Below are 72,089 nucleotides of genomic sequence, written 5' to 3'. Positions count from 1 at the left end.
AGCAGGCTCTAGCTTGATTGCCTGTGGAAAATCAGCTTTTCCAAGCTTTTTCAGACTGTCCCCACGATCCTCCTCTAAACACTGTTGTTAAATTCCAGGTACAGGAAAGATAGATGGTAGACCAGAGATTGAAGCTTTTTTTTTTTTTTTAAATTCTTTATTTTTGTTGTGCAAGCATTACATTACACTTGAATAGCCACGATAGCCGTATCAAGCTTCATACCAGTAACATTTAAAACGGTATCATGACATGAGAAGTACTGCACATTTTTTTAAAAGTAGAACATATATGAGGGTTAACAACAGCTTACATTCTCGCTTAAATAAGTATCATGAAAGTCAGAAAGTAAGAGTCAGAGGAGTGACAAAAGGGAGATCGTGTGACGTGCATCTGAGTCTTAACATGGAATAGTTCGTTATCTTATAAAAGTAAGCATGCTTAATGATAACTTTGACTGCATAAGAGAATAGTTGCTGTACGTTCTAGAACAGTGATGTTCAAGCTAAATAAGAAATCCGCACATCAACTTATGAATAACAGGCTTATGAATAACGGGCTTATGAGTAACAGGCTTATGAGTAACAGGCTTATGAGTAACAGGCTTATGAGTAACAGGCTTATGAGTAACAGGCCTGTGAATAACAGGCTTGTGAATAACAGGCTTGTGAGACAGGCTTACTGAAAATTCTAATAAAGGAAATCCTGCGCTAAACAATATGTGTAACATTAGCATCCGCCATCTTAGGTAGGCCCCAGAGTGGTACGGTCGGCAGTGCTGACCTAGGAGCTGTGGACAGCTGGGTAGTTGTTGTCTAATATCAGTCCGGGTGCTGTCTTGGACCGTTTGAATACTGTCCTAAGCCTATGCCCGTGGCAACCAGGCTATGTGAAAGTTATATTGCAGGGTCCTGGTCGGCTCCACAATAGTGGGTGGCTTTTCAGACTGTCATCTGGTGTGTCGTGGAGTACAGACCGTGAGAGTCCGCAGGTCGGGCAGACTTGTTGCAGGCTGGGTGTTGTGGGAGCGCCCGATCGGTCCTCCAGTACAGTTGTCGCACCGGCAGCTGGCACACTCGCTCCTGGCAGGGAAGGTTGTTGCCCACCGCTCCGTCTCTCCCATGCAGCCGCTGTTTCCGGCTGGTTCGGGTCATCTGTGCCTCTCCTTGCTGGCTTAAGTGGCCGCGATGGCTGGGATCAGGAGGTAGGAGCCATTTTAGCTGGAATCTTGGGAGGGAGATGATTTACCTCATGGCGCCCGCCATTTTGGAGGCAGCAATCGGGCCCCTCTGCCTCACGCTCGCGGTCACCGGGTGTGGGCCGGGATCACCCCCCCGGTCCAGAGGGGGGGGAACGGGACCGGGGCCGCACAGGTGTAGAGTTGCTGTCAGGCTCCGTTAGGCGGGATAGTGGAGCGGCGGCCGTCCACTCCACTCACCGCCAGGGAAGGATCCGCTCGTTGCTGCAGATATCTCCCCTCCAGGGGACTAAAACTCGGGGAGCAAGCCTCTCCCTGGTTCCGGTAACCTGTGTCCATCGAGGGCCGCAGTAGTGGGTGAGTTGGGTGCTTAAAGGTATATTCCATAAGCTTTAAAATGTCTGCAGGAGCAGGAGCTCAGCCATCCTGCGACCGCTCTGCTCGGCGGCCCGGCCCCGCCCCCCGAGATTGAAGCTTTTAAAAAGTATTTACTCAAATAAAATGGCATAAATAAAAGGTAGTACAATAAAAGCACAACGCGTTTCGACTGTCCGTCTTTTTCAAGTGCATATCACTCTCTTCGTCCGGAATCCTTTTTAAATCTGTATTTCCGGAAGTGAAATTCCCCGCCAAAATCAGCGTCCGGTATAACGTCATGACGCACGTTCCGTCATTGCGTCATGACGCATGAACGTCATTACATCACTTCTCATGCGTCCTTGCGGTAGTCAGAAGAAAACGGAAGAATTCCATTTTGAAAGAGGGAAAAAAAGTTCTTGTAGTATCAAAGGAAACTGAATGCCTTAAAGTCACACAATAAGTGCGGTTTTCTAAATATAACATAATGATCACAAACAATTGCCATATCGTTAGTTGGGATCATATTAACATATAATAAATTAAACAACTAAATATAAATTTTAATAGAAAATTGAATAAAAACATAATATATGTATGAAATAAATAAACAATATCTAGCTGCATATATGGGCACATAAAATAATATGATGAAGTAATAAAGAGTAAGACCTTTAAAAATATAAATATGAACAAGGGAAACAAGAAAAAGGAGACAAGGTTAGAATACAATATTTGTATTTCATACAAAAAACTCATATTAAAGCCGCCATTTCAAAATCTACATTGAGACCACTGGGAGACAAGGTGTCTAAATTAAAGATCCACCTCATCTCACAGCGGCTCAAGGTTGATTCCACATGGCCACCCCTCCAATGGGGTCTGATATGTTGAATACCATAAAAGCTAGGTCCTGTGGGGTCTCCTCCATGGTATTTTAAAAAAATGTAAAGAAACATTATGTTTGAAAAAAACCTTTTTTTATATTATAAATATGTTCTCGTACCCTAATTTTTAAAGGTCTTGATGTCTTTCCGACATGTTGAAGTCCACAGGGACATACGAGAACATATATAACATTTTTTGAATGGCACGTAACAAGTGAATCAATTTTGTAATTGTATGTCCCTACCCGTGACTTAAAATCTTCTATTTTCTTAGGTTTATTTTTATAGGTTTTACATCACATACTGTGGGGATATTTATGGGATAATAATAATAAACAGATGAGAAATTGCCCACTATTTCAATTCTCAGATCCCTAATCGTTATCGTGTTAAATGAAATTTATATCACATAATTAATATCACAAATTGTTATAAAAATAGATAATTTATTTATTTTTATATTCAAATGATAATAATATAAGTAACATGCATGATAATAATCAATGGAATTTCAGCATAACATAATATGCAATACAATATGGTAATTTAAAACAAACATTTCCTGATGACTAAGACGTAGTTTAGAATCTAAAGCATTAGGTGTCAAGATTGATTTACGATGGGCTTCACAGAGGGAATGTTTCACAGAGGGGAGAGAACTCTTCAGCGTGCAGCGTGAAGCAATAAAAAAAAAAAAACTTAGCTGGCAGTTTAGAAATAACCCTTGCAATGCTGGCTAGACCTCCTAAGTAGTTAAGATCTACTCTTGTGTGATTTTAATTAAAATAACATTTTACCAGTCATCAACCATTTCCTTGATTTTATCCAATTAGAGAAATCTACTATGTTATATTAGCTGATATTTTATTAATTTGTCTAAACATATATTTTATCTTATTTTAGAGCAAATCATACAGCTGGATAAATGGTCATGATATGCTAACGTGATATTAATCACACAAATACATTAATGGCTATATTAATCCCAGCTGCAGATAGGATGCTATAACCATATATATATTCTTTAATAATTAAGATTTCTAAATATGAAATCTAATGATTTATCCAGTCATATATCATGCTATTAATTTAATTAATTTAAATTAATTAATTAAATGCCTGTATATTTACCAGTTAAGTAGATATTTTCTCATCAGATGTTCTCAGGTAGCTAAGTGTCATGGGTCTCTTTCTCTGCATGGAGTGTAAGAGTTTCTTGGTTACTCTGATCGCCCGATTCTGCCTGGATCTCTCTGAATCCCCCAAGAGTGTTGTAATGTCTCTCTCTTCAATCTTTGAATTTTTTTCCCTGACTCTTCCCTTATCTTAACTTTTTAAAGGGGAAATTCCTCTAAGTGATAGCCAATCACAAATGTGGGGTGTGGTTCCCTTCTAGGTAACCATTTCAGTATTCGAACTCAAGAGGGCAGCCTTGTTCCACTAAACATACCTATCCAGGAAAGAGTTAACTTTTCCTGGTGGCTATTTTTGACGTCATTTACGTTATCTCTATGTTTGCCCTAACTCAAATCTTCTGTCAGATCAAGAGGATTTCTTCGGACTTATCCAGACTATGCGTCTCCATTTTCTGTAGTAATTCCTAAAATTTATAGTTTGTGAACTAAGTTTCACCTTAAACTATAATGGGACGTTGTACAATATCGAAAGTAAAATTTAATTATTTAATCCTCTCTGTCACCTACGTCTGGGAATAGAATTTATTATAGTTGCATTAGTACCTAGACAGTCTGTTCACCCCCATTCTCAATGTCTTATCTATTTGGTTTGTTTATATGCACATTCCATTCAACTCGGGCAAAGCGGTCAGTTTTAGAGAAAGGAAAGAAATTCTGTGTCTCTTTTGTTAGCTTGAAGATACAAAATGGAGTCTGGTCTGTTTAGCAATGACTTCAGAATATACACTTTGTATTTCTATCATAGCACAAAATGTCTGCCGATATAAATACCCTGACAATACAATCACCACAATAGTAGAAACCTTTATTGTTATCTTTATAGTTACTCAAAAAATTATGATGTTTAGGTTTTTCCAGATAACTCGTTGTTAAAATCTGTCTAGGGGGGGCAGAGCTTGCCAACTAACCTGCACGGACGCCATCTTCCTCAGCTCCCGGTCCGCCGCCCGCAATCCGGCGAATATCTCCCGACAGGGGGACCATCTGCCCCAACAAACCGCACACCCGGACCCACAGTGAAGGGACGAACAGGCCGATGCCCTTCTTTCAAGCCCCCAAGCATCCTAGGCAGCGGCGCAAAACCGCGGCCTACCACGCGGCACCAATCCTCAATCTAGAGGCCCTATTCGGCAGACAAGGGGATAGCCGTGACCACCAGGCATACCCTCCGCCGGATCCACTAAGCATGGGCCGCCGCACACCAAAGCCTACAACCACCCAAGGTAGGGATATTGGGGAAATGCTGACCAAACCGGGGCTGGCCCCAGTACAACAACCAGACCCCCCTCCTAATATGGCCCCCGCCCCAGAAACAGAGGGAAGGGGGACCCCTAACACACAGAACCCTCAGGAAGATCCAGCCATAGCCCCTACCTCACTAGAGGACTCAGCCCCCACCACTAAAGGGGACTTAAAGGTGCTTTTGGCGGACATCCAAAAACTTTTGGCCGCTGACGTTGCCCTGATTAAAAGGGACATGCAACAGATCACAGACAGAGTCACTAATACTGAATTGGACGTGACACAAGTCCACAGCACCATAACCACATTGCAAGACTCAGTCCAGCAGCTGCAAACAGAACAACATGTCCTAGCAGCACAATTAATGTCCCTGGAAGACAAACAGCGCCGCATGCACATTAAAATCCGCAGCATGGGGGGGCGGGGCTTGGAGGCCATGCTGAATGGTCGCAGGTTGCATGAGCTCCTGCTTCAAACCAACTAAACAGCAATTTGTGTCACTAAAAAGGCGACCCAAAGCTACACAAAGACCACCAAATGCAAGGGGACAACGGGGTGCACAAGTAGACACCCATCAAGCGACGTTTCCATCGGTGCGCACCCGACACCCCAGCGAGGCCTACCAGCATGGCAGGCACAAGAGAGACGGCCGCTCTCCTGCCGCCAACGACGGTGAGAACCTCGACCCAGAGACCTCGTTCCCCCCCCCTATGGTCCGGTGGGGGTTATCACGGACCACCCTCTTACAATCTCCCTAACAAGGGGTACCCAAGCGACACAATCTTTGAAGCGAGAAAACACTAATGAGGCCTACAAAATGGCGTCTGGCCCACACACCGCAGCCATGTACAGTGCCAAAGAAGAAACCGAGCTCCGTCTCAATGGCATATTCAGCGCTTTTTGGGGGAAGCTGGAGGCACTCCTATGGCCATCAACACAGGGAACGCCATCAGACAGCACAACACAGGGCCCAAAAGGGGAAGCCGGAGGGACGGACATAATTATCCTCCCGGACCCCACTCCCAAGATGAGCAGGCATCCAAACCGGGCCGCTCCAAAGGCGGAAACATGGAACCCCACAGAGAGCAGACAAGGCCCGAAAAAGACCATTAGGGGGCAACCAGCGAGCAAACACCTAAGGCTACACCGCCTACTTACCAAAACCCAGCACAAGCCCCAGAGAGGCACAGCCTTTCGAGACAGACCCAACATGGCGGACATAGCAGACCGACCGCACAGGAAAAGCCCGCGACCACACCAAGCACGGAGACCTGCAACCGGGACTAACCAATACCCACTCAGTCAGTCAAGTCCTCGCACAGGGACTATTCTCACCTGCACTCTTGGACTGTTGAAAGTATGGCGCAGGTACACAGCACTACACCCCAGCGAACACCTTACTTGCACCTGGCACGTTGCCTTGTCTGAGCTGCAGGCTCTCTGGCCACTGACTACACCATGGGACTATGACCTACCCCGAACAGGCAAGGGTTGACCAGGCTTCAGGTCCCCCCTTCTCAGCAAATAACCATCATCGGGGTTACTGTTATTTTATTTCTATGGTTCTTTTATTTCTATTTTTATTCTCAGTGTAAGCATAGGTACCAGAATAGGCATGCTATGCAATTCTTGAATCGAGGTTACCGTATCCTAAAATGCATGTTTTCTTGTTTAACACTACCTTTAAGAATTGTGCTGTTTCTCTAATGCTACACCTTTGTTTAACCATGTTGAAATTCCTGCGCCTGTTTTTGCTGTCTGCACAGCATGTAACCCGCTGCCCCGAGCATACCTCGTAAGTGTGCTCTCTCAGTAAATATTTCACGCTTTAGCCTATAATATAAAACATATTATCAGTTAACAGGTACCAACTGTTAACATAAATTGAATAGCCTGGCTGTCTCATTGCATGGTTGTTATAACTAACTAAACTCTTAAAGCGAATAAGCCTATGTGGTTACTTGTCAACCAGCTAAAAACCCCGGGTACCCCCACACACCCAGCCTGTTTAACATAAGACGCTATCTTGTAATACAATACTGTTACACATTTATGCTAGAATACTTGCTTGAAACTCATTAGTTATACTGAGCCTGTTTAAAAAAAATAAAAAATCGAAACAAAAAGATGTGCACCCACTCATGCCACTGTTTAACCTGTCTAATTATATGTACACTGTTGCAGCGTTGGACCCTATTATGTTCTCTTACAAAACTAAAAATGTGCTGTATACTCATATGCCACGTTATGTTTCAACTGTTTGTTACATTACTGCTTGGGACTGCTATTGTGGCTGAATAAGCCTATTGTTATACTACGCACAACAAAAATAAAGAATTAAAAAAAAAAAAAAAATCCGCGGCATACCTAACACCATCACCACTGAAGAATTGCAGCACTACATGCGGCGCCTCCTGTCAGCGATCCTGACGCACACAGTGGCAAAAAGAATTACACTTGAAGGTATATACCGTGTAACCAGCTCAGCCCGCATCTCACCTAACACCTCCAGAGACATTATCTTGAGATGCGCCACTACACATGATAAAATCCTAATAATGACTGCCGTGAAAGGCAAAACGCCACTAGAATTTGAGAACACCCAACTCTTGTTTTTCCAAGACTTAACTAGGGCCACTCTAATCAGACGCAAATCTTTTGGTCCAGTGACTGCCGCCCTGCGCAAAGCCAACATACCGTACAGATGGGGTAACACCGGCTCCTTACTTGTCCATCACGCAGCGACCACCCACAATCTCACCTCTCCGATGGGGGCACCGGCATTCTTGTCAGCACTGGGACTTCACCTGGAACAACCACACACTGCAGAAGATGCCCAAATCACCACATGGGAAACACCAGCCAGCACCTCAACCGACCAAGCGACGAAAAACCAACGACCTCGGAACACCTGAGCCTGATGAACCGGCCTTGTCGCAACCACGACACTCCTGCTCATAACAGCCAGGCTGGCAACCTGAACTCTTACACAACCATAGAAGGCCTATAGCCTTATGTTACTTATTTTATTATTTAACTACTTTGTTGTTGTTATTTCATGCATATAGTAACAATACTCAGCTGTGATCCCCTTACATGCCTTACGGGCATATCATCCCGCAGGCACCCCTTCCTCCACATGTGATGTGCATGCTCATATTGATACCGTTTATTTCCCTGTTCCAACATGTCTAATCCTGCTCGTAAACTCTACCACTAAACACATGAGGCACCCATGCACCCAACGATAACAAACAGACCTACACAACAGACAAATTGATGGCGCCCACCTTAGACACATCCCTCCGTCCCCCCGCCATCCCCACGGTAAGGGGAAACAGATAAGATGCCGCAGGTAGTACCCTGCAACATGGAGCCTCACCCACACCTGAGGAAACACAAACCAAAACCTAACGGGGGCCCATGGACAGGTACCCACTGACATCTGTCGCCACAAGCCTAACCCAAACCTGTAACAAACATATATTTGCTCTTAGTCTACCAACTAACGCTACACTTTGCACCAACGAGCATTCACAGACACCCAAACCTGGAGTATCCCAGGGAACCAACACATAACCCACCACACCTGTCAGAAATAGCACAACCCTGGGCGTGTTACCTAACCTGTCTAAATTTTAAAAACAAAAAGTGCTTAGTTTTCACCTGTGTATTAATCACACAAAAATGTACAATGTTCTCACATGCTATGACACCGTATCTAGATGTATACTCAATAATGCTTGTCACAGTTGTCGTAACATGACAAGCTTGTATGTTGCTAAGCTATGCACAACGAAAATAAAGAATTAAAAAAAAAAAGAAATCTGTCTAAGGTTCTTTGCTCCCCTAAATATAACTCTCGGTTTATTATCAATATAGGGTAAAATATCATTATCCTGTTGTAGAATGTGCCAATTTTTATTGAGCACTTTTTTTAGGGTTTTATGTTCCTTACTATAATAAAAGATCATAGGGATCGTATCATCACTCTTTTTATCCCTAGATTTATATGTTAGAAGGGATTCCCTATTCATCTCTTTCACAGTTTGTATTTCATTGGTTAGTTTCCCGGATGTATAACCCCTTTCCATAAACTGTTCTTTAAGAGTATTAGCTTGATGTTCGAAGGACTTAAGATTTGTACAATTTCGTCTTATCCGAATGAATTGACCCCTGGGGATATTTTCAAGCCATGGTAGGGAGTGGCAGCTGTCCCTATGGATATATATTGACATCCACAGGTTTAAAAAATGTACAGATTTTTTGGTCTTGTATGAAAATCTCTAGGTCTAAAAAATGTATACATTCCTTATTAATCTCCTGAGTAAGATGAATATTCCACTGATTGGAATTTAAAAATGTAATAAAATCTAATGCGGAATCTTTGTCACCTTTCCAAATTAAAAAACTGTCGTCGATATACCTTTTATAAAGGACCAGGTTCGCACTCCAGTCGTGTGGAGAATACACATATATGTCTTCCCAAAATGACAAACAGATTTGCATAACTGGGTGCGAACCTGGTCCCCATAGCTGTCCCCCTACATTGCAAGAAAAAATCATCCTCAAACCAGAAGAAGTTGTTATGGAGGATAAGGGATATCCCCTCCATAACAAAGTCCACCTGCTCAATAGGATACAAAGTGGAGGATTCTAGAAAAAAACGAGTGGCTTGACACCCTATCTCATGATCAATACAAGTGTATAAGCTGGTGACATCACAGGTGATAAATAGAAAGTCCTCTTTCCATATAAAGTTTTTTAGAATCTGTACCAGACTCATAGAGTCTTTTAAATAGGAGGGACTCTTTTTGACTAATGGTTGGAGATGTTTATCCACATACTTTGATAAATTAGATAAAAGAGATCCAACCCCTGAGACGATAGGTCTACCTTGGGGGTTAGATGCATCCTTATGTAATTTTGGTAGAGTATATATCACAGGAATTTTTGGTGACTTGATATTTAAGAAATTATATTCTTTCTGATTTATAATACCTTCCGAAAAACCTTTCTCCAGGTATTTCCTAAATTTCTCATTTATATCTACTTGTGGATTTCTATCCAATTTCTTATAAGTATTGCAATCTCCTAGTTGCCGTTCAATTTCTAAGATATATTTATCTCTATCCATTACAACTACACCTCCTCCCTTATCTGCCGGCTTAATTACTAATTGGATTAATTACTCCATTTGCTTCAGAGCGCATACCAACACTATGTGCCCGGCCCGACTGTCACCTAAAATGACCGACTGAGGTTAACATAGATAATGTGGCTTACTACCTACGCTCCCACCCAGCCAGACATTTGGTAGATTATTTGGTGATGGGTTTCTCACAGGGTTTTCACACAGGCCTCATCCCTACAGGCACGCTCCAATGCCCTAACCACATCATCCACTACACAAACACACAAACTGCATCCACTACACAACCATACACATCATCCACTACATAAACACACAAACTGCATCCACTACACAACCATACACATCATCCACTACATAAACACACAAACTGCATCCACTACACAACCATACACATCATCCACTACACAAATACACACACTGCATCCACTACACAACCACACACATCATCCACCACACAAATACACACACACTGCATCCACTGCACAACCACACACATCATCCACTACACAACCACACACATCATCCACTACATAAACACACACACTGCATCCACTACACAACCATACACATCATCCACTACACAAATACACACACTGCATCCACTACACAACCACACACATCATCCACTACACAAATACACACACTGCATCCACTACACAACCACACACATCATCCACCACACAAATACACACACACTGCATCCACTGCACAACCACACACATCATCCACTACACAACCACACACATCATCCACTACATAAACACACACACTGCATCCACTACACAACCATACACATCATCCACTACACAAATACACACACTGCATCCACTACACAACCACACACATCATCCACTACACAAATACACACACTGCATTCACTACACAACCACACACATCATCCACTACACAAATACACACTGCATCCACTACACAACCACACACATCATACACTACACAAATACATAAACTGCATCCACTACACAACCACACACATCATCCACTATACAAATATACACACATCATACACTACACAAATACACACACTGCATCCACTACACAACCATACACATCATCCACTACACAAATAAACACACTGCATCCACTACACAACCACACACAGCATCCACTACATAAACACACAAACTGCATCCACTACACAACCATACACATCATCCACCACATAAACACACACACTGCATCCACTACACAACCACACACATCATCCACTACACAACCACACTAACTGCATCCACTACACAACCATCCACCACATAAACACACAAACTGCATCCACTACACAACCACACACATCATCCACTACACAACCACACTAACTGCATCCACTACACAACCATCCACCACATAAACACACAAACTGCATCCACTACACAGCCACACACATCATCCACTACACAACCACACTAACCGCATCCACTACACAACCATACACATCATCCACTACACAAACACACATACTGCATCCACTACACACATCATCCACTACACACAGCATCCACTACACAAACACACACTGCATTCACTACACAAACACACACTGCATTCACTACACACATCATCCACTACACAACCACACACATCATCCACCACATAAACACACAAACTGCATCCACTACACAACCATACACATCATCCACCACATAAAAACACACTGCATCCACTACACAACCACACTAACCGCATCCACTACACAACCATACACATCATCCACTACACAAACACACATACTGCATCCACTACACACACACACACACACACACACAGCATCCACTACACAAACACACACTGCATTCACTACACATACACACTGCATTCACTACACATACACACACACAGCATCCACTACACACATCATCCACTACACATACACAGCATCCACTACACAAACACACACTGCATTCACTATACACACACTACTTCCACTACACAAACACACACTCGGCATTAACTATACACACACACAACATCCACTACACAAACACACACTCTGCATTAACTGTACACACACACTACATCCACTACACAAACACACACTCTGCATTCACTATTCACATACTACATCCAGTACACAAACACACACTCTGCATTCACTATACACACAATACATCCACTATACACACACACATACAATCTGAATCCACTATAAACAGCGTATCCACTTTACTCAGACATGGGGGCACTGAGACATTTAGGGAAACTGGGAGTCATGGGGACACTGACATATTTGGGGACACTAAGACACTAGGGACACAGAGACATGGGAACACAGACACTGGGAGACTAGGGGACACTGGCTGGGAGACAGACACTTGGGGACACTGGAAGACATAGGGACAGTTGTGGACATAGACAACTGTCTATGTCTATGGGATATATAGGGACACTAGGCACACTGAGACACTAGGAACACAGACACTGGAAGACATGGGGACACAAACATTTGGGGACACTAAGACACTAGGGACACAGAGACATGGGAACACAGACACTGGGAGACTAGGGGACACTGGCTGGGAGACAGACACTTGGAGACATGGGGATAGAGACATGGGGACACTGGGACACATGGGGACACTAGGCACACTGAGAGACATGGGACACATACACTGGGAAACTTGGGGACACTGAGACACTAGCAACACTGGATGGGGTCATGGGGACACTGGGAGAAATGGGGACATAGTGTCTCCGTGTCCCAATGTCTCTATGTCTCACAGCATTCCCATGTGTCTCAGCATCCCCATGTGTCTCTGTGTCCCCGTCCCCATATGTCCCCTAGTGTCTCAGTGTCCCCATGTGTCTCAGTGTCCACATGTGTCCCCATGTGTCTCAGTGTCCACATGTGTCCCCTAGTGTCTCAGAGTCCCCATGTTTCCCTGCTGCCTTTCCTCCCATCCCTCACTTACCTGAGCTGTAGAGCTGCTGTCTGGACTCTCTGTGCTGTGTAGCTGCTTCCCCACAGATCACTGAGTAGTAGAGAGAGGCAGGGATATGCTGTAATTTCCTATCCCTGCCTCTCTCCACACACAGTGACCCCTACTGGCCAGTCCTCCATTTACTCCAATATTTAGAAGAGATTGGCGATGAAATGGCTACCTAAAATGTGTCAAAATAACCTTAGGTAAATAGTCTGTGATGTCTACTTTATATAAATATATACTTTTTTGCAGTATATGCACAAAAGCTTGTTTTTTGTGATGGCTACTAAACTTACAAGATAAGCATACCAACTTCTAAAAATGTATTTAGTTTTGTTTTGTTTTTTTTTTAAATGGTATTTTAGTCCTTGTATTTTGTGACTGGTAACTTTCAAAATAAGTGGAAATCCTACACAAATTATGTACTCTATAAATCAAGATACATAAATGAATTTATTTTGAATTACTTATCCTAAGCTGGACATATTATGCACACACTATTATTGGCAAAAATTGTGAAAATACATTTTCTTTTGTTCCCCCCCCCACCCATCCATTTGGCATTTTTTGTTTTAATAATTAATGAGAATTTATATATGTAAATGTAACATCGAATTAAAGCCCTTTTTGCCCTCTGAAAAACAGTATATAATATCTGTCGATGCAATAAATGAGAGAGATGCAAATTGTGGTTACAAACAAACGGAAAAAAATGCAAAAATGGCTTCTTTCCTTTACGGTAAGACAAGCTTTTGACTAACCTGTAAACATTATCACCAAACTATTGTAGTACATGGTAATGGATGATTATTCAAGGGATTCGAAAAAAAAAAAAAAGGGAAAAATGACTGCAAATAATTAAACCATTTGATTTAATTACAGAATACATAACTTTTTTTTATTAAAGTACACATTTCCAAATGCCTTAATTTGCCAAGTATCTTCAGTGGACTTTTACTACATTATAGTAGGAAAATAAAAATGATTTCAGTTAATAAACAAGATGCTGAACATACATATACACAGACACAAACACACGCAGGGAGGACATTAATAATGTACTCAGTGAATGAAACTCAAATATATTCATTACAAGAAATAAATATGCTTGTAAATAATTATGAACAAAATGATGAGCAGTGTAACTATTTGTAATGCTTGAAAAACAATCTTAGCTTCTTGCTATGTGAAATAGGACTCTTCTGCAGGTTTTCACTTTGTTCTAAAAGTCATATTTTCCCTTGCCCTTCATCTTTATTTCACGGCCACCAGGAGATAACTACAGGTGTGTGAAGACAAAGACTTGTAATACAGAATCCAACCAATATAGGTGATGCTGGTTTAAGTAAAGGCTTGGAGTCTACTCTAAGTGAGCAGATGTCGCAATGCATGTTAATCTGAGAGAAAAAGAAAAACAGTGACTAATCAAGTTGAACTGCGGCATGATGATTGATTATAGAGGTTTTAAAGATAATTCTAGTGAATCTCTCCATATAAGACTGCACATATGATAAATGTATGGAGATACTGTTTATTTGGAAGGGTAAAAACTAAACAACAAATTAACTGAGCAACCCCATAATATCTGATCATATAATTTCTGTACTCAAACCGACGTGCATATGGTGAGTCACACATTAGGAGTGTTGATTCCGTTGGCAGCTTGTATTCAACGGGACCTCAGTCATCAGCAACTGTTCAAAAGAGTATAGAAAAAAGAAGTATGGATGAGATTTTCCAAATGAAAGTATGATCATTGAAAGAAGACAGGAAGACAACCGGTAGAGGAAAAGGTGAGAGTGGTTGAGAAATTGTGAAAACAAAAACAAATGAAAGAAACAGATGAGAAAAGACAAAAAAAATGTAGAAAGGAAGCAACCCAAGACTGACAAGAGGCAAACAATCAGGAATGCTGTAAGTAAATGAAAGGGAGAATATGTAGAAAATATTTAATAAGAAAGAAAACCAGTACAAAAACTAGAAAGCAGGTAATAAAAATAAAAAAAATACCACCACAAAAGTATTACTTGTTGCCATTACTCTCTACTTTGTAATCAACTTACTCTTACAAGACGCTCTCTATAGCCACCATCGTCCTCACTGCCTTCCTTTGGCGGGAATGCTGACAAGTAACGCTGACACACATTGACCACCTCTCCCAAGTCATAAAGAAGGCATGGGTCCAGGCAAAGAGCATTAATCCGGCTCACAAGGTATTCTTTATAGTGGGACCTGGGGGAAAAAGAGATTTGGTTCAGAGAGCCCAATGCAAAAGGTTAATGGATGTTGCAAAGTGAGCAAAGAAACAACTTGAAAAAGAAAAATATAAACTGTCCTTATAAAATCGAAGACGTGGGGGAAATAACATACTTAATGAATTGCAAACCCAGTACAGACTTCTTTGCAAGGGCAGTACAAAAAAGCAAAATAGTGGAGAATAGCAGGATAGACATAGGGCCCATATCTAAACTTGTTGCAGGTATTGACAAGCCAGTAGTGATTAAAATGACAGTCTGTTAGCAACTCCTGGTTGTCTACATCCTACAAAATGTCACTGTTAGCAAGTAATAATTAGTGGCTTGGACCTTTAATTTCTTCCATGGGGATTAAAAGGAGACTAGAAATATTAACCAAAGGTCAGGTTTCCATACTGGAAGGTACAAAGTACCACCAGGTCAGATGCTGTCCCCAATTCACGTAACGTTACACTTGCTACAGCTTGGTGTAAAGAGGAAAGTAAAAAAATAGCAGCTGCAAACTCATAATACATCCTATAGGGGAACAATTTGAATATATATCTATATTAAAATAGAATCACTGACAGCCCACTGGACCACCAAGTTTATATGATAATGGTAAATGGTAACTGGTGGTCGGGATCAGTGGAGGTGGACTGATATATGCAAACTGCTCCTATCTTTGCGGAAAAACACTCACTCGCACAGCCCGGCATAACCAGGGGCTGTAATCTTTCCACAGGCTTCATCTCTCAGACCTTCCAGATTCTCCTTCTGCTCCATCACACGACAACCACCTACGGAGAGGTAGAGAAAAATACTGCACAGGATTATGAACATTTAACATTTCCTCTTGCTGCATCAATCTAGCAGTATTACAGGTTAGGATATCAGCACATTCTGGATGTAATCATCATCACGTTTAGATTATATGTTGGTGTAATTATGGTTTGCAAACAGTTACATAAAAAATATACTGTCCCTATAAAAGTCTATATGCTGTTAATATGAAAAGCTATAGACCCAAACTGTGTTTATAAACTACTGCAATATTTGACAATAGAAAATAATAATTTTATTAATTATTTTCATACATGTAGGATGTAATGGAGGGTCAGACTTTCAAGATGCGCAAGTACAAAATTAGTTTCTTATTCACTTTGAGTGATACAATCTTACTTTGTAAAGTTGCACTTTTTATTTACATTTTCAACTTGAACTAGACCTTGTATTCATTAAAACAAAAAGGTTTTAATGCAAAATAAAAAAAGGAAATGTATGCAACCATGTCATAACTTATACATTTCCTCTGCTGGCAAATAAAACAGAAATATTAAAATTAGTTTCTCTCCATCTTCTTTCCATCTCACCTCCAGGGCCAGCCTGTGTTCCAGCTGGGGGATCCGTGTTAAATTGCACTTGGGACATCTGACAGAACAGAAGGCACAAGTTAGTTAGGAAGATACATCACTAAGAAGTACCTGCTGTAAATGAACCAAGATTCGTGCTTTATAGCAGTAAATAATATTATTTTTTATTTTATTTTTTAAAGCCACAGGCACTAAGCACTGTGGCATATATGTATGGTGGCAATGAAGGATTTGAATGTGAGGAATTTTACATCTTGTGGTAGATGGTCAGTTAGACAGGTATCTGGGCAGAATTGATGACACAGCTGTTTCTAGGGGCTGGAGCTGGCATGGCGTTAGTATTTGTTTGTGTGTGAAAAATGCAAAAAACGCCAATTTTGGCCAGTGTTTGTGACTAAGTGGCTACTAAAAAAGACTGGACATACCCCATTTGCAATACCTTGGGTTGTCTACTATTGCAAATAGTATGCCATCATAGGGGTAATTTTCATTCTTGGGCTACCATAGGGTCATAAAGGCAACATAAGCAATCTGGCGAATTTTAATGTGAAAAAAATGAAACAAGCCTTATATTTGACGCTGTAATTTTTTAAAACACCATAAAACCTGTACATGAGGGGTACTGTTGTACTCGGGAGACTTCGCTGAAAACAAATATTAGTGTTTCAAAACTGGAAAATGTATTGCAGCAATAATATCGTCCGTGTAAGTGCTGTTTGTGCGTGAAAAATGCAAAAAACGTCACTTTTACTGGCGATATCATCGTTGTAATACATTTTACTGTTTTGAAACACTAATATTTGTGTTCAGCGAAGTCTCCCGAGTAAAACAGTACCCCCCATGTACAGGTTTTATGGTGTCTTGGAAAGTTATAGGGTTAAATATAGTGCTAGCAAATTAAATTCCCTTTACTTTCGGCATGAGTTGTCAGGCAGGTCCCGCTAATTGTAATTAATTAGGATACCTAATTATGTAAAATTATTACATAAATATATGTGTAGAATTAATATATGTATATATATACATATGTGTATATATACGTATATATATATATACACACATATATATATATATATATATATATATATATATAATTTTTTAAAAATATTTTTATTAATATATAGGTATATATATATATATATATATATAGTGATATATACGTATATATTTATGTATATAGATATATATATTATTTCGCTCTACGTGTATTTTGATATAAATATATATATATATATATATTAATATCACAATACAGTTAGAATGAAATAAAACACATCTATATATTTTTTTATATTTTATTTCTAATTATTTTTTTATTTTATTTTTTTACGTATTTACATATTTTTTTAATATTATATATAAATATATATATAACAATAATTATATATATATTTAATCAGTATCAGTCTACATGTAATTTGATAAACCAGAGAAAAAAAGTGGAAAACACCTTCAAAGGAGCATGTAATCAATACAACCTGGAGAATATATCCAGAATATGAATATTCAATATGGGAATATAGTACAATCTGAAATAATAAAAATATATATCATAGCGTAATATAGTTTAAATAAAATAGTAGGAGTGTAGAGCTAAATATTAAACTCACAAATGAAAATGCAAATCAGGCCTCTCACCCCCCTGGGGTATGTAAGTATATGTCTTGATAGTAGATCAATAACGAAGTATGTCTTAAAGAAATGGATAAAAAGAGCCATACATGGTGAAGTATGTATAAAATAGTACAAAAAATATTTATTGGGAGCACTTACAGACGTAAAATGGTAGTGGGCATATCTCCACTCTCAGTGGAACTGGATGGCAGTGTAGAAATAGGCAGCACAAATCCAATTCAAAGTAGTAGAGAGCAGGAACAATAAATCAGCATACACATAAAAAAATAAAATATGGGGCGGGGCCTGAGCTCGGAGCGGAGCAGTCGCACGTTATCGCAGCTCCTGCTCTGGGTGGCGGTTTCTTACTTATTCTCGACTAAAACAAGCACCTATTGACCTGAAACCAGCCACCGGACACCAGGGGACACAGCAAGCTACACATTCATGCCAAACACGATGATTTTCGGGTCAGCCTCACACATGCGACTTTTGCGGCCTGCAAGCATGGCTAGAGTGGGAGAGACGGCCGCTCTCCCGCCGCGGCAACCAACAGGGACGCTCGAGCAGAGTACCTATCCCCCCCCCCACAGACCGGCGGGGGTTATCCCGGTCTACAAGGCGACAAGCAAAACTCACCTAAAGACAGCAGATCACACGAGGCTCAAGATGGCCACCAAAAATCTTGCTATGAGTGGTGAGGGGTCGGCTGCCCGAGAATGGGAAACCAAATTCCTATCGGCATTTGATGAGATCTGCCAGCTGTTCTGGAGGAGAGTGGAGGCAAGGAGTCGACGTCTGACTACACCCGCTCCCAAGGCGCAACCTCCGGACAGAACACTGGCTCGGCGACCCACACCCTGGCATAGATCTAGGAGGTTAAGTGCACCAACCTACAGACCCAACAAGAGGAGGTCCTACTGCCGCCCAAGACCCCGAAAATCACGCCTCACAGCGACACGACGGCGGATCCCTACAGGGGAGAAAAAGAGTGGGATCACTCCAAGCAGAGCACCAAAACCAGCACTGGTCAGTACCGTCAGAGGCCTCCCTGGGCTGAAGTCCACTCGGGGCTCAGCCCCGCCACACAAGCAGAAGCCTGCAGACCGACAGAAGCGACGGACCACCAACACCTCTTACAGTTCTCCACTGAAGTGGGGCCAGGACTCAGAGTGCTTCCGAGTTCATGTCCTGGTGATAACGGCCCCAGAAAGACCCGGAGTTAGAGAGGCGCCTTTCCTCAGTGACTCTCCTGTACGCACCCGGCCCTTACCGACTGTGGGAGTAGGGTGACTATCGCTGACTCACTGTATGATCGACTGCTGTTTTCCCACTACGTCCATGCAATTCTAGTAGATCATTTCTTGTTTTGTTATGCTTTGACCGTTCTGATTTAAGGTTAGAGTGCTAGCTTGCTAATGTACATCGTTTCAGTGGTCGCAACGAGATACTATAGCCTGATCTTGACACTAGACGATATTCAACACTCACCATGTTTATAATTTCTTTAACTACTTACTTACACCAGCCTTGTTCAGCATTGAGACATGAATATCGTTATCAGGGCTTCCACTGTAGCTTCAGCCCAGTTTCTATTTAATTAAGCATGCATTACTTAGCAACATATGATCACCTATAGTCATACAATCCCAGGCTAGATTGTTTTAGGTAACATGTATAGCCAGCCTGGAACTTTTATTTTTCGTTTATTCTAGGGCTTAGCTTGCATGTCCTTAATATTGCATATTAACTAAAATGTATAACCATCTACCATCATGTCACGTATGCCTCTTATGTCAAACCCATTCGCCTTCCCCGGCTAACATGATGAGAAACCTTGGTCATGATTATTGTGCTAAATCTAATAGTGTACCCCAAAACTGCAATGCCATGCTCTACTAGATCACTAAGTGCGAAGTCATGTAGCCAGTTACTTTATGACAACTGTTTAGAATCCAACTGCCTATGTTATATGACTGCTGTGGTAATGTAACCAGATCAGACCAAACAGGTCCCTTCCCCGGGTGGCACACCACTGAGGTCATGCCAGCCTCTCTTATTAACACCCTCTCCACTGCTGTGGAGGTACCCCGGAGGTGATGGTCGACATAGTGCAACCATTAATGAATACTCTGCTAGCCACCCGAGCGCCTACACCAACCATAGCGCCCCCTACGCCGAGGAACTAACTACTGTTTAGCTCGTTATCTTATTTTTAATTACTATATTTGATTATGTTAATGTCAATCCAAATCAGATGTCTAACCGTTCTCTAGTTAAGTGACATTACTTGTCTCAGCCTGTTTATCGTTTTTTAAAAATGTGCAGTACTATCATATGCCTCAAAAGTCTTATTCTTTTTGAAATGCCTGTATTTATTGTCGGGGCATACCAAGCCTGTCTGTTAAACTTTTGCACAATAAAAATAAAGAATTTAAAAAAAAAAAAAATATATATAAATAAAATAGCAAGCAATAAAGTCCGATATCCAACGCGTTTCGTCCAGGTAAATAAAGGACTTCTTCAGGGATATGTAAAGAATCATCTGTGGAGGAGCTTCTTATACCCATCGCAATCTTCTTTCATGCCATTCACCGGCAGCGTGCGTTCCAGGCTGGAACGCAAGAGAGAACTTCCTGTTTCGTCCGTCTTTCAGAATGCGCATGCGTGAAAGGACAAAGTTCTATGCACTCGAGAGTCGAGCGCGTTAGTGCGCATGCGTAAGGTCTGTATAAAGAGAAAGAGTGTACACAACGGGCGAACATGTCGCCATATGGATAAATACCAAGATCCACATATTATAAAAAAGAACTATTAGAGCAAAAGACAACTATAATAAGAATAAAGAAGTATATATGAAGCCAATAGCAAATAAATATGGCTCTAAATCGTAACCAGAATAGATGAATACATATTTAAAGGCAAAGACATTATTTCAAAGCTGTATTGAAACTAAGGTATTATATAAAGCATACCTAGAGAGATGAAAAATAAAATATAGAAACAAAATATGGAAATAAAATACAACAAAAAATGTATAATAATACTATCAAAAATGATAGCAACGAAACCAAATATAAACATAATGATATACTCAAATACATAGTATATATTAATGAGAGAAAAAGGAAAAATTACCATATCTAAAGAATAATGAAAAATTCTAATAAAATATTCTTATGGGATGTTAAATAAGGCCCTGCAGATCTATTTCGGCATTAAGACCACAGTGTAATGTTCTTAAGGTGTATATCCAAAAAGCTTCTTGGCGAATTAGTTCCCTAGGATGTAGGGGAGGAGATAAACTCCAAGAACTAATTCGCCAAGAAGCTTTTTGGATATACACCTTAAGAACATTACACTGTGGTCTTAATGCCGAAATAGATCTGCAGGGCCTTATTTAACATCCCATAAGAATATTTTATTAGAATTTTTCATTATTCTTTAGATATGGTAATTTTTCTTTTTTCTCTCATTAATATATACTATGTATTTGAGTATATCATTATGTTTATATTTGGTTTTGTTGCTATCATTTTTGATAGTATTATTATACATTTTTTGTTGTATTTTATTTCCATATTTTGTTTCTATATTTTATTTTTCATCTCTCTAGGTATGCTTTATATAATACCTTAGTTTCAATACAGCTTTGAAATAATGTCTTTGCCTTTAAATATGTATTCATCTATTCTGGTTACGATTTAGAGCCATATTTATTTGCTATTGGCTTCATATATACTTCTTTATTCTTATTATAGTTGTCTTTTGCTCTAATAGGTCTTTTTTTATAATATGTGGATCTTGGTATTTATCCATATGGTGACATGTTCGCCCGTTGTGTACACTCTTTCTCTTTATACAGACCTTACGCATGCGCACTAACGCGCTCGACTCTCGAGTGCATAGAACTTTGTCCTTTCACGCATGCGCATTCTGAAAGACGGACGAAACAGGAAGTTCTCTCTTGCGTTCCAGCCTGGAACGCACGCTGCCGGTGAACGGCATGAAAGAAGATTGCGATGGGTATAAGAAGCTCCTCCACAGATGATTCTTTACATATCCCTGAAGAAGTCCTTTATTTACCTGGACGAAACGCGTTGGATATCGGACTTTATTTTTTTTTTTTTTAATTCTTTATTTATTACAAGGTGTCAATATCACAAGCAACAATAACAATATTTAACATAAACCCATGTGAGTACATCCAGGCATGTATATAGATATATAATTTGCATAAAAGTACAGCAACAAGATATACACGGCAAGGTACATAGGAGTTGACGCTTGCATAACCGCCACGAATGACCACACTGGTTCAAGGTGCTCCACCTATTTTTTGATAAATATAAAATAGAGAAAAAAGAAAGAAGGAGATAGATTCGACTGGTCTCATCGTATGATTTGTGTTAGCCGGAACAACATGGTCACGGCTCATGTTGAGCCACGTTTTACGCAGGTATAACTCCCCATTCTGCCCCTTAGCCGAAGGTAGTCTCGGTGGAGATTTCGTCTAACCATGTTAATTCCCAAGCATTGGGAGCTCCCTGAAAACAGGGTGAATAATGTAGCGACAGATATTGAGGGATAGAGGAACCAGTCAAAGTCCAAGAGGGAATAAGAATGATAGAGATAGGAAGTAACCTGAGAGACAATAAAGTAGGGGAACAATCTAAGGATGAGTCTAGGTGGGGGGGGGGGGGGGGGGGGGAAGTGGTATTGGGAGGAAATGGGGGAGGGGGGAGAGGGGACGTTAGGACCCTTCAAGTCAGTTAAATATCATACCCAAGATCCTTGTGATGCATCCTATTTTGACGATAAGAAGGTGCGTGACTTCCATGGAACCATGTACAGCTTGCATATCTCCCGGCGGGAACCTGAAAGTCCCGCCGCTGGAGATAAACATGGATTGGGGTAACAGGTGCGGACATTCTAGGAGAGGTGGGGGAATGGGGGAATGAGCCCTCCCCCCCACCCTTAATCGCCCACTCCACTATCTATCCATGGAGCCCAGACCTTTTCAAACTTTGAGAGCGTGCCTCTTACCTTAGCCGTCAATTTGTCCATAAGAAACGTATCCTTAACCTTTTGCAGGACCATATTAATTGGGGGAGTAACACTTTGTAGCCACATTTGCGCCAGGGCTCTTCTAGCAGCCAGATTTACTTTATGGATCAATAACTGTTCCGTTCTGGACCAGCCTTCCAGAGGTCTGGCCAGAAGGAAAACCCATGGGTCTAGTTTGATCTCTCTACCAAAGACATCTTTCAGTAACCCCGCTATTTGTTTCCAGAATTGCTGAACTGTCGGGCATTCCCACCACATATGTATATAACTTCCCTTATGGCCGCAACCTCTCCAGCATAAGTCCGTGGACATTTTATGCATTCTGCAGAGTTTGACTGGGGTGGTGTACCACCTGAACATGGTCTTATAAGCTTGTTCCTGCATGGAGACACACATAGACGAGGTCGCAGCGGCTTCCCAGATGTCTTGCCAGTCTACTCCCTCAAGTTCCTCTCCTAAGTCAGCTTCCCATTGGGAAGTATAGGTGAGTGCTCCCCACTCCAAGGTGGACGTACTAAGGTGTGCGTACATGGCAGTGATAAGGCCTTTCGGGAACTGCTCCCGAAGGCACATGTTTTCGAAGAACGTGGGCTTTGTCAACGCCGCGGTCCGAACTGCCGGTGTCTGGGCATAATCTCGGAGTTGTAGGTACCTGAAGAAGTCAGATGGGCGCAATGTGGCCCTAGCCTTCATTTCCTCAAATTGAAGAATCGAACCGTCTTTGTACAAATGACAAAGACGTTGAATTCCAGCGTTCTCTATACCCCTGAAATCTCTGGCTTCCAATCCCGGGCTAAAGGCTGTATTCCTCAGATATGGGGCCAATGGAGAGAGGTGGGTGGTCAAGGATATCGGACTTTATTGCTTGCTATTTTATTTATATTTTATTTTTTTATGTGTATGCCGATTTATTGTTCCTGCTCTCTACTACTTTGAATTGGATTTGTGCTGCCTATTTCTACACTGCCATCCAGTTCCACTGAGAGTGGAGATATGCCCACTACCATTTTACGTCTGTAAGTGCTCCCAATAAATATTTTTTGTACTATTTTATACATACTTCACCATGTATGGCTCTTTTTATCCATTTCTTTAAGACATACTTCGTTATTGATCTACTATCAAGACATATACTTACATACCCCAGGGGGGTGAGAGGCCTGATTTGCATTTTCGTTTGTGAGTTTAATATTTAGCTCTACACTCCTACTATTTTATTTAAACTATATTACGCTATGATATATATTTTTATTATTTCAGATTGTACTATATTCCCATATTGAATATTCATATTCTGGATATATTCTCCAGGTTGTATTGATTACATGCTCCTTTGAAGGTGTTTTCCACTTTTTTCCTCTGGTTTATCACTTTGGGTGTTAGTGAGGTTCACCTGGAACCCCTTCAATTTAGCAGATTGATTAATTAAGTCTAGTTGGTATACTACTTTTTTTTACATGTAATTTGATATTAATATATATATATATTAATATTAAAATACACTTAGTGTATGTGTACGTGTGTATATGTGTATATATATACATAATATATATATATATGATCTAAGTATATTGTTTTATTTTTTTTACACTGATTTAATTAATTTTAATTTGATTTTCAGCCAGCAGGGGGACTGTCATTACAGTTGGTCCCCCTGCTGGCATTGCTGCAGCCAGCTATCCCTGCCATGTGATTGTGAGGTCCTCGCAAGGACCTCACTCTCACATGGCCCGGGGGGGCTGAAGAGGACGAAGGTGCTGCGGGGGGCTCCCTGGGAGTCCCCCCAACTGCGATCGCCGGCGTGGGATCGCCGGCGACCGGGTAAGTAACAAAAAAACGGAGGGCGTACTATTACGTCCTGCGGCGTTTAGAGCCGCTTTAAAAAGGACGTAATAGTACGCCCTCCGGTCTTAAGGGGTTAATCCTGTCAGAGTGGACTGAAGCAGGAACGGTGACTGACTGGCTATTTGGTGGTTAATAAAGTTAAAAGTTTTGAAAGTTGGTGAACCATATTTTATATGGTTATGGTTACAAAGTTATGGTTGTATGCCCCTTGAGCTTTGAATAAACACCACGGCCAAGCCCATTGAAAAGTAATAAAACGTCTGTGGTTATTGTGTGTCTCGTTTTATTTATCCGAATACTGCCTAAAATACATATAAAACCAGGATTGTGGTTTGGGAGAACAGTTTAAAGAGCAATTTATAAAATAAACTTGCATTTAGGAAAAATGTGTACTAGACATTCTCCTCAGATGGCAGAAGTATGCGATCTTCTCTAAATTCTGAGTAAACACATTCCTTACATAATGTTCATTTTCACCACAAACCGCGTAATTCATAAATTCCGAATGGCCATGTACTGAATTGTTAATGGAATTCAACAATGTCTGGATTTTGCAACTGAGGCCTCGAACAGAAAAGTCAAACAAAAAGAAAAATCTCCAGGCACTCAAGGTGTTTAAGTCGCAGGCAGGTTTAATGGAACAAAAAAGAGCAGCAAAGTATCGACTTGCTAAGAGGTCTTTGAGGTCTTTTTACAAAGACCTCTTAGCAAGTCGAAACGTCGCTGCTCTTTTTTGTTCCATTAAACCTGCCTGCGGCTTGAACACCTTAAGTGCCTGGAGATTTTTATTTTTGTTTGCCTGATCGTTGTGGGATTGCTGGTCCTGCTCCAGTGCACCGGGGGTCTGTGGGGATTTGAGTGCGGCTCCTATCTTGATTTTTGAGAAAACTAACACTTTGGAATTTGGCCTTCTTCACTAGATTTTGTCCATTCGAACAAAATCCAGTGATTAGTGAATAACCCTGAAAGTTTCATTATAAATAATTATTTTGAGGGAGAAAAACTGTTTTAGAGCTTTGGTCTATGAGGCTGCCTGGATGTCGTGTGAAGTTAGCAATGCTAATTGTTTTCTGAATCCTAATATACTTAAACATAAACATGTTTTGCTGACAGGATTCTGTATCATATATCACTTGTAATCCTGTCCATAAAATAGATATGATTTGAGGTTTTGTCACTGAAGCTCTAGTTTGGAAGAACAAGGTAAGATTCTACCAGAGGCACTTACAACAATTACACAACTTGTGCAAAGTTGAAAAGACTGCATGATTTATGGGAGAAGTGTGGATATAAAGAGAACATTGAATGGTGACAGTCCCAAAGGTAGTCAAAAAAAATATAGTTTTTTAAATTAATGTACATTACAATGGTCTGAAAATTTTAAATCAGTTAAGTAAAACATATCTATGTGAATAAACATATGTATATTTTATTGGAATACGGAAGGAAAATTGAGCCCTGGGAATGTAGTGTTTATAATAAATAGGAGAGCTGGCGAATATTTACTTGGAGGAGTCTCTGAAGACGTGTCACCTCCCAGTCTCGGAGGTAAAAGAGGCAATCTCTGGGATGGTGGGCATGGAGAGACATCCTCACTGTGCAGGAACGAACTGTGCATTTCTGAAATTAAAAACATACTGTGACTATATAATACTACAAGAACGCATGGTTAAATGCAGCTAACTGTTCACAGAGTTTTAACTGGGCAGTAAAAACACATCTCGGATCCTTCCGAGTCAGTGCATATCTGTTTCATAATGCAGATCCACAAATCAGTCAACAAAGAAACAATGAGAAGGATCTTTGCTGCCCAGTAAACAAAGAAACGTACTGCTACATACACAGATTAATTGAAAATGAAAATGCAATATTTACACAACCTTTTTAATGCTGTACACAGTAACAAATTAGTCCTAATGGCACAAGTCTACTTTAACCCCTTAAGGACACATGACTCATGATTCCCTTTTATTTTATTTTCCCTTTTATTATTCCCTTTTATTCCAGAAGTTTGGTCCTTAAGGGGTTAAGCAGATATAATAGAGTAAATAGAGAAAATATAGATTATGTACCTCTCTCTTTGTATTACATATTGTACTTTGCCTAAACCAAGAATGTAAGGGGGGAGGGGGAAAAGCATAGTACATTGGTATACAAATGATCCCTATATAATAAAGTTTGTTTACTACATGCTGTATTTTACAGTGTATCACTTTCTTAATTGCAAGTAACAAAAATCTGTGTACATGCGAACGTTTCTAGAAATAGAGAATATATATTACTTTCACAGAAGCACAGTGCTCACTAAGTCACTCACGTTCTTGGGATGAAAGGTGTTATAACACCCACTGCAGAATTGGTGTCGGCACTGAGAACAGATAAAGTGCATGCAGCCTCCTCGGGCCAGAGCATAGGAAAACTTACAGTGCGGGCAGGCTGAGGAGAGAGAACATACACAGGCACATTACTCTTTAGAATATTTCTGTGGATATCCACAGGATGTAAATAGGCTGCACTTTATCCCCTGACAAAGCATGTGATAATATAATTTTCATGGCACAAGTAAACAATTAGATTAAAGATAAGTAAAGTTTAAATTCCTTTATGATTGCTGGGTGCAATGAGAATATCCCAAAAAAGGGGAATCATCTTAACACCTTCACTACAGGAATAAACACGATTTCCAGAGTATGTTCCCATACTCTATAAATGTGTATATACAATTTTAACAATTGCAAATAAAATAGGTTTATTGCAGTCACAGATGTCTTCACCCATCCTTGGATGCAGGCCTGCACTGACAGACCAGTGGATAACCAGGAACTGAAACGTTGACCTTGCTGTAAAGATAGACTATATTTAAAAAAGAAATTAATAGAAAATTCCCAAGAATGCTGGTATCCTGTTCCATTATATCAAGTGTTGCTGTTAAAAAAAAAAAATTCTAAGTTGGAGTGCAAAGTCTGGGGTTTTGTTTTATATAAAAATATAGGTATTGTTTTTATTTTTTAAAGCACAGCAGTGTGTAGAGGCTGAACCCAGACAGACATGAAACAATTTAGCTCTCAGATAGTTTTTTTATTTTCCATTTAGGTTGTCACTGGCCAATATGGATTGTGTATATAATAAATGGAGTGCTGCACACAAATAATGTGTACGTTGGAGCACTGTGGAAGGGAGTCTGCCACTCTCTAGGAACAAGTTACAGGAGTCCACAGTTATCACAATGTAGGGTGAAAAAATATATATATATTTATATTGGATCAATAAGATACATTATTATTTTATACATAACAATATATAATATTGCAGTAAATAGGAAACATTAACACAATGAATTAAAGGTAACAATGTCTTCTGTTTTTTTTCTTGTGTTAATGAAAAAAAAAAAGATATATATATATTAAAAAAAAACAACAACAACTTCATAGTGCAACCCATCATATGTCTAAAAAAGACAAATATATAAATCTATACAAAGGATCAATGAAGATTTGGACCTACTAAGCAGTGTTCAAATATCACCATTATATTTCCAACGTGAGAATGGTTTCAGTTATATTAAATTTTATCACAAATGGCTGCACTATGAAGGTCTTCATATTTTAGTTCATATTTTTTGTTTTTTCCAAAACCAAAACAAATTTTGCACATTAAAGACACTACATGACTGTGGCGAACCAGTGAATGTTATTTACAAAGTACATTTTAAGAATCATAATATCCTGTGCAGTGCTTGTGTTCAGTTAGTAGAATTGAGTACGTGCTTCAACTGTGAGCAGTCTTAGATAAAATGATGTTGTAAGGCACACACGTTCACACAATAGAGCAGCAAAGAGTGACAAAGATTGTTATTGAGTCACGAGTCAAAATGTTAAGTACCTGCTTATCTCAATCTCTGAGCACGGTGTCTGGGTTCATTATATCCCTGAATCTACAATTTATAATATTCAAATCATTTTTTATGTCTTTTAGATACCTTAACCCCTTAGTGACCAGACAGCTTTTCAATTTTCTTACCGTTTGGGACCAGGGCTGTTTTTACATTTCTGTGGTGTTTGTGTTTAGCTGTAATTTTCCTCTTACTCATTTTTTTGTACCCACACATATTATATACTGTTTATCTTGCCATTAAATGATCTTACTAAAGATACCATTATTTTCATCATATCATATACTATAAAAAAAGTTATAAAATCTGATATAAATAAAAAAAAATGTGAAAACACACACTTTTTCTAACTTTGACCCCCAAAGTTTTTTTTGCAAGTTATAGGGTAATAAGTACAAGCAGCTCTTTGCCATTTCCAAACCTTTTTTTTCCCCAAGTTACCGTATATACTCGAGTATAAGCCGACCCGAATATAAGCAGAGGCCCCTAATTTTACCCCAAAAAACTGGGAAAACTTATTGACTCGAGTATAAGACTAGGGTGGGAAATGCAGCAGCTACTGGTACATTTCTAAATAAAATTAGATCCTAAAAAAATTATATTAACTGAATATTTATTTACAGTGTGTGTATATAATGAATGCAGTGTGTATATGAATGCAGTGTGTGTGTGTATGCAGTGTGTATGAGTGCAGTGTGTATATAATGAATGGAGTGCAGTGTGTGTATATGAGTGCCGTGTGTGTGTATGAGTGCAGTGTGTGTACAATGAATGCAGTGCAGTGTGTGTATGAATGCAGTGTGTATGTATGAGTGCAGTGTGTGTGTATGAGTGCAGTGTGTGTGTGTATGAATGCAGTGTGTATATAATGAATGCAGTGCAGTGTGTGTATATGAGTGCAGTGTGTGTATAATGAATGCAGTGCAGTGTGTGTGAGTGCAGTGTGTATGAATGCAGTGTGTATATAATGAATGCAGTGTGTGTATGTGTGAGTGCAGTGTGTGTGTGTGTGAGTGCAGAGCATTGGTGGGGGGTGGGCATTTTATTAATTATGATTTAATTATTATTTTAATATTTTTTTTTATTATTATTATTTGTTTTATTATTAATATGTTTTCGTCCCCCCCCTGCTTGTTAGCTGGCCAGGGAGGGGGGCTCGCACTCCCTGGTGGTCCAGTGGATGGGCTGTAGGAGGGGGCTGTCAGGAAGCTGTAACTTACCTTCACAGCAGCTCCTGTCAGCTCCCTTCTCTCTTCTCCGGTGCGTGCAGCTCCCAGGTCAGCTCCCTCTGCAACTCTGGTGGCCGCGCCGAGCGTTGCCACGGTAACCCGTGGCAACGCTCTGACCCCGCAGCTCTCGCGAGAATTGCAGAGGGAGCTGACCTGGGAGGTGCACGCACCGGAGAAGAGAGAAGGGAGCTGACAGGAGCTGCTGCGAAGGTAAGTTACAGCTTCCTGCCAGCCCCCGGTCCATGTCTGTATTATGGCAATGTAAATTGCCATAATACAGACAACTGACTAGAGTATAAGACGAGTGGGGGTTTTTCAGCACAAAAAATGTGCTGAAAAACTCGTCTTATACTCGAGTATATACGGTACATTGTAACATTGATATCTGTCGGGAATCCCTGAATAACCCTTCACATGTATATATTTTTTAAAAGAAGACAAACTAAGGTATTAAACGCGGGGTATTTTGACTCTTTTCATGCTCTTTTTATGCAACCATTTTACCACCAATCTATGCCAAATAAAATAAATAAATAAATAAATAAATAATTGGTTATTTTTTTGACTTACATAGCAATTTAAGAATACATGTACTTAAAACTTTAAGGGTTACTGCCAAAGAACACCCAATATGTGTTCAGCAACATCTCCTGAGTACAGTGATACCACCCATGTATAGGTGTGTTGGGTTCTCTGGGGGCTAAAAGACCTTATTTGGAGGGTGCGCATTCCAGTTTTCCAACTTGGAATTTTCACAGCTGGTCATCATGCATCCATGTCATAATTGGGACATTTTTGAAGCTGGCCAATGTAATTTACTCCCATCAAACCATATTTTTTTTTATTTTTTTTAAGTAGATAACCCACGGTATTCAAAATGGGGTATGTACACTCTTTTTTAGCAGCCACTTAGTCACAAACACTGGGCAAAATTAGTTTTTTTGCATTTTTTACACATAAATTGCCATTTCACCGATGATATTATCAGTATAATACATTTTACTGTTCTAAAGCACTCATATTTGTGTACAGCAGGGATAGACAACCTTCGGCACTCCAGATCTTGTGGACTACACCAAATCTTGTGGACTACATCCCCCATAATGCTGGCAAAGCATTATGGGAGGTGTAGTCCAAAACATCTGGAGTGCCGAAGGTTGCCTATGCCTGGTGTAGAGTAGAGGAATGTCTCACGAGTACAAAGGTACCCCTCTCAAGTATATGTTTTATGGTGATTTGGACCGTTAAAGGGTAAAACATAAGATTTGCCAATTTCGTTTTCAAATGGTATATTACATAGCCAATCTGGCAAATTGCAATTTACAAAAATAGAAATTGGCTAATCTTATGTTTGACCCTGTAACTTTCCAAATCACCATAAAACCTATACTTGAGGGGTACTGTTGTACTCGTGAGACATTACTCTACATATAGAATTTGTGTGTATGTATATATATATATACACACACACACATACATACATATATATATATATACACACACACTTTTTATTATTTAGAAAATATATATATTATAAAATAATTAAAACATTTTATAATATATTATACATATATAATGCATATATATGATTACATGATAAGTGTATTTTGAGATAGATATATATATATATATATATATATATATATATTGTATGCATTATATATATATAATATATTCTAAAATTATTTAATTATTTTATAAAATATTATACATATATAATATATTTATTTACTTACATTTTAGGTGCCTGGGGGACTGACTGATTGGTAAGACAGTCCCCCCTGCTGGCAGCTCAATAGACTTCCATTGTGGCCATGTGATCATGGTGATCACATGGCTCTGGAGGGCCGTAGAGGACGGAGCTGCAGCAGGGGGAATCTTGGGCAGTCCCCCTGGACCGGGATCGCCGGTCCAGGTGAGTACCCGGGTCATTTTAGCCGCGGACGTGCAGGGTACCTTAATTCTAGTCTGCTGCTGCTGCCTCTGCTCCTGATCTGCCTCTTTGGCTGACATTATCAAAAGTTGTGTTTTGAGCCAATCACAATACTCACCAGAACAAATACAATAAGCTGTAGTTGTTCTGGTGACTATAGTGTACCTTTAAAATATTTTAGAAATGTGTCTATGTTGTTTGTCCAAGATTTACATGTTGCTCTACTCTAGGGGGAGGGTGGGGGGGAATTAACAGAAGACATTAATCTGTATGAAACTATGAATATTGGTAAGTAGTAACATCGCATGTCACAAATACGTACTGATTCCATTCTCTTGCAGGTATACAGCCAGCCCTTGGGCCTGATATTCAGCATCATTTTCTCTCTTCCAATTCTGAAAATCTTCACAGCTTAAAGAGCGATGCTGTTCCTCCCACTGCATGATGAGATAGTGTAAGGAATGAAAAGTTGATCGGTAAGACAACGAAGTGAACAGAAAGAAAAAAGCTGAAACTGGGCTACGCATTAAGGATAACCATTGTGAAAGCAATTGGAGGCAGGAATCCAGTCATAGCATTAAAAGTCAGCACAAGCAATAGTAACAAGGGCATAAAAAGAAGTCCCAAAGTCACATGAGGTAAAGTAGAGCACATGATAAATAAATTAAATGATCAATACATTATATTTTGGCAGATGTGAATGTCAAATTATATTATTTGAGTAAAATATCTTTTTAATGGGTTAGGAGTTAGAAATGTTGGGATATTGGAATTTAGTACAAGGGCTACAGCTTCATAAGCATTATGGATGAGGTAAAGCATTAAGCACAAGTCGCATAAAATGTTGGAGCTCTGTGGAAGGGGGTCCGCCACCCACCAGCAACAACTTAAAAATAGAAGTCTATAGGCGTCATAATGTAGGGCGAAGGCAAAAAAAAATATTTTTTTATATCAAAAGGACATAAAAAAGAAAATAATGTTTTGGCCATGGGGCCTTAATCATTAATACTATTCACAGTCAAGTAACACATATACCTTGGAAGGAAGAAATAAATATGTAAGTTATTAATCATACCTCTTTCACATAACAGCAGTATTTTAACCTGACTTTTGTCATTATGCCACCCACATCAACCCAACCCAACGTACCGGTCGCTTGCAGTTCCTGCAGAAGCTACATTCGCATTGGGGACACTTGACATCCAGCTGATCTCTTTCATAAATAAACCCAAAGGAGCACTGAAAAGATAAATAAATATAGTGATGAAAAAAGCATGGTGGCTGTAAAATACAACCAAAAAAGGACATGCATATAGAGGATTATTTATTCAGGGAATATGTGAATAAGTCAGTATTTACAAAAACACCATGTAAAATGTATTTTTAAAAATTATAAATTAATAATAAAAAGATAGCAATGACAATATACAGCACATTAAACCAATTACTCACATGAGTACACCACAGAAACTTGGGATCCTTCATTAGTGTTCTCTCAGTCAGCTTTTTATGAAATAAATTATAGGCATCGACCTCGAGTGTGTCTCGTAACTGGAACACATGAAAAGTTGTAGTAGCAAGGACAGACATGCATCAATTTGTCACTCGTGCAGATGTTGAGCCAATAATAGTCAGGTGATCACTCTCTAACTAACCAGCAATATATAATCATGCCATAAGACTTGAGGGATCACTGCCCTAGAACTAGAAGGCAGCAGCCAACTTCAAATTACCAGACCTTTAACTAAAGACTGGAAACCAACATAACTGCAAAACTAAAAATAAAGAGGCACATCAGTGAATGGAAATGGCCTGTTCAGTGCCATCGATTTGTTGTGACTACAAGGTAAGTTAATCTAGATCTTAGTTAATGGTTAGGAAATATAGATATAAAAAAAAAATAATAACTTGTGTGATGTCTGTGCACTTCTCAAATACAGATCATAGCAACCTTTCTGTCTCTTGTGTATTGCACACAGTAGCTTGTGCTCACAATAAAGATGTGTGACATAAAGGGTGTTACATGTCCGATTGCGCTCTGGTGCTTCTAGAATGTTTAGAGTTTCAGTTTAGAGGCAAGGGTAATTGTCGATTAAATAAACTGTACTAAATGAGCCAATTTTCTCAGATATACCACACACAGATGTAAACTCTTACACAACAGCATCCCTGACATGCCACCATAAATGCAATGGTGTGCCCACAAGGCAGTAATTATATTATTTATCTCAGGAGTAGGAAAATATTCTAAACAAAGCAACATTTACAAGCTATACAGGAAGTTGAGCCATTGTGTTATCCCTAACACTCCAAAAACATTTTAAAAAAATAAAAAAAACCTCAGTGACGAGTCCTTGCAAAGCTGATTTACAATCGAGATTACTTCTCAAATACAGATCAGTATTAGTCATAACCACACAATGCTCTTTTGGACTTCCTAAAAAGTACTCTGTAAACCGTGTACATTTGCTTAATAGAAAAGAGGAAGAAAAGAAATGAAATTTAAAAAATGAAACCGCAGATAACTAGATGTGGTGGGAACCAGGCAAATAGCGACCCACAGGTGTTTTCCTACAGTGCCAGCTTCCTCTACAGCTGACCTGCATATGACCAACATTCTGAGAAAAAAAATGTGATACAAAAAATTACTCAAAAGCTAACTACTAACAAACAGGCAGATGAGAATCCCATAACTTGAAATGGGAGTTATTATTGTTTGCTAAAATGCTGGGAATGGGAAATCCTGCTGCGGACAGGGCACTAACAAGTCCTATTAAGCTTGACAAAAGAGATTCTAAAAACCATAGCATGCATGTCAAGTCACCCAATTTTTCAACTTGTCTATATTTATATTAAAAGACTTACCAATATATCTAGAGTAGAGAAGTAATGCAAGAGTTCACCCTCATCACTAATTTCTGGTTCCTCACATGCAGGGCACACCATGTCCCTGATGTGTTTCTCTTTTATGGCAACAGTGAAATGTGTCCGGAAACAATCTGGGCAAATGCAGCACTCACATGAGGTTAGAGAGCGCATCTGTAGGGGACAAAAAAACCCAAAATGGATAAATAAACCTGCAGTCATAACAGAAAAAGAGAGAAAGAGTTCCCAAGGGGACTTGGTCTACAGGTTTTAAAAACATAACTGAAAGATATACATTTAAGAGGCCTGTTATATACATTGGGCAGAAGAGACAAAAGAACTTCCGCGTGTTTTTTTGCTGAATTGTTGAGTTAATGATTGAGGGCCTTGTAAACAAGAAACCAGGTGAAACAGCACAATTTAACAGACAAAATATCATAAATGAAGAGTACATCCCTTGATAAACGGTGCACAGACATAAATTATTACAAAAGCGTTTTTAAAATAGAGTATAACCATCAATCCAAGATAAGGGCCCAAATGATTCATCTGCAGAGTAATAAACAGAGTAAACAGAGTACAGAGTAATAAACAAGATTATTAAAGTGCCGTTAGGACACGAAAAGTGTTAAGAGTTATCCAGGGCTCCCCTGACTGTACATATGTAAAGGTATTACATTTCAAGGGGATCAAAGCATTTTTTTTTTTTTTTTTTAATCTGAAGTCAGACCATCCTTCTTTTGTCATGTTACAAGCAGTTGTGGAACCTGCAGATGCCTCTCCTAAGTATCAAGGACCACCTCTTGATTTATATTGTGTTTATTCTGCATACGGCATAACGAACTCTAGCAAATTTGTTCATTACTGTTTAATCCACAAGGCTTAGTATTAACGAATGGAAACAAAACAAAAAAAACTCCCTCCTGAGGTTTCATAAACCTCATTTTAATTTGTTATATATCATGTGGGATTTAACTTGTGAGTTAGGATCTCTTCTGATCACTTAGGGGATTAGACATTATGTTATTGCTTTAAGCACACAAAGTGTACTGTAAATGTAAATATAAATGCACAACTAAGGTGCTCCAACAAACCTGAAGAGCAAAACACAAATTTTCAGAAAATGCACACAAGAGTCCAGGCATGCAAGTTGACTTTAAGCAGATGTTATTAGGTTCACAGTAGTGACAATGTATCGGCTCAACTAGCGAGCCTTTTATCAATACATAAAAGACTGTACAAAGGCTCTATATTTGAGGCAAAACGTGGTCACTGCTGTGATCCTATTAAAGTTTTGATTGCATGTCAGAATCTCCTCAGAGAAGGTTCTATTTTAGAACAGTTATCGCTGAGGAAGTTGCATGAGGCAGTGCAGGGTTACCTTGTTTCGAGGGAATTCCCAAGCACACACTGCACACTCCTGTGTTAGCATCCTCTTGATAAAGTCCCGGTCCTGTGACTCTTTCACTGCCTCCACAACATCCTGGAGATCATAACGGCCTTCTCCCTCTTGAAGTAGCTGCAGAGCCAGCTCCGCACGGCCCCAACTATGCAAAGAATGCTCTGCGAGTAATCGACGGAGAATAGCCTAGGAAAATACATATACACATCTGTGTCACACACAAAACAACTGCTCAACAATCAATGACAATTTGCAAAACATTATGAAACGTACCTGCCTGTCTGCTGAGAACACATTAATGACTGGCTGCGGCTCTTCCCACATGCGTACGAGGAAGGGCTCTAGAAGGGGTCTTTGCAATATACAGAGTGCTTTCCCTACGTCCCCAGCACTCTCAAAGAGAGCAGCTACCGCCATATCTCGATCTGTGAAACCTAGAGTGCGCAGTTCCTCCACCTGTGGAACAAAATAAAGAAAGTTAAGTAAAAATAGAAGAATTGTACAACTAACAAAACCAGAACTTGAAAAGAGCCCCCTACTAGCACAGCCATAACAAAAAGCACTGTCCTCTAACAGATAACAAAATAGATTAATTTCATACCCATGCAATGTAATGTATTTCTCTATTTGTCAAAGTACCTTGCTCCTTCTTTCAGCCACACAGAATGTCACAGCATCTTCCATTTCTCCACCACTTGAAATCCAGGCGATGCGTGCTTCATCTGGAGTTAAAATGCCAATCTCCGTTCCAGCCGTCTGCGATGCTGCATCAATGACACGTTCAACCACATAGGGGAGTTCAGTTTGAAGCCACCGTAGAGGCACCTCTGTACCAGAGTATCGCACTGCACTGCATATTTCCTCAGGGGAGACCCAGCTTCTCTCCCCTTCCTGCAAGCATCAAGAGTTAGTGTTTTTTGTTACATTTTAAATGACCATGTTATGCATCATTTTAAGATGCTGTGCAATTATGATGCTATACAATCATTTAAAAGAGAGAGAGAGTTACTGCTGGTCTGTGTGAAGGTCAGAAAATGTCTAAATTGAGCCATATAATGTGTCTAAAACTTGCACAATTAATGATAGTAGATTATGGAGATTGTAAGCTCGTCCTACAGACTGTAAGCTCGTTTGAGCACGGCCCTCTTCAACCTATTGTTTCTGTAAGTTTTCTTGTAATTGTCTCATTTATAGTTACATCCCCCCTCTCATAATATTGTAAAGCGCTACGAAACTGTTGGCGCTATATAAATGGCAATTATAATAATAATAATAATGTAGGGTTTTTTTTGTCTCTTGCACTGAATTTGTAGTACTACAGATTATTGACAATTCCAGAAGAGCCTTGAGCGACTGCTCATTAGATGGAAATGGAATGGACATAGACCAATTTCTAAATACAAGAGGCAGAACTGTTTGCAAACAACACCCAAAAAGGTCATGTGTTTCCTCTAGAAATCTAAATTTTGCACTTATACAATTTGTTTGATGTAAAACATGCCACTTACCCTTATAAGCGCCACTAATTTTGCTCCATCCTCACTCAGTTTCTTCTTTCTGATTTCCTCCTGGTAACATGAGAGTTTCTGTGTATCCTCAGTTTTTTTAACCTCTGAAACTGCAGCACATTCGCTGGTCCTATCGCACATTTCACAAACCCGTCCACTTTTAATATTATAGAAGGTACAATGGGAGCACTGCCAGCCCTGGTGATCATATCAATGTCAGAGAGCAAAAATATACAAAGAAATTAAAAAACAAAACAAAGAAAACCACACACACACACACACACAAAACAAACAAAACAAGAGTGAACTAATGTAATACATTACCTGCACATTAACGTGACTATCCTCCCCCTTATCATCTTTAAGTGGACTGATGCTTTCCAGAGAGCCCCCTGTCTCATTTCGGATATGCATTGGTAGATCAGTGGCCTGCTTTTCTGAAATCTTATGACTTCCTATGTCGTAGCATGGCATATGCTTTTGGATGCTGCAGTCAGGGAATATTGAACCTTTACCAGAGCCCACTTGCGAAATCATTTGGGACTCATGGCAGTCTATTAAGGAAATAGGAGAGGCCTCCTGGTTGTCTCTTGGTGGCCTGCTGGCTAGTCTTGGTCGTTCACATACAGCACACAGCACAGCAGAGGAATCATTTTGCAGAGTGCAAGCCATACACACCCAGCTGTCTCTCTTTAATGTACTCCCTAGTGAAGGACTAGACGGGCTACTTGCACAGCCACGTGGACGTTCACATCCAACACAAAGCACTGATACCCCACGGTTTAGATTATGGCAAGTTGCACACTGCCATAGTGGACGAGAAGCTGAAACTGGCACTGAAACATGCCCTGGAGACCTAAAACATGATAAAAGCATGTTAATAACACCCCAAGCAAGTTTTCTAAATTAAGAGACACCATTATGTTAAACAAATACAGAAGTCAGCATTTACAAATAATGTTTGTTTAGATCTCTAGCCTATATTATTGGCGTTGCTGTGCAATTCAAATGTTCTTACAGCATTGCAAACTATAAAGAGATCTTCTTAAATGTAGTTATACTTTTCCTTGGTGCTCTTTCTTTGTTGCTTTGTCATGCTACATTTCTTGGTTATATGCTCTTATAAAAGACCGAGTTTTATCTGGACCGCTATGTAAATAATATAGCCAAAATGCTGCCCTTAGAGAACATAAAAAATGTCTTAAAGGATCACTATAGGGTCAGGAACACAAACATGTATTCCTGACCCTATAGTGTTAACACCACCATTTAGCCCCCCTGGGCCCCTCATGCCTCCATACATATAGCAAAATCTTACTGTTCATTAAATAGCATATGATGTGAGAGTTTTGTTTTATTTTTACTCTGTGGTATCTGGTAAAATATCACATACTGTAAAACATGTAGTTTTTTAAATAATTTTAGAATTTGCTGCACGGCTGAGTCTGAGTGAATATGTATAACGACAGCAGCAATATACAAAACCAGTAACAGTCCTGGTGTTGCTTCAGCAATATAATACATGAACCCAAAAAATTGGAGCACTCGTGGGTTTTGTGTGAAAATGATATTCAATCAATGATTCTATCATATATAATTAACCCCTTAAGGACACATGACATGTGTGACATGTCATGATTCCCTTTTATTCCAGAAGTTTGGTCCTTAAGGGGTTAAAGGAGCACTATAGGGTCAGGAACACAAACATGTAAACCACCATCTAGCCACCCTGGTCCCAATATAGTAAAATCTTACTTGTATTCAAGTCTGCAGCTGCATACTGTGTCCCTTTTTTTTTAGGCCTGCCCACTGCCTGCTGACATCAGCAGAAGTGGTAGCCTGATCCAATCACAATGCTTCCTCATAAGATTGGCTGAGACTGACAAAGAGGCAGATCAGGGGCATCGCCAGCATGATTCAAACACAGTCCTGGCCAATCAGCATCTCCTCATAGAGATGAATTGAATCCATGAATCTCTATGAGGAAAGTTTAGTGTCTCCATGCAGAGTTGCACACTGTCTGAATGGCAGTGTTGCACACTAGGCAGTACTGCCCCAGGAAGCACCTCTAGCAGCCATCTAAGGAGTGGCCAGTGGAGTTATTTTCTCTGCAAAGACAGTGTTTACTGCAAAAAGCCTGGAGACACTGAATGTTTGGATGCAATTTAGGCAGCCATGGCCCAGGAAGGATCTCTAACAGCTATCTGAGGAGTGGCCAGTGAAGTTATCACTAGGCTGTAATGTAAACACTGCATTTTCTCTGAAAAAGCCTGAAGGCAATGTTTCTACTCACCAGAACAAATTCAATAAGCTGTAGTTGTTCTGGTGACTATAGAGTCCCTTTAAAGGGAAACTCCAGTGCCAGAAAAACAATCCCTCTCCCTCCCACCCCCTAATCCCCAGTTACTGAAGGGGTGAAAACCCCTTCAGTCACTTACCTGAGGCAGTGGCGATGTCCCTCGCTGCCGTCTCCTCCTCCGCGACGCTCCTCCGCTGTATTGCGTCGGCTGGTGGGCGAGACTGATCCCGCCCACCGGCCGAGGAGACCTAATGCGCATGCGCGGCAATGCCGCGCATGTGTATTACGTCTCCCCATAGGAATGAGCGACGCTGGAGGTCCTCACACAGCGTGAGGACGTCCAGCGACGCTCTAGCACAGGTTTCCTGTGCTATGAAGGAGGAAGTGACCTCTAGTGGCTGTCTAGTAGACAGCCACTAGAGGTGAAGTTAACCCTGCAAGGTAATTATTGCAGTTTATAGAAAACTGCAATAATTACACTTGCAGGGTTAAGAGTAGTGGGAGTTGGCAACCAGACCACTCCAATGGGCAGAAGTGGTCTGGGTGCCTGGAGTGTCCCTTTAAGTAAAACAAAAGATTCTGACATATATACATAGGTGTCAAACAATATTATTATTATTATATTAATTTCTCTCTCTTAATAGTGTACTATTTAGCGGAAACGGGATTGGTAGATGCCTGGAGGTCGCAACATCCTGGGGACAGAGATTATACGTTTTACTCTGCTCCCCATGGAACCTACTCTAGAATAGACCGTTTTCTAATAAATGCAGCAAGCCTTTCTAGGCTCTCGAGCTCAGAGGTTGGGAATATATCATGGTCTGACCATGCTGACGTATCTATAGTCTTAGGTAATCTTTGCACGGCGAGCCCATGGTCCTGGAGACTGAACTCGTCGCTATTGAGAGATGAGTCGGTTCTGGACAGCATCCGGAAGGCTATTACGGATTACTTTCAGGTCAACACCACACCGGACGTAAGCATCACCACGATATGGGCTGCACATAAGGCGGTCATAAGGGGGGGATTTGATTAAACTGGCCACAAGAAAGAAACGACTGAAACACCTTCACCTGGAAACCCTGCTTAAACGGCTGAGGAACCTGGAGCAACAGCACCAAACTACCCCGGACGCTGAGATACTCGGTAGACTGGACGCAGTCAGACGAGACATACGCACACTACTGCTGGATGACACAGCTAGGACCATGACATGGTCCAAACGGACCTATTTCGATAAAGCCAATAAAATGGATACGCTATTGGCCAGGACGCTATGGCCCAGGCAACAACGGACTCACATTACGGCCATCAGACACCCGGATGGTACGACAAAAACGAAACCGACAGACATCGCAAAGGTATTCGAAGAATACTACAAACAATTGTATAATCACTCACCGCACGAACACTTGATGGGAGGCCAGGAGGACCGGGGCATATCACGCTATCTCGACGGATTAGGCTTGTCCAAATTGTCAAGGGACGCTGCCGGGAACCTAGCTGCGGAAATCAGTATTGAGGAGGTGGACAAGGCCATATCGAGCCTTAAGGGCAACAAGGCACCTGGCCCTGATGGATATGATGGCTCGTATTACAAGGCCTTTCGGGAAGAGCTAGCACCTCACCTGGCGACGCTGTTTAACTCCTTAAGACAGGGAGGACGATTGGGCCCTGACATGTCGTTGGCTACGATTGTATTACTACCCAAACCAGATAAGGATGCACATCTACCAGAAAATTACAGGCCTATATCGTTGATCAATCACGATGTAAAGATATTAGCCAAAATACAGGCGGACAGACGAACCCACTTTTGACTACTCTTATCCATGCCGATCAGGTAGGGTTCATACAAGGCCGACAATTGTTCGAAAACACCAGACCAACGGTTGATTTGATCTGGAAACAAGTGGCGACGATAATATCTATTGATGGCGAAAAGGCTTTCGACAGGGTCAAATGGAATTTCCTATTTGCGGTGTTGGCGCACCTGGGATTTCCGGATGAATTCCTGCAAGTCACGAGGGCAATGTACCATAATGTAAGGGCTCAGATACAGATATCGGGGGCCCCGCTTGTTCCGTTTAGTCTGCACAACGGAACCAGGCAGGGGTGTCCTCTCTCTCCCCTCCTCTTCGTGCTGGCCCTGGAGCCTCCTCTGCAGGCGATCCGCAGGCATCCGAACATTCATGGAGTAGAAGTCGGGGGGGGAAGAATTCACCGTATCCGCCTACGCAGACGATGTCCTCCTCACAGTTACGAACCCGCTTGAGTCGATGACAACATTACAGAGAGTTATAGGAGAATACGGGGACTTATCCGGTTACAAAGCAAACATTCGGAAATCCAGCGCGATGCCGGTCGGTATGGCGGCAGAAGATGTGGCTTTGATACAGAACACTCACCACTTAAGAATGGAACCGCACTCCCTCAAGTATCTAGGAGTTTACTTAACAGCAGATCCGAACCGGCTGTACTCTAGCAATTACGAACCCATGCTAAGGACTTTGATGAGTGACATGGACAAATGGACCGATAAGTCTATCTCTTGGCTGGGTCGTATTCACTCCGCCAAGATGAACATCCTCCCGCGTATACTTTTCCTGTTTCAAGCACTCCCCATCCGCATCACAAAGTCTCAATTACAGCCGCTGCAAAGGGCGATCTGTAACTTTGTGTGGCACAATAAGCGGCATAGAATAGCCAGACAAATCTTGTATAGGCGCAAAGATAGAGGGGGATTGGGGCTTCCAAATTTGTATTATTACTATTTGGCGGCCCAGTTGTCCCAGGTGATTATGTGGCACTCCCCTGTGGGAGAAAGGAGATGGGTGGAAATAGAATCTTTGACCCCAATTCACCATGTGGGTCCCGAGAGAACATAGGCCCATGATCAGAGCAACCTGCCCGGCCATCCTTAATTCTCTACGATTATGGGATGTGAACTGCACCAAGTTCAGACTCACCTCATCTCCTTCCCCTATGACTCCGATACTTAGGAATCGAGCATTTCCACCGGGTATGGCCCCAAGGAATTTCCGCAATATAGAAAAAAACGGGGTTCAACGGTATTACCAACTTTACCGAGAGGGGGCTGTGATCCCCTTTCAAGACCTCCAACAAAACACCCACCTGACCCCAGCAGATTATTTTAGATACCTTCAGATAAGGGACTTTGCTAGGAAACCAGATATTATAGCGGCGGCCAAGGGACAGTTTACCTTCTACGAGAGACTTTGCAGAGATGCGTCTGCCCCCAGGGGGATGATCACCCTCCTATACGCTCATCTTAGTACTGAAACTAAAGAATGGGGTAGACTGGCGTACATTGACAGATGGGAACAAGACTTAGGGGAAGAACTAGAAGGTATTGAATGGCAGGAAATCTGGGAAGCAACCAAGAACGCATCTATATGCGTCACGCAGCAAGAACAGGCATGAAAACCATGCTCAGATGGTACACTACCCCGGCCATTTTGCACAAAATGCACAAATTAGATTCTGATGATTGTTGGAGGAGCTGCGGTTTCCGGGGTACATATCTTCATATGTGGTGGGAATGCCCAACCGGGGCTTTTGGAAGGCTGTTGAAAATTTATTGAGGCAGACCTTCGGCAGACCCCTCCCCTTAGACCCATGGATCTATCTGTTAAATAGAAATATATAGGGATGGTCGAGAAGGGAACAGAAATTAGTGCGGACGATCACCTTGAGTGCGCGTAGAACTATAGCAGCGGCATGGTTAACACCTGGAGGGCCGGAGTTCGGAGGGGTGATCTCTAGGATAAAAGACAGCAGGATCATGGAAGATCTTACGGCCAGGATGAGAGGAACAATAGTGCCCTGGGCAATGGAGATACTTGATGCGATAATATTCAGATCACTGCTTGGGGGGTCCTCAGCTCGTTCGCCCTCCCCCCCCCTCCTCTTTATTCCTTAGACCTTCTTTCTTTTCTTTATCCTTTTTTCCTCTCTCATCTTTATATCTTTCCATAACCCTTAGTAAATGAGGGTGTTCTCTTATATTCTTTTTTTTACTTGTATGGTCTCAGTCCGTATGGCTATAGTTCCTTCCTAGCACAGACATCTGTCCTGGTGGAGAGACGGGGATCCCTGGGGCTGCTCCTACTTTGGGTGGTCTCGGGGCTAATGCTCGGGGCATAGAACCTGACTAGTAGTACAACATACAAGTAGAGAGGCGGATAGCCTGGAATTCCGGAGGTGGATAATCTGTAGGAATGATATATAATTGGAGCTCTGGAAGAGGTTATTTATTATTGTATACTACTGCACAGGATCTATCATAACGCTATTTTTAGATATGCCTCTCCTATATATTAATAAGGAACTTAACTGATGTTACTATAAAAACGAAAAACCCTCGAAGGGGGGCAAGTGATACAGAATGCATAACGTGAATTGCTGTATTTGCTAGAGAAGTTATATTTGTATTTAAATGTATGTTCCTGTATATTTTGGCTTCTGCGCAAGCCTACAAGTTTGTGTTACTCTTGCCTTCCCTATCGAGTGCAAAAATAAAGAATTTAAAAAAAATTAAAAAATAGTGTACTATTTGTTTGGAATGTATTTATCCATATCATATCTGTATAGAAGAATTAAGCCTAAGGATATGTAGCATTTGTATACTGATAGACAAAAAGATTGTAACTGTAGGAATTTGTGCCCATTCTGTAAAAAGAGCATCTGTGGGATTAGAGGGTCTGGTTCACAGTCGGTGTTCCAGTTGATCTTAAAGGTCTCCATTCTGGTTCAGGTCAGGGCAGGTTCCAAACTATTTCGCATTCCAAAATCTTAAAGCATGTCTTCATTCACCTTACTTGCATAGGGGCACAAGCATGCTGGAACAAGAGAGGGCCTTTCCCAAACTGATGCCACAAAGTAAAAAATAAACAATTTCCTTTGTATCCTGGAGCATTAAAATTACCCTTCACTGGAACAAAGGGACTTAGGGCAAATCCTAGTACACAACCCCAGACCGTTATCATAGCAGGCAGTATGCACTCTGGCATGAACCACAAGCAGAATCTTCCAACAGACTGCTAGATAGTAGTTTGATTCATCACCCAAGTAAACATGTTTTCACTGCTCCAGAGTTCAGTGGCAGTGAGCTTTACACCACTCCAGCCTACACTTGGCATTGCACATGTTGATGTGAGGCTTGCATATATCTGCTTGGCTATGGAAACCAATTTCATTAAGCTATTAACACATAGTTCTTGTGCTGATGTTGCTTCCAGAGGTAGTATGGAACTCTGTAGTAAGTGATAGCATATTTTTTCCTCCTGCACACTTCCACTTCATAATAATTTCATTAAAAGTTAACCGAGGTAGATATTAAGTCAATGAGCTCTTCAGTATGACCAATGTTTGATTACAGAGATTTCTTAACTATGTGCTGGATGTTATGTACCTATTAGCAACAAGGTTGAAACACATATGGTGATATATCGTGTGTGTATAAATCTTGTAATACCTTTTTATTGGACTAACTGAATTCAGAAAACCTTTCCAACAACACAAAACAGAATTTAAACTTGAGCTGTGATACAGGTGTTTAAAATCGGAAAAAAAAGTGTAGTGAAGAAAAAAAAAAAAAAAAAAGAAAACTAGATTCTCATTCTTCCAGGGGTCCCACATACACAGTGTAAGAATAAGAAAGTGAGGAGAAATATATTTAGGCATACACACGTATAAATGTATTTGCAACAACAGAGTCGCTTAGTGTAAGCTGTGCAACATTTAAATGCAGATATAACATTTAAGCACAGTGTCCTCAAATATACAGAAAATAAGTTTTACCTCTGTGTTCCTGATGTGCCACAAGATGAACGCTGGTGATGTACGCGATTGGGATGTGTATGTACTCTGTGATCACACGAGGTGCACAACATGTCATTACATGAGGAGCACCACACGGAAACTGTGGGCACACCACAGAGACAGCATCCAGTTGAGACAGGTACTAAGGAAAATAATATATATATATTTCATATCTCCTTCAATAAAGAAAAGTCAGTCTCGATGAGAGCATGTATTTGTGACAGAGTGAACAAAAGGGTAACGTAAAAAAGTGGATCCAGCACCTCAATTTGATGTTTTCAAATTTTGCTATGAAAAGAAAAAAATGCCAAGCACCATAATCACATAATGACATAGTGGTGATCATCCCAGGAGTGCATTTTCTTAACTGGGGTCTGCCAAGCCCCACTTTTCACCTCCACTGCAGCCTACAGAAGAGTCGGAAGCTATTTCTCTGATAGCTTCTAATCTCTTCAGTGCATGACTTCGCTCATTGGTTGAGAGTCATCTGCTGACACACTCAGCCAATGAGATAGCCCTGCACTGCAAGGTTTAGCTCAGGAGAGCCAACGGAAGCTTCTGATCAGGAGCTTCCCGTTTTCCTTCTGGCTAAGAGGAGGCATTGAGCAGTGGGGAAGAGGGCACAGGGACACTCATTGTCCCATAACAACTACTTCTGTATGGAAAGGGATTCTTTAAAGAATATATTTGGTCACGCATGCCTGATCCTTAAAAGCCCTTTCCTTGGCCAGTAAATGTAGGCAAGTTAAACTATGTATCTCTATTGAAGTGGCTTTGTTAGATATTCATCCTCCTAAGACCCCTTTCAAGATACAATTTCTCTATTCTATTTTGCTGGCTTGAAAAAGTCTTTCCTCCATCTCTTTCCCCTTTCACTTCTTGCACTGACCACACCACAGCTATGGAAATTGCAGCAAAAAAGTGTACTCATACCTATCCACAATTTACGGGTAAGATAAATTCTTGGCTAACATTAACATACAAATTGTCAAAGTAGGCAAGCTGGAAGCTCCCTTTGATTTTGAAATTCACTTTGAATTCCTGACAATTCTCACTTTAGTGAATAACCCTTTCAGAGAACTGTATACTTCTGGTGATTTTAATTTTATGTAAGGGAAAAGAAAATGAGTACGAGAGAATGTTAAAAAATAAAAAGATGAGGATTGAAAGAATAAGAGAAAAAAGAAACACCTCCTCCTGCTTTATTTGTTGTTCTGAACAATCAAGTTTATCTATGAACACACAGGGTTATTTACTGACGTGACAATTGTCAGGAATTCAAAGTGAATTTCAAAATTTAAAGGCAAAACAGCTGAATTGGAAAAAATGTCATAGGCAGATTTATATTACCTGAAGGAGGAATTTGAGAGGCAACTGATGAATCTGGAACAAGAGAAGGCTATAGAAACAAGAATATGTGAGAAATAAAAATGTTTATTTTTTAATTTTATTTTTTAAACAGAACACATTATTTACTCAGGACAAAACCATTTCACAAAAAAACAGCTCTTCATACCTGTCGAAGTCCTCCATTCAAAAGTTCCTTTGCTGCTTCAACCTGTCGTGGATGGGAGTTCTAAACAAAATAAAACCTTGCCCCGTCAGATATTTCAAATAAATAAGGACTTTGAGTTCTTTGTTTAAACTAACAAAAGGAGTAGACAAATTCTAGAACATGACAGTGGGGCTCACAATGCTTTGTCTCCACTAGCCACTGGCAAGTGCAAACTTAGCCCTGGCGAGTGTACCATGGACCCTCCAGGTTTGCAGTAGGAATTAACTTTGTATGACGGATTAGGACTGTAACATTTTAATTGTAAGCTCTAGAAGTCCTGGCAGGTCGTCTATCTTGAAGGATTGTTATAGATGTAATGGATTTTGTCTTAATTGTTTACTTTAGAAATATACATCTATGAAGAACAGGCACATCATAACTAGAGCCTAAAAAGTCAAATGGCTGCATGGTTTGCAACTTTGCTAGCATTCAGTCCCTTATTTCCAACAATGAAGATTACAAGACTGCATGCACCAGAGGATCATGGATACATTTGTTTTTCTATTTTTTTAAAGTGTGACATGGAGGTAACTGCATGAAGCGTTTTGTAATTATTTTAGGTTGGAACCATAAAAACAAAAAACCACATTGAAATCTGAGCCTCAAATAGCTGTATGGCCCTCACCGAGATGAGAAGGTTGAGTTCGTGATGAAGGATAATGACATCAGCAGTTACTGCAGCTACAGTAGGAATGTCTGGCTCCTTCACACTTTCTGGGAAGCTGAGACCATCAGGAAGAGAGCACGAGTATCCATATAAGGAGAGAACAAGACGTCCACCCTAATGGAAAAAGACAGTAAAAGTTGGTACCCAGATTCATACATAAACACATAAGAAGTTAGAAAAGCAACAAGTTCGTTTCATATTCAGTCTAGCAGGGCACAGGTAGGATCAGGTAAATGTAAACGCAAGTGGAGGGGGATAAGGGAAGGCTCTGTGACAGGCTTTTTTTATGGGCAGTGGTTTTGAGCATTTCCATTTGTAGGACACAATTTCACCTGATATACATGAATAGCAGTTTTGAAACATACAACTCTAGCATTGTACCGGTTTCTTTTTACAGTAAACATCTGGTGTTTTATTCTATTATGGAAAGTGGTCAATGATTGAAGGAGTTGGTTAATGTATGTATAAATACAATAAATAGCTAGATATATACACCGTACATATAATCAAACGGTTAAAGTGTGCAAACATAATGCCACTCATACCTCAACTGCATCCACCTGGGCTTTGAATACTGGATTGTTAAACTTGACACTCCTCCAAAACTTGGGACGATTAGGGGACAATAAGTTCCTTCCATATTTCTCCAGAATATTGAGAGCAGTTATAACAGATCTTAAAGGTGGTGTCTAGTGGACAAAAAAATGACATTACTATTGATCACTTCTAATAATTACATTAAAGGGAAACTGTTAAGTCCCATGATTTATTTTATTTACGAGTATATGTCTTTTCACACCTCATAAATACATGATATATTATCATTATAATGCATATTCACCATTGGATTTTAGAGACATTTTAATAAAATCCATATCTCAGGAATAGCCGCCACACCATTTTCTGTTTTTTACTACCAAAAATGAAATTAATAGTAAAAAAATAACAAAAATAACAAAAACATATCAAACAGCAAAATAGGAAAATCCCTATTAACTAACTGCAACCCCTTCCACATTCTTTGGTGTTTCTAGAATTTGTAAGATTTTGAAGAAACACACGGGTAAAAAGTCACACTTTCTCTCATCTATTTATTAGTGCATTGTTAAAGGTAAATAAGGAGCCCTACTACTTCCTAAAACTAAAACAGGTACTTACAGGTTAGTAAACAATACCACATGTATTTTCTAAAGTGAGAAACGTTGGGAATTCAAAATCATTTTAAATGTACCGGTAAACTGAAAATAGCTGAATTGGAAAAGCACTCCAAGTTAGCTATGCTGCTAGTTTAGCCATTTTGGTCTAAAATGTCAAATTATCTTAGATTTTAATTTCTGAGGATTCTGACATTAGTAAATAATCTTGTCACTATATTTAGAGTAATACGGTTTTAAAAAAAGAAAATAAATTCCTGCCCTGAACACAGACAAAGTTTGCAACAAAATCTGTAATAAAAGGCATTAGCTTGCGAGAATCATTAGAAACTGCTATCAGTGCTCTTGCCTCAGTCACTGTCAAGTAAACAAGGCAAGGACAAACTCATATTTTCCATGGTGTATTTAACTAAACAGTAAATTATGAAGAGATCACAACAATTTGTTAGTTTTTTTTTTTTAAAGCTATATAGTATACAACTTGGTTGAGTTATTTTTCCTAACTGACCTATCCACAATTGGCCGTTTAAAGAGACACTATAGTCACCAAAACAACTTTAGCTTAATAAAACAGTTTAGATCATGCCTCTCAAGTTTCACTGCTCACGTCACTGCCATTTAGAAGTTAAATCACTTCTGTTTCTGTTTATGCCGACCTAGTCACACCTCGTCAGGCTGTAACTGACACAGCCTGCATGAAAAAAATGGTTACATTTTCAAATCAGTTGTAATTTTCTTTTAAAGTTTTTATCTCCTGCTCTGTAAATTGAACTTTAGTTACATACAGGAGGCTTCTTTAGGTTCTAGAAGCCTATTAACTGAGCAGGAGGTAAATAATTCACCATTTACCCCTTAAGGACACATGACATGTGTGACATGTCATGATTCCCTTTTATTCCAGAAGTTTGGTCCTTAAAGGGAAACTCCAGTGCCAGGAAAACGATCCGTTTTCCTGGCACTGAAGGGTCCCTCTCCCTCCCACCCACCAATCCCCAGTTACTGAAGGGGTGTAAACCCCTTCAGTCACTTACCTGAGGCAGCGGCGATGTCCCTCGTCGCTGTCTCCTCCTCTGCGCCGCTCCTCCTACTGGCTCCGTCGGCCGGCGGGCGAGACTGATCCCGCCCACCGGCCGAGGAGACCTAATGCGCATGCGCGGCAATTCCGCGCATGCGCATTAGGTCTCCCCATAGGAAAGCATTAAAAACGAATATCAATGCTTTCCTATGGGGATTTGAGCGACGCTGGAGGTCCTCACACAGCGTGAGGACGTCCAGCGACGCTCTAGCACAGGTTTCCTGTGCTATGGACCAGGAAGAGACCTCTAGTGGCTGTCTACTAGACAGCCACTAGAGGTGGAGTTAACCCTGCAAGGTAATTATTGCAGTTTATAAAAAACTGCAATAATTACACTTACAGGGTTAGGAGTAGTGGGAGTTGGCACCCAGACCACTCCAATGAGCAGAAGTGGTCTGGGTGCCTACAGTGTCCCTTTAAGGGGTTAAAGAGAATTTGCCATAAAGGAAGTGTAAACATTAGATGACACTTTACATGAAGAGTTTAGGAAAGCTGTGCAAGTCACATGCAGAGAGGTGTGACAAGGGTAGTATAAATAAAGTGATTTAACTCCTAACAGGCAGAGAATTGAGCAGTGAGACCGCAGGGGCATGATCTATACACCAAAACTGCATCATTAAGCTAAAGTTGTTTTGGTGACTATAAAATTCCCTTTAATGAACCCTTTTATCTTATTTATATGTATATTTCGGAAGTATACCTGTGTTCCACCACGAAGCAGGGTCTCCACATCTAGTCTTCTATAACGTTCTTTTAGGGAGACATGCAACATTTCATTCAGGCGCTCACAGGTCACAGTGTCTGGATGGTCTATCAAATCACATTCCAGAGCATCTCGTTGCTCTTTTTCTAACATATCTTTAAAAATGGCACAAATAGGTAGGAATCAGTTATGTTTTTATTTCAGATATATGGAATAAGCACAGATATTATAAACAATAATATATTTTGATATATCGTCATCCCACTGAACAGCCAAGCAGAAAACGTTTGCACTTACTTTTTAATAATAATAATAATAATAATATGGTATTTAAATGTTGAATTGGACAGCAACTCTAATCAAAATGTATTCATTGTCATACGATACAGAACAGTTGTCAACCTCAGAGGCATCTAATGGAAGTGGTCTGGGTGCTGGATCCCTTTTGAACTTAGTCCTGCAATGTGAAACATTGCAGTTCCAGAGAACTACAATGTTTACATTGCAGCTCTTAGTCTGCCCATAGTGGCTGTCTACCAGATTCGAAACAGACCTTTGCATGAGGACTCCAGCATCAGATTTTGCCACATAGGAAAGCATTGATCAATGCTTTCCTATGGGGAAATCTGAATGCGAGAGCGGTCATTGTTGAGGAGGAGGAGGATGGGCAGAGCCTGACCCAGCGCCGTGGGACATCGTCACTGGAATCGGGTAAGTGACTGAAGGTGTTTTAACCTCTTCAGCGCCACGGGAGGGGGTACCTTAGGAACCTATATTGCCAGGAAAACTGCTTTGTTTTCCTGGCACTATAGAATCCCTTTAAGTGGTTATTCATTAACCAATGACTCTCAGTGACCCACCACACAGACACAAACGCTTTTCCCAAAGAGAAGCGCATGCACTGTGTACCGAGTGTGCTACTAGCCTCCGACACAGAAGTGCAAATATCTCTGGAGATATACTGACTCCCACCATGACCCCTTTTAAAAAGCAGAACCCTTTTATTTCACATGATGCTGTTTTTGTATAAAGTATATAGATTTACTAGTGCTATCACAATCCAATTGACTCCAGGTACAGTCAGGCAATTCAGTGCAAATAAGGAAAACGGAAACAGTTTTCAGTTTCAGTTTCTCCTCTTTCTCCATGTTAGATGGCCAAAAAGAGAAACGTGTATTAAAGATGACTGACAAGTATAGTATTAAATTCTATATGCAACATGGGGACCTAATAAAAGGAATGACAGACATGTACAGTGGTCAATAATGAAATAAATAAAATGCAAATTACGACCACCAGTGACTTTGGACCATGTGTATCAGAGCTAAAGCATGTGCTATACTTATGCAAAGTGCTGAAGAAGGAGCAATCTCCATGGAAACCAACAGAATGTTTCTAAACATCTAGCACGAGAATAGTAACTATCGTGCCTTGATAAACAGAGCCCCCTTGAGTCACCTCCACCCCCATCTCTCCCAAGCACCTGTTACTCTGTTACTTGCAACTTTGCTCAATTTTTATTATAGAATGTGCCTGGTGCAAAGTACAGCTCAGACTAGCAAGACCTAAAGGGCCAAATCATTACCCTACAACACATGAGCAGATTTCCTATACTGAGCCCTGTCTCATTCCCCACCCCTACCCCGAACTAACAAATGCCTGTCCTGTTTGTGAATTATGGTAATTCATTTTATAATTCTATTTACATTCTGACAGCCACACCCCCCAGCACACCACCTCACCCATCCCATTCCCTTACAGCCCTCACATGACATGATCATACATTACGCGATACCACGTCTTACAAGTTGCCCCTGTGCTCCCCCTCCCGACAAAGTTATTGCCCCCACTCACTGACTGACTCCGGTTGTGTTGTGTATATTGCAGTTCTCCTCCAGGAAGTGTGAGGGTGAGTGACCCTGACTCCGGAAGTATGGCTGCTGTCAGATGTTCGGTGGTTCCGGGGATCCTGCTTAGTAAACGGGACTGGTTATCATGGTCCCGCCTGCAGCCAGTTACAGGACCGGAGGAACGTGCGTAGTGTCAGGGGGTTTTCACGGAGCTGCTTCCATGCCAGACACTGATCACATGACCTGCTGAGTAATGCTGGTAGCGGGCAGTCACTTCACTCTATGGGCTGGCTCTACACTCCGCTCACTATAGTCTGATGGCTATCGCAGTATTTACTATGAGAAACGCATATTTTGTTGTAATGGTAGGGCATCAAAGTAAAAAATAGAATTCCTTGCTCAGGAAAATTTTCATGTAGGGTTTATTCACTAAGTAGTGAATTGAGGTGAGTAGAAAATCGAATTGGAAAAATCAGGGTTACTCACTAAACACCGAATTGTGTTCAGGTGGATAAAATGGCCAAATTCCAGCCATGGCAATTCTCATATTTACTGAAGACAATTCTGGTCAGAATTTGGTCAACCTGACCGAATCCATGTCTCCCAACCATCCTGGTTTTCAGCGGACAGTCACGATGTTCAGGTCCTGTCCTACATTCCAGACTTGGTTCTCCTGGTGTCTCACCTTTCAGGACACCGAGCTGTCCCCAAACCGTGTAGGACTAGAGAATCATTATGTGGGCAATTTCTACACTCGGGTCACTAGGTCAATGCAGAGAGCAGTGAAACAGTGCTCTCTGCATGGTTTCCCATGTGGGCTAACTTACATACATGCCAGGCTGACCTGCCAATAATCTGGGAAATCCTGTGCCTTTGGGCAGAGCGTCACTGGATCCCCCTTTACCTCCTCCCAGCAACATCCCACTTTTCGGGATGCCAATGTTAGGGTTATGCAGATCTGCACTAATAAGTTGGGTGTCTGGTTCAAATTTAGTGACTTTTGCATACAAAGTATAGAATCTGGAATATGTAAAAAGTACAAGGGAATTCATACGAATACCGATTTAAATTTGGATGGCAAGTTTTTTTTTAAACTTGACATCCAAAGTTAAATCGGTATTCGTATGAATTCCCTTGTTCGGTATATTTATTTTACTGAATTAGGGGCTTGTTGGCCCCTCCGTTCGGGAGTTACGGAGCTCTGGAGGTCTCAGCGGTGTTCGGGTAATTGAGAGTCCGATTTGAGTTCCAGACACTCGACGACCAAACACCGCTGAGATTTTCTTGCATAAGATGGCCACCGCCACGCGGTTCGTATGCCGAACGGCGACCACCCAGATATATACAAAGTACCGGTTGCATGGTCAATTAGGTTGCGGTTACAGAGTGTGAAAGCTTAACGAGGTGCACACTTCTCTCTGGGGTGGTTTGATGGTTCGGTAGTTTTCATTCGTTTGGAACACGGAATGAAAACTACCGAACAATCAGTCGAATGCTACATACAATACATCTATACAGCGGAATAATCACACAAAATGCATTTTTAAAACGAACTTTGAGGACAGCCCAATGCCATCCGCTACATTGGGACATTCCACTGCCCGAATTAAAAATAAATAACAATCGCTGTTTAGTAGATATATCCCAAATGAAGGCATGCATTTAATTATGCATTTTTGCATTGGGGATGTATCTACAAACAGCACAAAAAACCTGCAGTGCTTTTGTCTGCTGACTTTATAACCCTCCCCTTCTAACCCCTCCCAGACTTTCTGTGGCTGTCCAATCACAGACTTCCCAATGCAGCTCAATGAAAAGTCTTTGCAAGGTAGGTGCTCTGAGTACTTGCTGCCTTTTGAGTTTATCTCCACTGAGCTAACCAAACCAGGAAGTAACAAGACCCAGTGGTGTATTTGGATCTGTGCTGCCCTATGCATGACAGAACTCTGGCACTCCCTAATTTACATTACTGCATATCTTAGGTACAGGTAACCGAGGTTTGAATAGCTGAAATGCCCAAATTAGAAATAAAGACAGGAGACCTGTTTATATGCCAACAGCGGGGTGATTACACCACCTACACTGCTATACACGCGGCCGCAGGATCACTTTGATAATCCTGCTTAACAACTCATGGCAATGTTATACGTTATTTCACTTACCTACCTAAATTACGTTGAGTTACATAACCACCCCATCCCTAGCCTGACACGTTACACTCAGGCCACATACCGGTTCCTCCCACACGCACCCAAATCGAACCTACACATGCCTGGGTTAGCATGCAGTATCGTGCGGCTACATCGTCACTTTTTTAACGCACTACCATGACCATCCCAGGCACTTAACTGCCAAAATTCACATGATGTTACTGGTAAGCTACTATATTATATATGCGCCTTGGTTCCTTATCTTAACGCATGTATAAACGACATAAATTGAGGCAGACACACAACAGAGATTATGTACTATGTTAATGTTTTCCTGAACTGTATGTAAACTGTACACCCCCTCTTCTTTATTCTGTATCCCATTCACCTAATGCTTCAATAAAAGAAAGATTGACAAAAAAAAGACTAACACACAATCACTGACAGACACACACAATGACGCAGACACATATATTCACTCACTGACACACAGGCTCCCTCACAGACACACAATCACTGACACAGACACACAATCACTGACACAGACACACAGGCGCCCTCACAGGCACACACAATCACTCAGACACACACTGACAGGCATACACTCACTGACAGACACACACTGAAAGATATACACACACACTGACAGACAGACACACACACACTGCCAGCCAGACACACACACTGCCAGCCAGACACACACACATCCTACCGCCCCCCAATATATTTTGGCTCCTGGCATCACTCTGCGGCACGTGAGGGAGCTGAGCAGAGAGAGCTCGCAACTCAGCCCTCCTTCGCCCCCCGCCTTGGAACTCAGCTAGCCGTCTGCCACGAGGCTAGCTGAGCATTTGGGGGCTATTTTTCCGCCCCCCGGAAAGTGCCGTCCAAGGCAAATGCCTTGTCTGCCTAGCGGCAAATACATCATTGACTATACCTGTTATCTGATTGACAGCCAGGGGGGTGTAACCAGATTAATTTATAAAAGTGTCCATTTCTATTGAAATCTGCACGTTTTGCAAAATGAAAAATAGAGGACACACTCTTCACACATAAAGCTTTTCAGCAAGCTAAAGTGCTTTAGGAGTCTGGAGTGTTCCTTTAAGACAAATTGTTGGTGCATTTTATTAAACGTTTAGGATCTTTTAATCTTTTGCTTCTTTTATCCCCTAACCATCCTTTTTTAATACATGCTATTTTGGGGGGCAATGCAAAGGTTTTATCAATCTTTTATGCCACTTTTACCAACCTAAAATTGTTCTTTCATTTTTCTTTTCTTTTTTCTCCAATCTATATCTGGCAGTGTTTTTGAAATTTCTACGAAAAGGTGGCTGTGTTTACTTAAAAAATATGACCAAAAGGATCTAATCTTATTAAGTTAAAACGGCGTGACAAAAGTTGGCAATAACACTGTCCACCAAAGATTTCCTTAGAGACATACAAAGTGGTACCGGGGCTCCTTCCTATATAGGGTGATTCTTACTTAACAATGGTAAGCTCTTTTTTTTATTAGAGACACTTTGAGATCCTGGCTATCTAATTCCGCATATTTCCACATAACACACTCAAGCAGAATTCATAGGTGTTTATGTAAAAAAAACTAAGTGAGCTGTCCGCTTAAAGGGACACTATAGGCACCCAGACCACTTCAGCTCATTGAAGTGGTGTGGGTGCTGTGTCCCTTTTGCACCTAGTGCTGCAATGTCAAACATTGCAGTTCCAGAGAAACTGCAATGTTTACATTGCAGCACTAAGTCTGTCCTCAGTGGCTGTCTACCAGACATCAGGGACATCAGCGCTGGAAGAAGGTAAGGTTTTTAACCTTTTATTTACCAGGGAGGGGGGAGGCAGAGGGATCGGTAGTGCCAGGAATACCATTTTGTATTCCTGGCACTACAGTATCCCTTTAAGTTTCAGTCACGCTGGAGGACCACTGGATAAAATGGCCCATGTATTCGTGTGTAACAATCATGCTACCATGCAATGTAAACTGGGAATAAGGGAATCCCACCAGTACCTGACTCTCAGCCTGTAAAACAAAGTACTTCTAAAGCAACTCTCTGTATACATTGTACCCTGTTCAATGCTGGAAATTCCCTCTTTAAGCAGCCACCCCCCTCCTGTCATGCACAAGTCCGTGAACTAAATGAAAGTGAAAGCAAGACAGAGCCTGCACAAAAGTAGTGTTTCAGGAAGAAAGGGAGCTAGACACCGAGAGAGCACGAAAAGAAGAGACAACTTTTTAAACAGTCACCATGTCTAAAGATTGTATCCTAAAGGTTACCAAAGACAACCAGCGGAAGGTAAATTTACCCTGTTTTTAGAAGCTATTCTTTTTATTATTTTTTTTGCAGTGTCTGAGTATCCTGTGTTTGTGTGTTTAAATAAAAGATCTCTTCCTGAATCAAGGAGGCCAATGTTGAGTGAGCATGTAGAAGGGATTGATAGTTTACAGGGATCACCCTACTAATAATATTGCCTTTTGCACTGGAGGGATTACTATTTAAAGGCATTTGGATTGCGAAGGCAAATCAATGGAAACAAAGCCCCAAACTGAAACTAGATTTGTCATGCAGGCCTCAGCAGTAATCAAACACATAACTTATTACAAATCGGGCATAGATTGCAATTTCACTTATTAATGGAGCTTTATTAAGAGGCGAAAGGATTAAGGGCATTCGATAGAATATATTTGTCAGGTATAAAAAAAGTAATATAGGATAGTAGGTGTAGATTTGGACACTAAAAGGGTTAAATTATAAAATAGAGAGATCAGTTGTTGGAAAGTACCGTGAAAATGAAACTACACAAGGGAAATTATCAAATATATAAATCTCAGGAATAAAGCTGAATATAGTTAAAAATAAAAGTATCAATGGTAGGTATATTGTTATATTATTCTTTTGAAATTAAAAAAAATATTTAGAAAATAAATAGCAATGGAATATTGCTGGCATTTCTATTTAATTTTGAAAAGCATGGTACAGCTGAACAGTTCCTTTTAAGATTAAGAATACGTTAAATTCTACGTGAAGGGTTAATGAAGTCTGCTGAGTCTAGCGGTTACCCTACATGCGGGAAGTAGTGTACTGCCTACATGACATTCACAACCGGTCAGCAAAAGTAACAGGTAGTTGTCTACTGGCAAGTTAAATGAAATGGGAAGAGCAGTCAGGAGGAAGCCAGGTCTAGGATACCAGAAGTACTTATTATCATAGGTCATGTCAAGTACAGGGCAGATATATGGATGGTCCTCATCAAAGCCAGGGCAGGAAATCCAAGACAGAACCAGAACCAACCTAGCCAACAAGAATTAGACTGAAGAAGGCTAACGGTGAGTTAAACAACTAAAATGTAATGCTCAAGCAGGAACCTGGATTTGAGGTGGGTTTTTAATATCTAGCTGATTAGGAGATGGGTCAAGCATAGATCCTGGGGACCAGATGGCTTTAGGACTGATCTGCTATAGTGAGTGGTGAGTGGTGAAGAGTTCATTTCACCCAAGCTGTCACAGCTCTGGAGAGGCTGCGTGTGCTGGTGACCCACCTCCAAGTAATGTGCAGGCATTCATTTCTGTAATACCAATCCGATAAGTTGCTCATACTGCACAGCAGAGAAGAACAGGCGCTGGAGTACCTCACTCATCCTGTGATAGTATTACTGTGACCTCATTTACCAAACACACTGCTCAGTAAATAATTTGAATACAGCAATATGTTATAGTGTCATGGTGCAATCTGTCATTATACCTACTCTTTGTTTTATTTTTTTTCTTTGTATATGAGGTAAAATGTAACTATTACCTAACCTTTTTCAGGTAAATGGATTTCAAGAAAACCTCTTCAATCAGGTAACTTGTTTATGGATGTAATAAGCTACTAATATTTTACTACTATGCTTTGTAATGCCATACTCTATAGATAAAACAAATCTATCTTATGATAAACAGTTGGCTGCCTCTCTCCCACAGACACATTTTAAGTATTTAGGTCCTCGGGTCACTTTAGCAGTATGTTTTTTCCTAAACCTAAAACCTTTTTTCCCCTTTGACTGCACTCGCAATGAATGCAAGAAGCAAGTGACCATACTGAAAAGCACTTGAGTTATGTGGAAAGTAGAATCCCACCTCTAGAATAGTTAGAGGTTATTACTTTGAAGGCTCGTGTGGGCACGGTACTAGATTCAGATTTGTTTAACCTGGAGAGCAAATCCTGAGCCCCCAGACTTTGAGTAAATCTCACGTTTTCGGGTGGGCTTTTTCCCTGTTTGTCCACTATGCTTTACTTGTGACTCTACCACTGACATTGCCTGTTAGCCTGGTTGGTAACATCCTCCAGTCAGGCTGGTCTCTAAATGGAAGTTCCTGAATAAGTTTTTACTATTGTTCATCTATTTCAAAACAGAACACAAGCCAGTCAGGGCAGTCCAGTGAGGGAATTCCTGGGCCAAATATAATCTAGAATTTCAGAATGGAACTGTTATCTTGTGTTACCTGAGTAGTAAGCCAAAGTAGATCTGTGTTGTGGATGGATACAGGGGATCTCTTATCTCCTTAAAGGAGCACTATAGGCTCAGGAACACAAACCTGTATTCCGGACCCTATAGTGTTAAAACCACTATGTAGCCCCCTTTGCCTCCCTAAAGATAGTAAAATCTTACTTATATTCACGTCTGAAGCTGCTGCCTCTGCCTTTGAACTTCCTCTGACATCATCAGAAATGGTGACCTGATCCAATCACAATGCTTTCCCATAGTATTGGCTGAGACTGACAAGGAGGCAGATCAGGGGCAGAGACAGCGGCAGAGACAGCACAATTCAAACACAGCCCTGGCCAATCAGCATCTCCCCATAGAGCTGAATTGAATCAATGAATCTCTATGAGGAAAGTTTAGTGTCTGCATGCAGAGGGAGGAGATACTGAATGTTTGGATGCATTTTAGGCAGCCATGACCCAGGAAGGATCTCTAACAGCCATCTGAGGAGTGGCCAGTGAAGTTATCACTAGGCTGTAATGTAAACACTACATTTTCTCTGAAAAGACAGTGTTTACAGCAAAAAGCCTGAAGGTAATGCTTCTATTCACCAGAACAAATTTAATAAGCTGTAGTTGGTCTGGTGACTATAGTGTCCCTTTAAATAAACATACATTCATGTTTAGCAGAGCTTCATGCATCCTTCAAATCACTATGTGCTTACACATGCGCATAAAACAATACCCATCAAACTCACACCTATTTAATGACCAAACACTCGGGAGATAACATAAAAAAAAACAAAAACGGATATCCAGGCCATTACTGATAGATAATTGCATATAGTAGTTATAAAAATGATCCTCTGTATTAACATTTGCTTCTGTGAAGTGCTTATTGAATTAGATAAACATATTATGGTAGGTAAGCCAGTACAATTATTTCCTATACAAGGGTTCTTTCAGCCAGATAATATTTTTTGTTGTGGGCCTGAGATAAGTAGAGAGAAAGTGCCCACAGTATTATCAATATAAATTACACCTGGTTTCTTCACAACTTTGTTTTACTGTTAACATTTTGCTTGTTGGGACAATTTTCTCTTTCCCTAACCCTAGTCTGTAAAGATGTGAAATAGGAGTACAACAACTGTATATCTCTTACAGGTGCAACATTTTCTGTCTGAGTTCATCCCAGGCAAGATCCAATATCTGGATGGACTGCTACAGGTAATTTGGCTATTTTTGTACATGGGTAAGAGTTAAAGGGACACTGACTAAATACAAAAAAAATGATGCAACAAACACAGTTTTATAGATATACCCCCAATGAAAACAAGCATGCATTTAATTATGCATTTTTTTCCTGGAGAAGATATCTACAAACGGCATACAGATATCTTCCCCAGCCCAGACTTTCTATGGTTGTTCATGACAGGTGCACAGTCAGATTTACCGGCATATGCACTAACCCTGAACCCTATTAAGATACACCCTGAGGTTCGGAGCCACCGACAGGCTCGACCCTACCAACCAAGTGTACATAATCCACACTAAACCTCAGGATGCCCACTTACTCCTCCATCTACCTCCCGATTTAACCTGGCCATTCCCCGCCACAGCTCAGGACTTGACACCTAATGCTCCTGAGCGCCCTCCACCACACCTAAACAAGGCCTGTTGAAGGCCCAAAATAAATAGGGCACACCCCACATCCGAAAGATGTACACCATACCTCCTGAAGTACCCAGGAAGCATGCCTTCCAATTCCCTGTGCCTCACTGCCACTCCACCTAATAAAGACCGCCATCATTTTATTGATTTGTCCCCGACACCGAGCCACTGCGACCGGGTCCTTGGCATGTCGCCAGTGAAACCGAGGAACCATTTCGGACCACACCACCACCACACACCTGGAGCCAGCTCCCGTAGCCGTCCACATCCCTCTTCATCCATCTGACCAATTCCTTTTTTGGGACCATGCCCAGATCATTACCTGCAGCGTGAATTAACAATACATACAGAACGGGGCCCCTTGCCACACTCCAGTAAATTTCCCCACTAATGCCTTGCCAACCAAAACCTTGAAAACCAAACCACTCCAATGTCACCAACTCCAAAGGAAAGCCCAGTTGCAATCCTTGTTTCCGAACTGCGGCTCTCTTCTGCGCCCAGTAGATGTAAGAGTGGCCCACCAACCAGGCCACCCAACCTAAAACGAAAACAGAATCAGTGACAAGGCATAACACCATCCCACCAATCCACGCCCATTAAACCAAGTGTTCGGGCCGTAAGTAGGACTTAAACCGTACCGACTGCCACCTACCTATACGTTTCACCAGTTCCTCACCTAGACCCAAGCGGGACGCCTCCGTCGCCGGCCCTATATAGAAGGAATGGGTTCCAAACTGCATGGGATCCAAACCCAGCTCTGTCAAGCCCATCCGAAAAACCCGAAAGAATTGGAACCACGACAGAGCGGATCCATCCCCATGTAACAAAAAAAGAACCCAAGACACCTGGGCATAACTCCACATAGTGCAATGCACATGAAACTGAGCAGACTCCTGACCCAGGCAGGGAAAATAGTGTTACCAAACAATCTTTGCCAAATACATCAGTCTTTGTACAGCCCAACCGAATCACCACCCTATCTGTCCGTAATTCGATGTCCGAGTGCTGTACCCCCCTGACACCCTCCCGAAAGCTACTCACCAGTTCACCAATCTGAACGGCCCTGAAGAACGCAACCGAGAATAACCCTACCTCAAAAGGAGATGAACTCACCACTGGCAGAACTCCCACTAAGCGCTGCAGGACTTAAAAAGATACCGGTCTTGTAGCACCCACCGATTTCTTACCTCTCCTAAAGCCCTGTAAGGCTTGACAAATGAGAAAATGTTTTGTAACGTCCTCCCAACCATTCAACTTGAACAGAAATGCCAATGCTGCCATATTCCTATCGATCACAGATGGAGGAAAACACTGTGCAAACAAACGGCATAGAAACCACAGTAAAGTATCTAACCATCCCTCCCTTTACTGGGACACCCCTGTGTGACCTACCCCTGTGTCCCATGCATCCCAAACCTTTACATAAGCAGCCCGAGTGCCAGGCACTAAAGAATTCCTTATGAATCCTCCACGCATGACGTCCTGAGCCGCCACATCTCCTCCGGACAGGCCTGTAACGGAACTCCCCATACTCCGACCGAGTACCTTCCCTTGATGGACGCTTCCTAGCTTGCGCAGAGGACCACAAGCACCGCACCGGACACCACACCCACCGCAGACTCCACAACCGCTGTAGCTTAACTGGAGTCTCGCCATCTTCTGTCCACCCTGGATCAGCTTCTGTCCTCCAGGACGGTGTGGGGAAGACCTGTCCTCTGGGAGAGCGTATCAGGAACAAGCTCTTAAAAGAGCTAAGTGATTAAAAGCTCAAGGGAGTATGCAGAGCATAGCAATCCCCAGTGTGATATAGCAGTTCCTTCCAATCACGAGACAAGACTACGTGTTTGAGGGTCAAGAAGATCTGTTTACTTGGCACCAAAGGGCCTTCTTTTATGCAGGTTTTACAGATACAGTACCGCCCACAGGGTTTTGTAAAATAACAAATAAAGCACGTAACATACAGTAAAACCACACCCATTCACTCCCACAAAATCCTCCCCTCTGCCTGTGATATAATTACTATACACAATTGGTTAATGTAATTATCACAGGCAGGAAAAATATACTTTTTACACATACACTGTAACTTTAAAATTATTGAGTCAGAAAAAGAGTCAGAAACAAAAATATTTTCACGCTCAGAAGCCGCTGATGTTCACCCAAGTGAACAAGTTAAAGGCATGAAAAGCAGACTGACTTGGGGAGTCAGAGAAGACAGCAAAGGAGCAGCAAAGGAGCTGAGCTTAATAGAGAGAAGCAAAGCACCCCAGTTGAGCTAAAAAAGGCTGTGCACTGTTTAGTAGCAGAGGCTACCCAAAAATGTCAACCAGCTGTTGGACAGTTTGGCAGAGAAAAGCAAGGCAGAGAAGTAGTGGCAAAACGAAGTCAAAATAAGAAAGGCAAAGTAGCCCTCTGATCTAAGCCAAGAGAGAGTGACAGTTACAGAACCAAGCTGTGATGATAAGATGGGAACGTCCGCAGCTAAGCAAGACCAAGACCAAGGCGAAAGTTACAAAGTATGTGACATTGGCGTAACAAAATTAAATATTTCAGAGACATCTGGTATTGCCACAAAGACTTTGAATGTTCGGGAGCCGTAGAACTGGAACTGCTAGCAAAGACTACTGCTACAAGGCCCGGGCGCACTGACTACCTGGAACAGCTGCCAGATTCTGGGAACACAGTCATGGAATTAAAGGCGGGACTCGGAATGCCTGACCGGCTGTTTGATACCGGGGCTGTCCTGACCCAGCGAGAGGCCATGACTGCGTCTCTGGACACCCCCAAGGGAGCAGGGAGACCGCCAGACAGCCCAGAGGAAAGCATTGCTGACATTGAGAGGGGGCCACTCAAGGCCGAGCAAGCAGAGGATACCCCTGGAGAGGAAACCGGGCAAAGGATTACAAGTTGATCCAGCACGCAGTACTGTGTCACACCTAGGACTAAGGATAACGTATAACCGGACCTTAGAATGCCCGGACTTAACGTTTCCAAGAATAGTCAAAATACTTGCCGAGGTCAGGGACACAGAATCAGACCAAAAGATGAGAGAGAGCCAAAAGTCAAGGATACCAGATATCAGGGAAATCAAAATGAAGCCAAAGTCTAATACCCGAAAATCAAGATCAGGATAACCATAGGCAGTAAACCACAACAGGGCAATGAGCAAGAAAATAATTGCGTTTAAATACCGCTCCTATGGATCTGATTGGCTGTAACCGCCCTTTGTCCCCAAAGGCAATTACCAGGTTTCCATGTGCATGAGTACTGCTCGGCACAACTTTTCCTGTCAGGACAGTAAATGCCATTAACCTCATTTTTATGTGCGGATGAATACATGACAGACTCCTCCAATCCGGCTTCTCCATCTACCTGGCTCCATGTAGCCGTGCACACTCTTTCCCACCTGACCCCGTGCGGGCCTTGCTGGGCCACACCCCCACTCTCAGGGCTCATATCTTGCCTGTTAAGTCTGACTGGCACCTCCCTGGCCGTAGTACTGCTATGTCCTATCCCTGCCTGGCTGCCTGACTCAGCCGCTGTCTGCGCTGACTTAGCCCCAACTGGGATATTGGCCTCCACCGCAGCTGACCTGGCCCCAGCATGTACCAGAATCCTTCCTGTTGCCTGGACCCCCCACGGGCCATTCCCCTCCGTGCCCCTGGGCACCCACGTCCTCCCCCACACTCCCCAAGGATACAAGGCCCATGGGGCTCGACTTACAGAGAACAGCAGGGGTATCTCCAACGTTGGTCGCAGACCTGGCTGCACTCCCTGCCAAACCGGAGCCCACCATCCTCAGCACCCGACCTTTCCTGCCAGCCGATGGGGCCAGCCTGACCTGGGAAACGCAGACGTGCAGCCTCAATCCCCGACCAGTGCCAGCAACGCCGCCTGGCATAGGCTGCCTGCCTAGGGCCTCCGCGGCCAACACCTCAATTCCCTACCTCTTGAGTTTAGCTCCACTGAGTTTAACAACCAGGAAGTTGTCTGAGTGGGTGTAACAAGGTTAATTTATAACAAGTGCAAATATCTTTTGAAATCTGCACTTTTGTGAAATGGCACGCACATTCACAGTCCTCTCGTCTTGAGTTCAGCAAATGTGGAATGTATCAGAGTTTGACTGTGATCTAAGGAAAAAAAACCTCCCAATAATCCCGGATTCACTGCCTACAATACAATTGTAAATTATTTCCCAAATGAAACACTTTAACCTATTTATATATTATCTTCATAATTACATACCGTATATACTCGAGTATAAGCCGACCCGAATATAAGCCGAGGCCCCTAATTTTACCCCAAAAAACTGGGAAAACTTATTGACTCGAGTATAAGACTAGGGTGGGAAATGCAGCAGCTACTGGTAAATTTCTAAATAAAATTAGATCCTAAAAAAATAGTGTGTGTATGAATGCAGTGTGTGTATGAATGCAGTGTGTGTATGAGTGCAGTGTGTGTGCGTGCAGTGTGTGTATGAGTGCAGTGTGTGTGTGTGTGTGTGATGCAGAGCATTGGTGGGGGGGCATTTTTTTATTATTATTTAATTATTATTATTTTAATATTATTTTTTTTCTTATATTATTATTTTTTTCATTTTATTATAATTTTTTGATTTTTTTTTTTTTCGGCCCCCCTCCCTGCTTGTTAGCTGGCCAGGGAGGGGGGCTCTCACTCCCTGGTGGTCCAGTGGATGGGCTGTAAGAGGGGGGCTGGCAGAGAGCTCTTACTTACCTTCACAGCAGCTCCTGTCAGCTCCCTTCTCTCTCCTCCGGTCCGTGCAGCTCCCAGGTGAGCTCCCTCTGCAAGTCTCGCGGCTGCGAGACTTGCAGAGGGAGCTGACCTGGGAGCTGCACGGACCGGAGGAGAGAGAAGGGAGCTGACGGGAGCTGCAGGAAAGGTAAGTTAGAGCTTCCTGCCAGCCCCCGGTCCTTGTCTGTATTATGGCAATGTAAATTGCCATAATACAGACAATTGACTCGAGTATAAGACGAGTGGGGGTTTTTCGGCACAAAAAATGTGCTGAAAAACTCGTCTTATACTCGAGTATATATGGTAATTTACTACACTTAGTTCATGTGAAGTCATGACAAAGCTTTATTACTCACATTATCCCAGCATTTCTCTACCTGAATATATCTTGCCGGTCTGATCGATATTTTTGTTTCATAGAGCAATACTTTTACTGTGAAGGATCTAACAACTCTACATTCCGAGCTGGACATTCCAATCCCAGACCCTCCTGCTCCAGAGTCTGAGGTGAGGGAAACAAGATGTGAAGAGAACAGGAAAAATTATAGAAGTACAAGAAACCACTGGGTTTACATTAGGCAATGAGAAAAACAAGTGTACCAGGAGAAGGGGTGACAAGTTGAGCAGAAGAAATAGTAATTAGATCACTGAAAGAACACCTTGACCCTGCCAATTTCATGGTGACATTTGTTCTGCAGGGACAATTTAGAAACTTTCTAACTGTATGAGAATAGGACCATGAAGATCTGCAGTAAAGGGACATCAGTAGAGTCTGTATAGGAGACATCTGACCAGATGTATTTAGGTAAAATAGAGTACTGACAGTTAAAAGAATATTGTCACTTCTGGGACATATGCATCACCAAGCTGTTTCTTGCATGCCCAATGGTTGAAAAAAATACCCATCAATACCACACCCCAGGCAACAGCCTATAAGCAGTTCTGTAGTTTCATTGCCTTCTTCTGTACAACAGAGACCGTGCTGACATTGTGACAAGTCTAATTAATGAGATTTAAATATTCAATTTTAGTACAGATAATTACACAATTAAACAATTTCATTCAAAGTGTTAATTTTATGAAGAATGGGTCCTCAAGCTAAACTAATCTTAAATGGATTATTTAGGTCTATGTCAAAAAAAGGTCCACTAGGTTAGAATAATGTTATTCCTGTCCTTGAAGATCGCAAACAAATTAAATGTAGGAACCAATAAGGTTTAATAATATGGGGCTACACAGAAGGCTAAATATTGAATAGGTACTACTATACAGATGTATAGAATACAAAAAGCATAGGAAATTTTAGGGAGACTATAAGTCTCCCCAGGCCTCAGAACATAATCACCTGGGGTTTACATGAGCATAGGAAAAATAGCACAGTGGCAGGCCATTAACCGAGGTAAAAATGTTTGTTCTTGTCTGAGCTAAAAAGATATGAGAGAGCCTGAGATTGAAAAAATGACTGAAGTCACGATATTTGCTCCCCAGGATTCATCCAAGATGGAAACAGACAAAGAAGAGAAGAAAGGTAATTTATCACACATGCACCGACATCTTCTAACTAAATTGCAGGATTTTTAAAAATGTTCAGTGTTCTGTGTTTTCTAGCTCCTCGCTGTGGTTTCCTGAAAGAGAATGAGAAGCTGCATAAAATCCTGAATACCGTTCTACCTGAAATTCGATCTCTGAGAGAGGGCTGTGCACTGGTAAGGCTGTAACCCCAGATCCCATTGATATCTGTCTATTACATAAGGTGCTTGTAATTACTTAGAGAAAAGTTATGGACAGTGATATAATCCCACCATTTCTTCATTTTATAGATCATCACATGGATCCATCACCTTATTCCAACAATTGAAGATGGAAATGATTTTGGCGTGTCTGTGCAGGTCAGACAATGTTTCTCTTTCTCAGTGACCTTCGAATTGCCCTAACACGGAAATCTTCCATTACAGGGGCAAGATAATCATGTTAGTCTTAGACAGGGGCATAAAGAGGTTAAGCCTAGAACCTTTATAAAAGTGCTGCTTTCTCTTGAAATTAGAACTTTTGTATCACTTGAATGAGGGGCCTCTAATGGTTATTACTCTGAGGTGCATCCACCCCCCAGAACCCAGATAAACTAGACTATCTCAATCAGATGGTGTCATAGAAACCATTTGATAGGGAAACACAGGTTTGACTAAATTCATCTAAACTCAGCTAAAGAGGTGTAGTGTGATCGTGGAGACAAGCGCAGCTAGGGCTGAAAGGTAAGTAATACTTTTCAAACCCTCACCGGGAGGGGTATTCTGAATAGGTCAGGTTGTATTCCTAACTGTAGTGGGTAGAGTTCCTTTAAGCTTGTATAATTTAAATGTATTATTTTCCTTTTCAGCAAACGAAAAGCTCCCTCGATTAAATATGCAAAAGCTACATTTTGATATGCTTTAAGTAGATTTTAAATGTTATTTTGGCAATCACACCACAATATAAAAATGAGGCAACTAATTGGGCAGTCAATAACTTACCCATTTGATTGTTTGTAAAATCTTATTTCCTAACCTCAGATCTTGAGATGTTTATTTCAGAACACTTTGAAAACCAACAGCATGGACCAGCAGTACTTTTTTCATTATTTTCATTATATTGCTAACAATAAGCACATGTAGTGTTAAACAAAGTAGATGAGATTAATACAATATGATGCATTTTTTATTGTCTTTTTCTTTGTCAGGAGAAAGTTATAGAACGTGTAACTGCTGTGAAAACTAAAGTGGAAGCATTACAGACCGCTATTGCAAAGTAAGAGCAATCTTCATTCTCTTCTATATATAGGTCAGGTAAAGGTACAGGGAAGCAGCGCCTTCTGAGTGTCCTTAAATTCGTATGGTGGTAAGTAAGGAAAATCCATACTTACCACCATACGAGTTTGAGGACACCCAGAAGGCGCTGCTTCCCTGTACCTTTTCCTGACCTATATCTAGTTACTGCCAGATAGAAGAGACTCTGGTTTGTGAAGTACCAGCTGCCATACCCGGATCTAACAAGCACTAGGAACCTCACCATCACACGTATCCTCTTCTATATATGTTTTACTTGCTTAACCAGAATCTTCCATGGTTATTCCCCCAAAACAACTTAATTTCAATAAAGCTGTTTTTTTTTTGTTTTTTTTATTTGACAATTTTTATTCTGTTTTGAAAGGTCGGGGGTACAGAAGGCAAAGGGGGCAGGGAGGTATCACATAAATCATTGCATACATTATCACAGTTACTATACAGTTGCTCGGCAGGGTGACATAGTGTGTTTGACATAGTATGTGTGTTTCACCCTTGTTCACTACGGTGCTTGAACATTTGTAGTTTGTTCGTGGGTGGCGTTTGTCATCATTGGGTGGAGCTTGACTGCATAGTTGGTGTTATGCATGTGGAGGGGGGCAGGGGGTCAGGGGTGGGTGGTGTGTTTCAATAAAGCTGTTTTAATGGCACAATCTTACCTTAAGGTGTTAAATGGTTTATCACATAAGAAGTCTCTTCTCTCAACTGTTCCATGCTTTTCTCAGCCACCATAATACATACTGTACACCCCAAGGGCTGCCAGTAATTTGTTAAGAGCATCAGCTGATGCAGTGAGCCATCACCGGTGCCCATTGTTTGTCAATTATATCCTTTACTGCTTAGCATAGTGGCCGAGCAGTAGAAAGCACCTAAAAAGAACACTCTAGGGTCAGTAATACAAACATGTATTCCTGACCCTATAGTGGTAAAAACACAATCTAGCCCCTCTAAATCTAACAAAATCTTACTTTTATTGCAGTCTGCTGCTGGCTCTGCCCCTGATCTGCCTGCTGGATTGACATATTTGAAGTGTTGATCTGAGCCAACGGTCAAGGAGCCGACAGTCAAGGAGGCAGATCAGGGGCAGAGCCAGCACAAGCCAAACACAGCCCTGGCCAATCAGCATCTCCTCATAGAGATGAATTGAATCAATGCATCTCTATGAGGAAAGTTCAGTGTGTCTTCATGCAAAGCGTGAAGATACTGAATGGCAGTGACACTGCCCCAGGAAGCACCTCTAGCAGCCATCTGATGAGTGGAGGTATCCCTAGGCTGTAATGTAAACACTGCATTTTCTTTGAAAAGACAGTGTTTACTCAAAAAGCCTGAAGGGAATGGTTTGAACAAATACAATAAGCTGTAGTTGTTCTGGTGACTATAGTGTCCCTTTAACCCCTTAAGGACACATGACATGTGTGACATGTCATAATTCCCCTTTATTCCAGAAGTTTGGTCCTTAAGGGGTTAAGTTTAAAACTGCTTGAAAATAGTTTAATACCTTCAAGTAAAACTTTACCTCCACTTTACATCCATGATTCCACAACTGGATTTATCACTATATGGTCTCGTACCAATACAGTCTCATAGTTCTAGCCCCATTGTTGCCTGTTGCCATGGTTCAGTGTAGACATACCTTCTGTTGCATTTATGGTTACAAACACTTCTATGATATTTCTAACTCCTATTTCCAGATGTCCCGTTTGTTGGGGTTTCAAAGTCCTAATCCTTTCTAACCCGTTATTCCCACTACTCATGAATCTATGTTGTCTGTGTCCTGTAATACCTTTTGTCATTTCAGATACTTCACAGAAAGAGGAGATGCTGTTGCCAAAGCCTCTAAAGAAACACACGTGGTAAAAATATTTAATTCTTAGAAATTACATACGTAGTTTGTTTTAAGGAGAGAAAAACAATTATTCTCTTTTTGTTTCTCTTTTCCCAATAATTTCTAATATCACTGGCTTCTCATGCCTGTGTTTTGTTCTATCCTTATTGCTCATTATTCTCATTCTTCCTTGTTATTACAATTCTTGCTGTCTTATGATGCACATTTAACATTTACGCTGTCTCCGACACTCACAGATGGATTATAGAGCTCTGGTACATGAAAAAGACGAGTCTGCATTTGTAGATCTGAGGCTATCCCTTCTTGAAGTGAGAAATTATTATGTAAGTGCCACGGGGGTGTCATCGATGTAATATGCCTGCTGGTTTCCATGGTGGTTACCCTCTTCTAATACACCATGTTGCACAAAAAAAAACCTTTGATAAACCTCCTCAGTATCTTTTCTATGGAAGTAAATGGGTGCTGATTTTGCTCTGTAGGCCTTCTGGGGTTTGTATTGTAAACTGCAAGGATCATTAACGAAAATACTTAAATTGTCTTTCAGGTTGAAATCTTTGACATTATTCTCAAAAACTTTGAGAAAATTACAAACCCAAAAGGAGAGGAGAAAAGTCCAATGTACTGATAAACCATCTGCATGCCCAAATTTCTCTGTTTTGAACCTCCTAGAGAACTGTGACATTGAACCACTGCTTTCTCATATGACTGCACTAATAAAGTGAATGAATAAATGCAAAGGATTAATAAATCACTTTTCATTGTTATACATTTGAGTATGGGTCTTTGTGTGTTTTTGTTTATATATACACACATATTAAGGGGACTGTGGCGGACCGCCTGGTACTCCGACTAGGTACCTCCGCCAAACACACTCCTTAGCTATCGCTGGGACACCATAAGCACTTCCAGACCCTAGCTGCCGCAGCTTGGCCGAAGTCTCGCCGTTTCCTCCCACCCTGGATCAGGGTCCTTGATGCAGCTACCAGTGGTCATAGCTCTCCTCCAGATAGTATAGCTGTTAGAGTGCTAATAGCTATATAGCCTTCCCCCCACACATTAGTCAAGACTTAATGCTGGGAGTGAACTCAACTAACTTTAATGGGACAGGGTACAGCCAATTTATACACAGACCCCAGCAGGGGGTCTCCATTGTCTTCGCCACAAGCCCTTCCCAGTAATCTCTGGGCCTGAGAGATAATTGCGTTAAAGACCAGTAAGCTAATTATCTCCCAGGAACAGAGATGCAAACATAAAAATATAAAACATAAAAATACCCAAAAACATAAAATAACCCCACAAAT

General features: G+C 41.1%; 2 protein-coding genes across 4 annotated transcripts; one reads left to right on the top strand and one right to left on the bottom strand.

The window, feature by feature from the left end:
• Positions 1-13,833: 13,833 nt before the first annotated feature.
• On the bottom strand, positions 13,834-53,323 carry RNF31 (ring finger protein 31). 2 transcript variants are annotated; one of them, XM_063454913.1, is made up of 22 exons: positions 53,079-53,323; positions 51,226-51,383; positions 48,842-48,985; positions 48,255-48,410; positions 47,591-47,650; positions 47,425-47,473; positions 46,054-46,216; positions 38,256-38,787; positions 37,932-38,129; positions 37,063-37,314; positions 36,697-36,879; positions 36,403-36,609; positions 35,022-35,195; positions 33,609-33,707; positions 33,306-33,395; positions 32,479-32,593; positions 27,420-27,538; positions 26,609-26,722; positions 16,577-16,634; positions 15,907-16,003; positions 15,033-15,201; positions 13,834-14,663 (listed from the first exon to the last, which is right to left on the bottom strand). In XM_063454913.1, exons 2-22 carry the CDS (start codon positions 51,379-51,381, stop codon positions 14,607-14,609), a joined length of 3,192 nt encoding a protein of 1,063 aa, XP_063310983.1. In that variant the 5' UTR covers positions 51,382-51,383; positions 53,079-53,323; the 3' UTR covers positions 13,834-14,606. The 2 variants fall into 2 exon arrangements, with proteins under 2 accessions (XP_063310983.1, XP_063310984.1); XM_063454914.1 differs by having other exon boundaries at positions 53,083-53,323.
• Positions 53,324-57,020: 3,697 nt separating this feature from the next.
• Positions 57,021-71,561, top strand: PSME2 (proteasome activator subunit 2). 2 transcript variants are annotated; one of them, XM_063454916.1, is made up of 12 exons: positions 57,021-57,036; positions 57,338-57,531; positions 59,046-59,078; positions 60,865-60,927; positions 66,544-66,630; positions 67,612-67,651; positions 67,732-67,829; positions 67,944-68,012; positions 68,840-68,907; positions 70,741-70,795; positions 71,025-71,111; positions 71,333-71,561. In XM_063454916.1, the coding sequence occupies exons 2-12, from the start codon at positions 57,484-57,486 to the stop codon at positions 71,411-71,413; spliced, it is 729 nt and encodes a 242-aa protein (XP_063310986.1). In that variant the 5' UTR covers positions 57,021-57,036; positions 57,338-57,483; the 3' UTR covers positions 71,414-71,561. The 2 variants fall into 2 exon arrangements, with proteins under 2 accessions (XP_063310986.1, XP_063310985.1); XM_063454915.1 differs by lacking the exon at positions 57,021-57,036 and having other exon boundaries at positions 57,149-57,531.
• The last annotated feature ends 528 nt before the right edge of the window (positions 71,562-72,089 follow it).

The sequence above is a fragment of the Pelobates fuscus genome, chromosome 5 (assembly GCF_036172605.1).
Source record: "Pelobates fuscus isolate aPelFus1 chromosome 5, aPelFus1.pri, whole genome shotgun sequence".
Lineage (NCBI taxonomy): Eukaryota > Metazoa > Chordata > Amphibia > Anura > Pelobatidae > Pelobates > Pelobates fuscus.
This window is presented reverse-complemented; position numbering and strand designations above follow the sequence as displayed.

Excerpts from the sequence above, each read along its gene's own strand:
- RNF31 (XM_063454913.1), bottom strand. The coding sequence starts at position 51,381 with ATGTTAGAAAAAGAGCAACGAGATGCTCTGGAATGTGATTTGATAGAC. Across the intron at positions 38,788-46,053 it reads GGCACATCAGGAACACAGAG|GTCTCCAGGGCATGTTTCAG; the intron begins GTAAAACTTATT and ends ATCATGTTTTAG. Across the intron at positions 26,723-27,419 it reads ACACCTTTCATCCCAAGAAC|AAATGCACAGTTCGTTCCTG; the intron begins GTGAGTGACTTA and ends TTTTAATTTCAG.
- PSME2 (XM_063454916.1), top strand. The coding sequence starts at position 57,484 with ATGTCTAAAGATTGTATCCTAAAGGTTACCAAAGACAACCAGCGGAAG. Across the intron at positions 59,079-60,864 it reads AAGAAAACCTCTTCAATCAG|GTGCAACATTTTCTGTCTGA; the intron begins GTAACTTGTTTA and ends TATCTCTTACAG. Across the intron at positions 68,908-70,740 it reads TTACAGACCGCTATTGCAAA|ATACTTCACAGAAAGAGGAG; the intron begins GTAAGAGCAATC and ends TTGTCATTTCAG.